At 52.0% G+C, this 70,917-nt stretch overlaps 1 protein-coding gene across 2 annotated transcripts; it reads right to left on the reverse strand.

Annotated features, from left to right (window-relative positions):
• Nucleotides 1-18,941: 18,941 nt before the first annotated feature.
• On the reverse strand, nt 18,942-37,341 carry CBX7 (chromobox 7). Of its 2 annotated transcripts, none has more exons than XM_069489354.1 (6): nt 37,146-37,341; nt 34,934-34,977; nt 28,124-28,189; nt 25,613-25,679; nt 22,521-22,593; nt 18,942-22,197 (listed from the first exon to the last, which is right to left on the reverse strand). In XM_069489354.1, exons 1-6 carry the CDS (start codon nt 37,212-37,214, stop codon nt 22,040-22,042), a joined length of 477 nt encoding a protein of 158 aa, XP_069345455.1. In that variant the 5' UTR covers nt 37,215-37,341; the 3' UTR covers nt 18,942-22,039. The 2 variants fall into 2 exon arrangements, with proteins under 2 accessions (XP_069345455.1, XP_069345454.1); XM_069489353.1 differs by having other exon boundaries at nt 22,521-22,872.
• Nucleotides 37,342-70,917: the final 33,576 nt, after the last annotated feature.

Below are 70,917 nucleotides of genomic sequence, written 5' to 3' on the forward strand. Positions count from 1 at the left end.
CACCTACCTCTGTGTTTCGGCCAGACAAAATCTTTGTGCACACAGCTAAGCAAAGAACACAGAGTCAGAGGAAACACCATTTCCACCTCCTCACTCCCCAAACACAAGGGCTCTGGCATGGGATGTGTCGGGGTTGCGAGGCCTGTGGGCTCCCAGGAGGAGGTGTCCAGCTGGCAGCTGGGTAGAGGGGCCTGGGGCTCAGGACAAAGGTGCACGAGCAGCAGAGCAGAGGGTCTGAGCCCAGGACGGACAGGCAGCTGCCCAGGGAAGGGTGCACCCACAGTTCTTAGGGAGGCTCCCCACCCGACCCTGGCAGAACAGTGACGAAGGCAGGGTGTCCCCAATGCAAACAGCCTCAAGTGTGGGCAGGAGTCAGCATTCTCCCAGGTGGGAGGGTGGGAGGCAGGGGACAAGGCGGGACAGAGATCTCCCCGTCTTCCTGCCGATCCTGCCAGCCCCTCCTCCCCCTCCATCCCCAGTCCTCCTGGCCCACAAGGAAAGGGGAGACCCAGACCCCCCATGGGCCAAGGGACCCGGAGGAGCTGGGTTCAGAAGGTAACGGGAGGGGGTGACTCTGCAGGAAGCTCTCTGCATCTCCAGTTTTCTCCTTCCTGTCGCACAGAAACACGATGACTCTGCTAACAGGAAAAATATTCAGCTGCTGGTTTAACAGCCAGCATCAGGTCAAAAAGCCCTGCAGGGGGAAGACCCACTGGGCTGCCAGCCGGGCCCTCACTGGCTCCACACGTACCAAAGGCTACATTCAAAACAAGGTGCCAGACAGCTCTCTGGGCACAGGGACAGCAGGGACTTACCCCGCCTGATGTGTGGGGAAATCACATGAAATACGTGTCTAGAAGTTCCTCAACTGCCCATTTGACTCCCCTGTGTTTTGCCAACACACGGTCCCTGCCTCGGCCCCCCTAGGACTCTCCTCGATCCTCCCCATCCCAGAAGCCACTCCTGCTGCAGAACGTGCTGCGGCTCTGTGAGAGGTGGGTGCTACTCACCCTCCTGACGTCAGCTCAGTCACTGCTTCGGGGAAGCCAAGGCACAGTGCCGAGGTCTGAGCACTGCACCCACCTAGGAAAACCCCATCCGCACTGCCTTTGGCTCTGCCGCCTGCCACCCCGCCACCCTTCCCTCCCCTCCCACTCTGACCTGCTCTTTATGAACCCCGGGTTGAAACAGCTGCAGACAACCCCTTGGGCAAGGGTCCAAAGGCAGGTCCACGGAGCATTAGGGACCGGGGTGTGGACATGCATCTCTGCCAACCCATCTCCTCCGGGCACTGGGATCCTTGTCCCATGTAGAGAAAGCTGTGGGAGCTTGGGGACTGTTGAGTTAATGGATGAGTGAGCGAGGGAAGGAACACATCAACCAAGGAAGGCAGCAGGGGTTCTTTCCCTGCGCTAGGCCAGACTCACACTCTAGAATGCTCACGGGACAGAGTCCCCCATCCCCAACCTGCCCTCAGTCATCTGACCTCTGGCCTCTGCCTTCTAGCCCTTCTTTCTGTCTGGAATCCTCTCTAGAAAGATTGCCATGCAGAAATTGGCTTTATTCACGAGAATCGTTCGATGAAACTGGGCCAAGCCCCGGGCTACCAAGTCACCTGTTACCTCCTGAGGAGCCACTGTCCCTCCTGTGCCCAGGAGCTGGTTGCGATCATCAAAAGTCACCCCAACTGAGCCTGCCGGCCTTCCCTGCGCCTGCACTTCCACTAGCGCAGCTTCTGTGGCCCTGCCTGTGCCAGCTCTTTTCTCTTCCCAGCAGTCTCACCTTCACCTCTCCTTCCTTCCTCCCCACGGTTTCTCACCAGCTGGCTCTCCTAACTTCTCCCTCTCTCCACAGTCCTGGTGTGTGGCTGTTCTAAATGATGACTTCAGAAATTTGCGAATTGGATCCCCAACACCCTCATCCTGGAGAGGTGACTCCCGATGGCTGTTCCCGGAGCATCTCATTGCTTCATAAACTGCTGGCCCTTCGGAGCAAGTCACGAGCATCACATGCCTGTCTCTCACCTAACCTGGCCCTCACCCAAGTTCAGAAGACCTTTCTTTCCTCTTTCATGCAGTTCTGTTTTCTTTTATAAGTGAGTGAATAATTTTATAATGGAGGCTGGGCGCGGTGGCTCACGCCTGTAATCCTAGCACTCTGGGAGGCCGAGGCGGGAGGATTGCTTGAGCTCAGGAGTTTGAGACCAGCACGTACCTGTAGTCCCAGCTACTTGGGAGGCTGAGGCAGGAGGATGGCTTGAGCCCAGGAGTTTGAGGTTGCTGTGAGCTAGGCTGATGCCACGGCCCTCTAGCCCCGGCAACAGAGCAAGACTCTGTCTCAAAAAAAACAAAAAAAAAATTATAATTGTAAAACTAAAGATAATTTTAAAGTGTGCAAAACCTGGCTGCTATGGTCTGAAGGTGTCCCCTCCAAAATTCTGGTGTTGCCAAAGTGACAGTATTGAGGTGGGCCCCTTAAGAGGTGATTAGAACAAGAGGGCTCCTCCCTCTTGAATGGGATTAAGGCCCTTACAAAGGAGGCTTCCTGCAGCGTTGGGCTAACTTGCCCTCCACCTCCCACCCTGTGAGGACACAGCATGGCTCCCCTTGGAGGATGCTGCAGCCAGGTGACAGCGTAGAAGCAGAGCGCAGCCCTCACCAGACAACCAAAACTGCTAGTGTCTTGACCTTGGACTTCCTAGCCTCCAGTACTGCGAAAAATACATTTCTATGGTTTATAAATGACCCAGTCTGTGGCATTTTGTTATAGCAGCACAAACAGACTAAGACGCTGGGTTACTTTCTAAGGGAGGGATCAGGTCTTTCCCCCATAAAAATGAGTCTAAAGGATTTTATTCGACAGCACCAAAAAAATTTTATTGGAGAATTCCCTGCAGAGTCTAGAATCATTGGATTAGTTTATGGTCCAAGTATCCTTTGTCCCTTCTCAGTAGCTGTATCTAAGTATATAAAATAAAATTCTACTGAGCAGAAGTGCCCATAAAATTGATTGAAGAAAACAAAAAACTTAGAACTATATTAACAGGGTTTTTAATTGAAGCAACAAACATCACCTCTGACTAAGTAAAACAGACAAAAAGATTTATTAAAAAGACGTTGAGTGGCTCGCAGGAAGCTGAGCTGGGGAGTCTGAGTTATGATGAGTGACTGAGTGAGTTATGATGACGCCACTGCACTCTGGCTCGGGCCACAGAGCAAGACCCTGTCTCAAAAAAACAAAAACAAAACAAAAGAAAAACTGTCAGGAAAAGGAAAAATCAAAAGAAAATTTTAACAGTGGCCCAGGATGGCTGCAGTCAGGCACATAGGTGTTAAAACCTAGGCCTCTAGGCCGGGCACGGTGGCTCACGCCTGTAATCCTAGCACTCTGGGAGGCCGAGGCGGGCGGATCACTCGAGGTCAGGAGTTCAAGACCAGCCTGAGCAAGAGCGAGACCCCGTCTCTACTAAAAATAGAAAGAAATTACCTGGCCAACTAAAAATATATATAGAAAAAATTAGCCGGGCATGGTGGCGCATGCCTGTAGTCCCAGCTACCCCGGGAGGCTGAGGCAGGAGGATCGCTTAAGCCCAGGAGTCTGAGGTTGCCGTGAGCTAGGCTGACGCCACGGCACTCACTCTAGCCCGGGCAACAGAGCAAGACTCTGTCTCAAAAAATAAATAAATAAATAAAAAATAAAATAAAATAAAAGATAAAACCTAGGCCTCTAAATTAAAATTGACCTCCTGTCTGCGTACCTGGAGTTTGTTAAACACTTCACTGACAGGTGCTGGTTGTAATCTGTTTTTCAGATGTAGAACAAAGACAGGATGGAATCAGTCACCCTCCATGGGGCCCTAAGACACCCGCACGATCAATAACCTTTCTCCTTACTCCCTCGGCGGCATATTTACCTTACCTTAGTACGGCATCACCAAGCACCAAGCAGAATCACAAGAATGTAACTGTTGCTTTGCTACCCACTTCTCCCACCTTCTCTGCTACCAGTGTCCCCCTGTTAGGAAATGTGTATATACTGTGCCTCATGTAACCCCCTCTGGGACACACTCTCAGTCTGTGCTTGAAACCACCCTTTATAAAATTTATAAAGGGCCACAAGGGGGGAACTGTGGTCTCTGCAATGGTAAAGGCATAGTCTATATACACACACATATAACCAGCCATTGTCCCCTAGCTTGCTGTCCTATAATTGCTCCCTACGCAGGAGTCACATAGGTGATGGTCAGAAAGTTGCTTAGCTTTCTTCATTGCTCCCACCAATAACGTCACCCTTGTGAAACCTAAGGTTAGTTTCTGAGATGTCTTCCGGGCCCTGCATTCCAGGGGAAGGGCTGACCCACTCGGATCAGAGGCCCATACCGAGGAACTGACTCAACTGGCCTTGTGACCCCCAACCCAGGAACTGACTCAGTGCAAGAAGATAGTTTCTACACCCCTGGATTCTACCCCGAACCCAGCCAATCAGCAGACCCAATTGCCTGGCCCTTTGCCCGCCAAACTATCTTTAAAAACCCTTTCACTCAAATTCTGAGAGAGATGGATTTGAGAACTTTCTCCTCTCTCCTTGCATGGCACCTGTAATATTAAACTCTTTCTCTGCTGTGACCCCTGCAGTCTCAGTGTATGGCCTTCCTCTCGAGCAGTGGGCAAGGAACCTGGTAAGGCTGTAGCATTATTGAGTTATCTTTCAGGGAAACTTCCAGGGGTGAAGGGGAAGTTTTCTCTGTATCTCACAGTATCAAACTTAAAAATTTCTATGCAGCAAAGAAAACAACAGAATGAAGAATGGGAGAGAATAATTGCAAATCATGTATTTGATCAGGGTTAATATCCAGAATATGTAAAGACCTCCTACAACTTAACAACAAAAACATAGCCCAATTAAAAAATGAGCAAATGACCTTTATAGACATTTCTCCAAAGAAGATACACAAATTGCCAACAAGCATATGAAAAAGATGCTCAAATGCAAATCAAAACCACAATGTTTTGCAAATTAAAACCTTACATCCATAGGATGGCCACTGTTAAATAAACAAAGAAAACAGAAAATAACAAGTGTTGGAGACGGTTTGGAGGAACAGAAACTCTTGTGCACTACTGGTGCAGCCACTTTGGAAAACAGTATGGAGTTTCCTCAAAAAACCGAAAGTAGGATTACCACATGATCCAGCAATACCATTTCTGTATATAAATCCAAAAGAATTAAAAACAGAATTGTGAAGAGATATTTGTATACCCATGTTCACTGCAGCATTACTCACATTATCCAAGAGGTAGAAGCAACCTAAAAATCTATCAATAGATGAATGAATAAAGAAAATATGGTACAGGCTGGGCGCAGTGGCTCCCACCTGTAATCCTGACACTCTGGGAGGCTGAAGCAGGAGGATCACTTGAGCTCAGGAGTTTGAGGCGAGCTTGAGCAAGAGTGAGACCCCGTCTCTACTAAAAACAGAAAAAACTAGCCGAGCATGGTGGCGCATGCCTGTAGTCCCAGCTACTCGGGAGGCTGAGGCAGAAGGATTGCTTCAGCCCAGGAGTTTGAGGAGGTTGCTGTGAGCTAGGCTGACGCCACGGCACTCTAGCCTGGACAACAGAGTGAGCCTCTGTCTCAAAAAAAAAAAAAAAAAAACCAACACACAATATTGAACCATACACTTAAAAGTATAGTTAACAGATAAATCTTCTATTATGTGGGTGTTTTCTTTTTAACCACAATTAAAAATATAAAAAGAAGAGGTGAAAGCAAAACAAAGAGCAAACTTTACATTTTAGCAAAGAAAAGCTGCCCAGAGCAGTCCTAGCTAGTGAGGTATGTGAGAGTGACCAGGCCCAGACAGCCATGGTATCGGACTTCAGTCACACCCCTCACCCCTGCCCCTCACCCTGATTCTTTAAAGGCATTTTGTTCCTGGTCAGTCTCTCCACCCATTATCTTCTTGTTCCTGGAATCTGTTTTTGTTTGTTTGTTTTTGAGACAGAGTCTCACTCTGTTGCCCAGGCTAGAGTGGCCTCAGCCTAGCTCACAGCAACCTCAAACTCCTGGGCTCAAGCGATCCTTCTGCCTCAGCCTTCCGAGTAGCTGGGACTACAGGCATGTGCCACCATGCTCGGCTAATTTTTTTCCATATATAGTTTTAGCTGTCCAGATCATTTCTTTCTATTTTTAGTAGAGATGGAGTCTCGCTCTTGCTCAGGCTGGTCTCGAACTCCTGACCTCGAGCGATCCTCCCGCCTCAGCCTCCCAGAGTGCTAGGATTACAGGCATGAGCCACCGTGCCCGGCCCTGAAATCTGTGATACAAAGAACAATATATAGCCAACCAATAGCTCATGTTATTTTAATGTACATTCTCAGCAAACAGCTTAGAACTGCCTCTTTTCCTTGTAACTGCTGCTAGTCGGTGCTCATATTCAGGGCAACTTGAATCTACGCTCCCTTCCTGGTTGCAGTCCTCAAACTTGGTCCAAATAAATCCTCTACTTTAATTATTAATTTTGCCTCAGTTATTTTTCCTTTAGGTCAACACATTAATATATGCAGGAATTAATAACAGAAAATAACCAGGAAAAAAAGTATGAGAACACAAGAAGGATCTAGTGTAGGGGCCGAGGGAAAACTCTCCCTTCACCTTCTAAGGTTTCACTGAAGAATCAACTCACAAAAGGCAGACTAACAAGAGGAAAGGCATACAAATTTGTTAACGTGTACACAGGGAAGAACCGTAGAGTTTGCCCCAACGATCACCACGGAGATTACCCAATGGGGTTGAGAGGTTTATATACCATCTGGAGGTTCCAGACGCAATGGGGGCTGGGTCACTGCAGACCACATTACAGGAGGACAAGAAGAGGAGACCTGGCTGCAAAGGTGGTCTTGCTACGGAGATGAAAGGTAGCAGCCCTCGGAGAGAAGAGGTGGCAAGTGTCTTTTTCAGAACTTTCTAGATCTGGACAAGAGAGAGCCACAGAGGAAGCCTGGCTGTATCGACGTAGACTTTCTCCAAAGATGCGAATCTCCCCACAAAAGACAGCTTTGTGGGGCTACTTCCCCCGGGCAGGTCCTCTGAACTGCCATCACAAAATATATCACAGAAGTGTATTTTGGAGTAAAATATTTTGATTTCCTTCACTAGTCTTTCAGATCGCAGGAACAGGTAGATAGATAGATGTTTGGCACAGGAGTCAACAATCAAATCCAAGGTACTGGGACTTTGTTAATACAAGTGATCTAAGACTCACGATCTCTTTATTTAAAAAAGAAGTTTGCTGGAGTAACAGGCTTTTATTTTCCTTTTATCTTGCAGGAAGGAGGATCCTCTTCTGGGTTAACACAGCTCTTAAGGAATATGGAAAGATGCTGATCACAACATTTTTATCAGGAAATAAATTACCAAATATGACTGTGAACTAAAATAAAATCTTAAGGCTCCCCCCTACCAGCTGACTGAATGGACCCCCTCCTGGCCAAGGGGATCTCCTAAAACTAAATTGCCTGCCAGGAGGAGGGAGGTTAGACATGTCTCATCATGCCCCCTTCCTTCTTGCAGATACCCTTTGTAACCCACTAACAGGCCTAAGGGGATGCAAGACAAACCTGCAGGTCTCAATTTTACAGAACAAGTGTAAGTCCAGTGCTGATTAACAGAGCTCCTTATCTTAAAACAGTCCAAGCCTTTAGACAAAGCTTCATATGTTTAACCAACTACAAGTCAAAGAATATTTAAACACACCTATAACCTGTAAGCCCCCACTTTGAGATGACCCACCTTTTTGGGCCAAACCAATGTATGCCTTCCATGTATTGATTCTTGACTTTACCTGTAACCCTGTCGCCCTGAATTGTATAAAACCAAACTGTAACCCAACCACAGTGAGTCCACTTGCTCAAGGATTCCTGGGCATGGCTCCAGGTCATGGTCCTCAAATTTGGCTCAGAATAAACCTCTTTAAATTATTTTACAGAGTTTGGCTTTGTTAGGCTTGTTCCAAGTGGGAACTCGAAAAGTATATATGCCACAGAATGCAGTTAATGGAAAACCGAGGTTTGTGGATCCATAGCCGCAGGGGTCTGGAGAGTCCCTCGAGGCTGTGAACCCGACAGCCAGCTGCAGCCGGCACTCCTAGCCCCCCTGATAAGGACGACTACCCTCCTCCCTTATCTCTACAGGATGAGACTGACCCAGGGGTCCCAGAAACTGGTTGTTTAAAAAAAAGTTTGTTATTACAGTGGCTGTTCTGGACCAGGTACTCACTCCCCCCAAAAGACCCTCTATAAAACCCAAGGCTCTCCCCTCCCTCAGTGTGGATGCTCTTTGGCCTCCACCCATCTGCACCCAGACGCCCCAAATAAACAGCACTTTGCTACACATGAGGCTTCCTCTGTGTGTGTGTGTGTGTGTGTCTCTCTCTCTCTCTCTCTCTCTCTCTCTCCCCTCCAGACCTCACGGGCTTCTTTTCTGCCAACCTGACTAGCGATCAGAATTATAGGCTTCTCCTTGAAAATTAAGACTATTTTCACATGATTTGACCAAAAATCTAAAGTCTCTGTAAAGGACTCTCAGAGAAAATTTAACAGTCAGCCTGCCTTTCAGCTGTGAGAGCAGAATTGTTCCTTGAGGCAATGGAAAAACCCTTGGGTAACTTATAACTGATTGTTTTACTTCGTTCTATGTAACCACATTGTGTAGATGTAGTTAAATTTTACTGTGACCATTTAGGTTGCACAATCTGTAAAAGAATGTACTTTGGCTAGGACTAATGCTTTCTGCTTCTGTAAACTCGCTTGCTTAAAGATTGTTATCAGAACAGGTGGTCCAAGGCTGGTCCCAGGCCCCACAATGATGGAAAAACATGATGTAATGCTTTGCGCCAAAAGTCACGTAGTCCCCTCTCAAACTGGTATAAAACCTCCGCGCTCTTCTGGTTCGGGGCTGCCCTCTGTGCTGCCGCCCTTGGCGCTGTAGAGGGTAGTCGCTGGCCAGCTAATAAGGACTCCCAATTTTGGCTCAATTCGGCTTTCAAGTGGTCATTTCTCACGTCTCAGACCATAACGGTCTCAAGAATTTTACAAGATCCGTTTGTTCAATTAATACTTGTAAGTTAATGAGTTATGAATATTTATATTACTATTTATACTAGAAAACTATCTTTAGTTTTATCTTAAATTCTTATAAATTTCCTTCATCTTAACATTTATTAAATAAGATTCTTTGAACTCGTTTTGCTGCTGCCCAACCAGGTTCATTTGCCCAGTGCCCAAGAGGAAGCCACCGTGCCGAGATAGCAGGGTTTACAAGGCAGAGAAAGCATTTTATTCCGCATGGCGCTCCCTGAGGGAGACAGGAGAAATTTCTCAAATCTGCTTCCCCAAGAATTTGGGAGACAGGGTTTTTAAGGGTAGTTTGGCAGGCAAGGGATGAGGCAATTAGGTTTGTTAATTGGGGCAAAATTATAGGGGTGCAGAAATCATCCTCTTGTGTTGTTTCGGTCCCTGGGGTCACAATTCCAGTTGTCAGTTTCTTGGTTTCTTGGTATGGGCTGCTGGTCCATTGGATGGGTCAGTCAATCCACTGGAATTTGGGGCCTGGAAGATATCTTAAAAACTACCTTTAGGTTTCAAAAAGGTGATGTTATCTATGGAGAAAGTTAAGAATCTTTATGGACACAGCTATGGGGAGAAGTAAAGAATCTTTATGACCACCAGCTGTGTGGCTCAGGAGTGGGGATTACAGAGAAGCAAACAGGGGACAGTGACTAACTACTGTCATTATTTTTAGCCAGGCCCTTACCGCAGTCCTCGCCTCGCACCCTGTTATTGACTTGTGAAAAAGGCAGTTTCAGTTTTATGATGAAAACTGCAGCTGGAGGAAGAAGATACCTTTCTACTTTTTTTCTGAGAGTCCTTTTGTAATTGCAAAGACTTGTGTTTTTAAGGCCAGGTTCTGGCATTTCATTAGTTAAAAGTACACGCAAAACCAAACCAAACCAAACAACGACAACAAAAACAGGCCCGTGGAGCTCAATTTTCCTGGAATTCATGCAATAAGGAAAGAATGGTGAGGCCTGAACGCTGATCTGTTTTTCTCTTGCCCAAATTCCTAAAAGGCATCATGTGTAACACCTACAAAAGATAAAAATCTCAGTAAATGTGTTTTTCTTAACCTGGTGATGTGGCTTACTTTCCAACCTGATTCCAGCGTCGCCGTGGTCCCCGGCCTTGGCGGAGCTCAGGCGGTGAGACAGGGGGTGGGGAGCGGCCGTAAATACAGATGAAGCACGAAGCTTCCCTTGCTCCCTGGCGCTGCCCCCAACCCCGTCACCGCTCCTAAGTTTCCTAAGTTTCATGGAAGACAATTTTTCCAAAGAGTGGGGAAGGGAGGAGGAGAGAAGAAGGGGAGGGAGGGGGCAGCAGAGCTCTGCCGCCCGGTCCCTAACAGGCCATGAACCAGGGGTTGAGGACTGCAGCAATATAGCATGACATGACAGACAGAAGACCCCCTCATGGTACTGAAGCATCTTAGCAGATTCCTATCTAAAGTCAAGCTTTCCTTGCTGCTGACTCCAGATCTTTAGACAAAGCTTGACTCTTTCAACTAACTGTCAACTAAAGAATCCCTAAAACCCACTAGGACCTGTAAGCCCCACTTTGAGATATCCAGCCTTTTTAGGCTGAAGCAATAAATCAATTCCATTTACTGATTTATGGTTTTACCTGCAATTCACGTCTCTGTGTAACTGTAACCAAGCTGCCTTGGACACATTTTCTTAAGACCTCTTGAGACCGTGTTCTCCCCCACTGGGGTCACACATATTCAGCTCAGAATAAACCTCCTTAAATTATTTTACAGAGTTTAAACCTGAGCAAGAGTGAGACCCCGTCTCTACAAAAAAAATAGAAAAATTAGCTGGGTATTGTGACACATGCCTATAGTCCCAGCTACTTGGGAGGCTGAGGCAGGAGGATCTCTCGAGCCCAGGAGTGTGAGGCTGCTATGAAGCTATGTGAGTGATGAAGCTGTAAGCTATGAAGACACCACTGCACTCTAGCCAAGGTGACAGAGCGAGACCCTATCTTCAAAAAATAAAAAATAAAAATTATTTTTTAGAATTTGGGTTTTTTACATAAACAGTAGGATCGTACTTCTTAACAGTGATACAGGGAGCATATAGCATTAATGTTTCACAGTCACTGTAGTAAAAATAATCTGATAACAGCATTGGAGCGTGTGTGTAATACAGAGAAATTCTTACTGCTCAGTGAAACAACAACATAAGATTATTTAGGCAAGACAATGTACAAAGTCAAGTGGGAGGTTACACTCAGAAATGCTTTTCTGCTCTGCCACCAAAAATAAGAATGAGAGGAAGGATATATTTTAGGGGCCCTCTAGTGGCTGCACGGCTTCTTGGTCCACCCCCAACTCTCATTGGCATTCCAGCAGCACCTCTATGACAAAGAGACACTTGGTCCCTGATGCCACAAATAAACACTATTATTGATATAAAGAGAGACTCAGCCTAATCATGAAAGGTCTCAGTTTAAATCTCCTTAGTTTGTGCATCTCTGTAAAGAACAAATCATTAGATTACTCAGATCCTGCCATCTCAGTTTGAACTATTGTATTTGTATATGTTTAGACTGTTATTTAAGATGTCTGGAGTGTTCAGAAGAATCCATCAGACTTGATTTATAATTAATCAAACTAATAATAATAATGTTTAAATGCTCAAGGAAATTGAGTCATATTACTTTATAAATTGAGCAATAAACAAAGTACCAATACTAATGAGTATTCTTTTCCATGCACAAAAATCTCTTGGATATTAAAGATGCTATAGACAAATCTGTTTTTTAGTTAAAATTTAGATTGCCTACAAGTAACTCAAACTCCAAAACCAGAGGCTGAAACTAGACAGAAGCCGCAGCGCTAGGACGAGGACTCCAGGGTTGCCCGGGACCTAGGCTGTTCCCAGCTTTCTGCTATGACGTCCCTAGCGTGGGGCCTTTGTCCGCGTGGCCCGAGCTGTAGCACAGTTAGGACATCTGTGTTCCAACCAGCTAGATGAGGGAAGACAACAACGGAGCAAAGGACCGAGTGAGCTGTGGAGTCCCGGAAGCTGCCATATGACGTTTTCTTTGACATCCATTTACCAGCCCTTAGTCCCTGGCCACACCCAGCAGCAAAGGAGTCAGGAATATAGCCTGTGTTTGGGATGGCCAGATATCAGGCATTATAACACTCTGGCCAAAAAAGGAGAATAAATAGAGTGGGACAATTAGTAGTCTCTGCCATAGATGCAAGAAGTTTTTTTCTTTTAAATATAAAGTAGGGTAGTGTGGAGACGGGTTCAGTTTCCTTTTTTTTTTTTTTGAGACAGAGTCTCACTCTGTCACCCTGGGTAGAGTGCCGTGGCATCAGCCTAGCTCACAGCAACCCCCAGCTCCTGGGCTCAAGTGATCCTTCTGCTTCAGCCTCCCGAGTAGCTGGGACTACAGGCATGTGCCACCATGCCCGGCTAATTTTTTCTACATATATTTTTAGCTGTCCATATAATTTCTTTCTATTTTTAGTAGAGATGGGGTCTCACTCTTGCTCAGGCTGGTCGCGAACTCCTGAGCTCAAACGATCCGCCCACCTCGGCCCCCCCTAGTGCTAGGATTACAGGCGTGAGCCACCGCGCCCGGCCCCAATTTTCTAAAGGAGTTGCCAGCAATCAGTTAGGGCCAGACTCTACCTCTAGTGCAGGGAACTATGAGGCAGCAGAATCGGCCCTACTGTTAGCAACTGTGCACACGTGTGGGTGCACGCGCGCGCGCACACACACACACACACACACACAAGCACTCTGTAGGAAAAGAGCCTGTTGCGTGGCAACAGTGATGCTATCTTGATCCAGGATGGCCAGTGTTTGACCTCCACGTACCAAGGTCTTAAAACAATGTCCATAGCATAGGCCACTCCTCCTAAAGATGCTCATCCAACCCTCCCAGTGGTCACAAATCTTGGCAACAAAGTCTAAACACACGACTGGCTGCACAGTTTACCCTAAAGGCTTGCTGTATGAAGACTACTTTCTGGAGGGCAGTTGCGGGGATCCGCCATCTCTCAGCTGCGAGAGACAACTTCAGCTCGTACATAAGTCCCTGTGACAAGTTTCTCCCTGAGAAACTGCATTTGTCAGCCTCTTCTTTGGTCTCAGCTCCCTCGGCCTCTGGGGGTAGGTGTGCACAGACCCACTCACCGAGGAGCACACACCCTCCCTCGCCCCTGCCACCACCCCTGTGGCTGTACGCCCCACCCCATCCTGGGCACCCATGTCTGCACCGCAGCGAGTGCGGAGTGGCACTGAGGATGGTCAGGGCCGGTGGCGGTGTCTGGGGTTTTTTCTGTTGAGGCCTCTACTTTTGCATGTGTTTGAATCTCTTCATACTAGAAAGTTTAAAAAATAAGAAACTATATCAAATGCGTTTTTCTCCCCTAAGATTCAAACTGTTTCGGGGCTGCTGTGGGGCTGCTCTACCTGAATACCCGCGTGTGACCGAACATTTACGTCCCCCCAGATTCGTACGTGGAAGCCTTAGGCCCCAGTGTGATGGTGTTTGGAGGTGGGGCCTTTGAGAGGGGACTGGGTTTAGATGAGGTCATGAGGGTGGCGCGCCCACGATGGGGTCAGCGTCCTAATCGCAGAGGAAGAGACAGCAAAGCGTCCTCTCTCTGCCAGGTTAAAGACTCGGCGCGAAGACACAGTGGTACCTGCCTCGATCTCAGGGCTCCTGGCCTCCAGAATGGTGAGAAACCACCGTCTGTGTTCAAGCCACCCGGTCTATGGTATTTTGTCAGAGTAGCCTGAATGGTGGCAACCCACGAACACCTTAAACTCCAGGCAACATCCCGGCCGCTCACCGTCCCTCCTCTACCGGACACTCTCGGCCGCTCCCCTCTGGCCTCTCAGCCTCCTCTCCGACTTCAGCCGCGGCTCGGTCCACTCCCCCTGCCCGGTGGGCTCTTCTCTTGCCAGGGGCGGGCTCCTCAGCAGTGCAGGAAGTCAGCGCCAGGCAGGGAGGGACGGGATGGTAACGCGTCTCCAGGACTCCGGGCCTCCAGACCGAGCCCTGAAGGGGACATTGTGAACGCTCCTCAGAAAGCCAGGTGCAGACAAGCCCGTTCCCACAGCAGCAACCTCCACACCGCGTCCCCATCTCCGCTCTTCCTCCTTCCCTGCCCCCTCTCTGTCCTCACTCCCGCGTCCCTGGGCCACCTCCCAGATACAGTACCTGCACCGAGTCCCGGCCTCCTCTTGGGACACCGTCCGTGTCCTCGTTGTAACCCACCAGGGCTGCCGTAACAAAGGACCGCACTCCGGGGCTTAGACACAAGTCGTTCTCTCGCGGCTGTTGAGGCTGGCAGTCGGGATGAGGGTGTCGCAGGCTGGGTCCTCGCCACAGCGTGAGGGAAGGCTCTGTTCCGGGCCTCTGTCTTCGGTCTGTGAATGGCCACCTCCTCCCCGTGTCTTCACATGGTTGTCCTGCAGCGTGCGCCTGTGCCCACATTGCCCCTTTTTATAGGGACACCAGTCACACTGGATTAGGGCTCGCCCTATGACCTCACTTTAACTTGATCACCCCTATAAAGTCCCATCTCCAAGTAAGGTCACACCTGAGGTGCTGGGGGTGAGGACTCCAACACGTGAGTTTAGGGGGACACAATTCAGCCCCTCACAGATACCTAAGCCAGGACAGAGGTGCCGGACGTGGGCCTTGAATCAAATCTTCAGGATGTGATCCAGAACTGGATCCCCACCAGTGGGACAGCTACAAGGACCCCCACGCTGGGGAAGGTGGGGTGGGGACAATCCCTGCTGTGCTGCAGCCTCAGTAGCCCTGTGGCAAACTGGACAGGAACATACAAAGACGAAGCTCTGGGATGTGCCACAGCGCCAGCCCTTGAACGGTGACGTTGGCTCAACGCGAAAGCAGGAGGAAGGACAATGGCAAGCTCACATCAGCCGACATCAACTCAGCCCACGCTGTGAGAACCAGAAGGCCTCTTCTCACTAGGTTGTTTTGGAAAATACAGTGATTTTTCATATCTATTTCACGTCTTGAAAATGTTTTTCATAGGGCAGTGTTTAAAGAGCTCCAAATGTCCCCTAGCCACGGGCAGGCTCTGCTGACCATCAGGCCCAACATCTAGTCGTGAGGGTGGCAGGGCTGCAAAGGAGACTGAACGCACAGCCGTGGCAGCGCCCTGTGCTGGAACCGGGGCCCCGACAGGGGTGGTGCAGAACCCCGAGCTCTGGCATGGAAACATTTGGGAAACTGGGCCACCAGAACCCTCCGAAACCGCCCAGCTGGCGTGGGAAGCTGCCTCCTGCCCAAGCAGCCTCCCTTTGCCTAGCGACAAGGCCTCAGCCAAGGCGTAAAAGACGATGCTTTTCCTCCTGAAGAGTCACCTTCACCTCTCCCCGTTATGTCAGCATAGGCCGAGCAAGGAAGTTCACGCTCTCTGTAAGGAAGTAACTTGCTCACAAAAAGAACTGCACGGTCTGGCCGACATATGCAAGGGGCGTCCGGAAAGTACCCGGCCACGTAATATGCTCTTGTTATATGAGCAATGGCTGGATGCTTTCTGGACAGCCCCCATACTGGCAGGAACTTGGGGAGCACAGATGGGAGTGGGTTTTGAGGGTGTGAGACTTTTTTTTTTTTTTTTTGATACAGAGTCTTGTTCTGTCGCCCCGGCTAGAGTGCCGTGGCGTCAGCCTAGCTCACAACAACCTCAAACTCCTAGGGTCAAGTGATCCTCCTAACCCCAGCCTCCCCAGTAGCTGGGATTACAGGCATGCGCCACCATGCCCGGCTAATTTTTTTCTTCCATATATTTTTAGTTGTCCAGCTAATTTTTCTTTTTTTCAGTAGAGATGGGGTCTCACTCTTGCTCAGGCTGGTCTCGAACTCCTGAGCTCAAGCAATCCTCCTGCCTGGGCCTCCCAGAGTGCTAGGATTACAGGCGTGAGCCACCATGCCCAGCCAGAGGGTTTGAGACTTAAAGGGTAAAAATAAAAGGGGGAAGGTGTTGGCATGAGAGCATTCCCCCATGACTCCGGATTGACAAGGACACTTGGTGCCATCCTCATGCACTGCTGAGATGCTTCTGGAAACCTGGGCCTGACAACAGCCCACTGTGGGGTGGAGATGCTGTAAGGAGGAGTCTGGCTCCATTTTCTGATGTTTAACTGCTGACAGTTTTTGGTTTTTTTTTTTTGGAGACAAGGTCTCGCTCTGCTGCCCGGGCTGGAGTGCAGTGGTGTCATCATATTTTACTGTAACCTCCAACTCCTGGGCTCAGTGATCCTACCCCCTCAGCCTCCCAAGTTGCTGAGACTACAGGTGTGAGCCACTGCACCCAGCAGAACACAGCGTTAGATCAAGGGACCCATTTTATAGTGAAGGAAGCACAATATGTGCCTGGCCGTGGGATGCATTGGTCCTGCCACATACTGTGCCACCCAGAAGCTGCCAGCCCAATGGAACAATGGAGCTGCCCACTAAAGCTTATCTAGAGCATCAGCTTGGGACAACACCCGTGGAGTTGGGGCACTGTCCCCCAAGTCATAGTAAATGTGCTGAGCCCGTGGAGCTGTGTCCAGGAAGAACCGAGGGTGGGAGCTGGATCAGCCCTTCTCAGCCACTTGCAGAATCTGTGCTCTGCACCACTGCGAATCAGACCTGGGAGAGGAGAGGTCCTACTCTCCAGGGGAGGGAACACCTCTACCCGGGGATGGTGTCAGAAAGTACTCAGGAACTGAAGCTACAACTACCACCTTGTCACTTTGGGTTCCCAGAGCCAGTAGGAGGTCAGTGAGCAAAAAGAAAAAAGTAGTTACCAAATCGACGTGGTTAGACTGACCTTGTTCACCCTGAGATGTGAGAGTTGCTGCTACACAACGTGGGCAAGGTTGGAACTCGGGGCAGTCGCTGAGTGGTCTCTTGGTGCGTTCAAGCCCAGTGGTGACAGCAAAGGCAACTGCAGCAGCCGCAGCCTGGGCCGACAAGGGCAAGTCCGCAGGCCCAGCCTCTTCCTGGGTGAGTCTGGCCCAGCCAGCAGGCAGGTGGGGAAGGACGGGTGGCAAATGTATCAGTCGCAGCCCGGGGCCAGCTGCCCCACTGAAGACTGAAGTCCACCCCACCAGCCACCAGGTGTTAAGTCTTTCCTAGAGATGGGAACTGGCCACCTTGGGGAAGATTCAGTGAAAGAGTGGGTGGATTATGAAGAATGGCCAAAGCACGACCAGGCACAGCGGCTCACTCCTGTCATCCCCACACTGTGGGAGGCCAAGGCAGGAGGATCACTTGAGGCCAGAAGTGTGAGACCTGCCTCCCTGTCTCCACAGAAAATAAGAAGTTAGCTGGGCATGGTGGCATCCACCTGTAGGCCCAGCTACCAGGGAGGCTGAGGTGGGAGGATGGCTTGAGCCCAGGAGTTGGAGGTTACAGAGAGCTACGATCGTGCCACTGCACTCCAGCCTGGGTGACAGAGTAAGACCCTATCGCTAATGGAAAAAAAAGGGCAAAGCACAGTAGTGCGAGGGGTGGACTATATACCAGACACCTCCAGCGGCCTCCTGGGCACGCATCTCTCGGGCTCACTAATTTCAGCAGTGGATGGGGTGGACAGTTAGTTCCCTGTGTGCTTCCACCGGCAACAGGTCTTCACTTTCTACTCCAGGCTCTTCCAGCACGACAGACAGAGGCGACAGACGGGCGGGGCGGGGGTGAGCACATCCAGAGCAACACTCCACTCAGGAGGGGCAGCACTCCAGGGATAATGCTCCCAGCCCTCATCCTTTGGGAGGGGACAATTCTGGGGGATACTTGTCCACTTCTCAGGTGATCTCAGGCAGAATCACATCCCAATTGCCCATAAAAGAAGCCTCAATAATAAACCCTCATAATGGCTTCTCTTCCTTCCCTGGCCCATTCTCTAACCCCTAACCTTCCCTGGCCCATTCTCTAACCCCTAACCTCCTTGGATCACCTCCCAAATAAACTCCCCTGTGCAGAAAATCCTTGTCTCAGGCTCTGCTTTCCAGGGTGGCCAAGTCAAGACACTTCAGAACCTGCTGCTTCTCCTTTGGCCTCCATCCATGTCTTCATCTCCCAGGTGCCCAAACTGGAAACCCAGGCAGGACCTTGACACCTCCCTGCCCTCTCAGCCCATCGGCCACATCTTGCCGATCCCCCACCAACATATGCCCCCTGGCTCTCCATTTCTCTCCCTCACCAACACTGCCACGGCTGTCGCCACCACCACCTCTGGACGGCTGCAACAGCCTCTTCACTCCTCTCCCACCGCCCGCCAGCCCTGCCTGCTCCCTCCGGCCCCGGGCTCCTGCCGGTGCTACACCGAATGCAGGTGTGCCGCAGGACACCCCCGGCTCTCACGTCTTTGCTCTGACCGCCTGTCTCGGCGTCCAGACAGGTATGCCGGGCTCGGCTGAACAAACAGTGGGTGAGCATTAGCCCGCGATAGCCCTGCAAATGCAGAGACCTGGGATGCTGACTGCCCTGAGGTCCTAGAACAGAATACTGCTGGGGGGACGCGGAGGGGAGGTGAAGAGGTCAGAGCATGTCCAGGCCTCTGAGGGCGCACTGTTCGGGCCAGGCTCGTGGCCCCGCCAGTAACACTCCCGGTTCCCGTCACCTCAGTTAACCTCCACTGTACGTCCATGAGGCTTCGCAAGCAAAATGACTTGTCCAAAATCATGGTCAGTGACTGGCAGATCTGGGACCTAAACCCTAGGCGGCACCAGGGGCTGGCGCTCTTTCCTCGGCACAGCGGGGACGCCATCAGAAGCAATGATCGAATGTCCATGAGTTTTTTTTTTAATCATCTTTAATATATTTTTAATAATTTTTGCCTCATTTACCAGATAAATCATCTAAATAAATAGATGCTGTACATCTCTTACCAATGTCAGTACAAAAATAAAACCGCGCTCTACGTCCGCTGGCTCTCCCCAGCACGCTCGCTCGGGAAAGGCGTGTGCTCGGATCGACTTGGCCCGCCCCTCCCGGGTACATTCATTGAGTCTGAACAAAGCTCAGCGCTCGTCTGTGCAAAGGAAGCGCTCTTGTGCTGAGGCCTGCAGGCCACGGCGGGCCACTTGTAAAGCAAAACCGTACCCACCTCACAGAAGCCTAGCGCCTTCCCGGAGCAAGAGGAGAGGAGGAAATTGGCACTGGGGACTATCCCCCTAAGAGCAGTGACAGTCCTGGAGGCCGGCTGGGCTCGGCCACACAGTGCAAGTGGCCACGCGGGGGCGGAGGAACGTTTTCCCCACCCACCCTACCACAAAAGAAAAGGTACCTACCGGTCTCTACATTCAAAACGGGGCGGGGCTGGGGAAGAAAGGCAGGCGGTCAGATGCTCGCTAACCCTCCCCCGCCCCTGGGAGTACTGGCCTTCTGCGGGGCCGTGGGGTGGGGGTGGGAGGTCACTGTCCCCCTTGCCCCACTGGGACACTCTGGGCAGGGGGGAGGCCTGTGCAGCCACACCCACAGGTGACCTCATAGAAGTCACCTGTCCTGAGGTGGGGCAGGTAGCAGCCCACAGCCTGTTCCTGGCTCACAGCAGCCCATGAGCCACATGCTGCCCTGAGCTGGGCACGTCTGGTCCACCCACTCCAGGTCACCCTGGAGTTCTGCCCTCCCTGGGCCACAGGATTCCCCCAAGGCCATAAAGGGCTGAGCAAGGGGAAAGATGCGTTCTGCTGCTGCAGACAGAAAAACTGCCTCATCCACAAAAAAAGCCCCCCGAAACCACAAACCCACAGATTGCACAAACAGTTCTTTGAAAGTGCCCAGGAAGCACGATGAGGTCCACGTCCCCTGGGAGATGGGGGCTGTGACTTCTACTGGAAGCTGCCAGCCATGTCCAAAGCCATAGGCCAACTCATTCAACTGGAGAGAGACCCCCGAGCTCCACCACCTTCACCTCTGCTGGGGGTCCCTATCCTGGAAGAGTCCCCCCCAACTCCAAGCTTCCCCTTCCCCTCCCCAGGGTCCCACAGCCAGTGGGTGAGATTCCTGCCCCCCCTTCCTTTTCCTGCCCCACCCCCACACGTTCCTCTAGGTTCAATTCCCTGGGCTGGGGGTGAATCAGGTCACCCCAGAGGGGACCATGCCCCAATGGAAGCACTGAATTGACCCTGGACAACTAAGGATTAAGGAGGAAGAGGGGAGCGAGAGAATCAGGGCCTTGGGAGTTTTGCCAACGGAGTACCCCAAACAGAAAGGGGGCTCAGGCTGTCTTTGGTTTGGGAACTGGGCAAGAGGTGTGGGTGAACAGTCACCCTCTGTGCCTCAGCAGAGATCCTGCTGACTTCCTGAGGACACAGCACAGGGCTGGGGGACAACGCTGGGGAGGACAGGCAGGTTTCAAAGCCCGGCCACACTCCCAGTTCAGGTTACCCTGACTCTGACAACAGCAGGACAGGGGTGCCGGCCCTTCCATGCTCCCCTGATGCCCCGTCTGACCTTTTCTCCCCTGCAGGACTGGGATGGAGGGAAAAGTCACTCCTCACTGGCAGGGAAGCTGCTGGCCCACAGGGTACCTTGTACAAGCTAGAAAACAAGCGCCCCTCCTCCTGGCAGACACAGCCCCTCGCCAGGGCTTGTGCATAGCCTAACCCACCATATGAGGCAGCCTGACCTCAGGAAGACATGGCGGAGGTCCCCCCACAGGAAAACAAGGTCCGCCCCAGCTGTGGCATTTAGGTTGGATGGGGAAAGGTCACAGAATGGAAGGAGGAATGGTTCAGGAGTTGGGGGCTGCCCTGAGAAGGTGGTGGGCCACTCCCTCCCTCCCTGACTGCCCACACCCACACCACATCTGGGTTGGCTGAGTAGGAGGGGAGGGCAGAAGAAGAGGAGAGTCAGAAGAGCTGAAAAGTCACCTGAGTCAGAAAGAACAAGAACCCCCCTGGGGAGGAAAGACAGGGCCCTAGTGTCTTGGAGCCTGTGCTGACACATCGGCCCAACTTGGCAGAGGCTTGCACACTGCAACCTGGCCAGGTACAACCACAAAACCACATCTGCATCCCTAGAGCAGAGATGCCATCGCGCCCACGGCCAGACCCCTGCCCTCCGCTGACAGCTGCAGGCAAACCAGGTCAGGATAGACCCTATCACGTGACGTGCATGCAAGGTGGGGTGAGTGTGGGGTGTCGTGGCAAGTTCTTCAGTGCTATGAATCACCCCATATTCACCTGGTCAGGTTCTAAAGCATGTTTGCAAGGCCCATGTGGACATGTCTGTAGACACACACATTCATGAGGCATGTGGGACACACACGCGGTACACCTGTGGGGCTGGGCGTCACGTGTTCTGCACAGGCCAGGTGATGGGGGAGGGTGGAGCTCTCAGCAGAAGGGTCTCAGCTGGCAGCCTCCTCCCTGGGAAGGGCAGACACCTCTCTGAAGGGGAGGGGACATGCCCCAGCAGTCTCAAACCCTTCCTCCTGCCCCTGCTTGCTGACCCAGTCACGCTGGTCACAGACAGCCTCCACGGCCCACCACAAAGCTGGAGTGGAAAGTTCCAAACAAAGACCCGATCAAAAAAACGGGAAGGGGAAACCAGCCAGGTGGCTGAAGCGGGCTGCTCAGGGGAGCAGGCCTGGGCCTCCCGACGCTCCTGTCACTCTCAGAGCCAGCTGCTGCATCGCTAGAGAATGAGGACAGAGATGTCCCAGGCAGGCGGCCTTGCCCCTGTCCTGCCCTGGGGAGATGCCCCAACTCCCAGAGCAATGCCCGGCCTGCCAGCCCCTGCCCGAGGCCTCTCTGTAAAAGTCCCTTGCAGAGGAAGGGGCAGGGTGGGAGGGTCTTCCCCCCTTCTTCTGCTCAGGTTTTTTTTTTAAATAAAATAATTACCCCTCCCCCAACCCCTCCCCATCTCTGGAAGTCCCCACCCCAAGCCCAAAAGAAAGCAGTTTAAGAAGAGTAAAAAACGGTGATTCAGAACTTCCCGCTGCGGTCTCGGAAGAAGCCCTCGGCCGCCTGGGCCTCTCGGAAGGTGACGGTGACAGAGTTGGCGGTGATGTCGGTCACGGTCACCTCACTTGGGGGGAGCGCAGGTGTCCAGGGAGGGGGCCCTTCGGCCAGGTCTGTCTCCGCTGCAGCCGTGAGACACAGACAGACAGACGGGGCAGCGCTGACAAGGTGGGCAGGTGGGAGTGGGTGGCGGCATGCAGACCCCCCAGCCACCCCCACACAAGGCCCTCCCCTCTGCGTCTCCAGCCAGCTCGGGGCCTAGCTCAAGGCTGGACACAGCTCATCGAGAGCAGGAGGAAAGAGCGAGCTCTGGGCTAGGCGTCAGGCCTGTGTCCAGGCCTGTTGTCCCCCCTGTGGCCTCACTAGCACTCAGGGCACTCTCTGGACCTGATGACCCACAGGGACCTTTCCAGCTTTGAGGGTCTCTGGGCCTGGGCTGCCTTACCCTCCTCTTCGGGGGGCTGCTCAGTGGGCTCCCACTCGCTGGCCGCCTGCAAGACGTCTGGGGCCGGTGACTCCTGCAGGAAGAGCTCCCGTCGATGGCTGAGACTCTCCAGGTTGGGCCCGCGGGGCGGGAACTTCTTGCGTGAGAGCCGCAGATACTTGTGGGCCTTGCGCGGCTTGCGGAGCGGGAAGGGCAGGGTGGACACCAAGGGGCCCTTGTCCACCAGCTCAGGTGTCCCCGCCTTGACCACCCCCTCGGGGCTCCCGCTGCCGAGTGGGCGCGTCAGGGAGAAGCAGAGCTTCTCCTTGCCCTTGGCCTTGTGGGAGCTCCGCAGGTCCATGCTGTACAGCCGCTGCGGGGGCAAGCCAGGGCAGCTCGGGTCAGCCCCGCCTCCCACCCGCGGCCACACCTCTGCTCATGCTGCTCCTCCCACCGGAGCCCCACATCCGCCCACGCGACTCCTCCCAGCTCCCACGCAGCGCCAGCCATCACCACACCCCACCCGGCCCAGAGTGGCCCCTGACCGGCCCCGGGGCCCTCTGATGAGCCTCGCCCTCCTGGGGCTGGGGCCACAGGGCTTATCCTGTGATGTGCAGCAGAGGGCCACACAAAGGTGCAAACTGAAGACTGACCAATGGGAAACAAATCAGGACTTATGAAGGCGTTGTTCTTCATTTTAGGAAAGGCATCATTGCTCATTAAAGGACCTCCAAAGCTAAAAGCGCCAGCTTGCCGGGGAGATGTGGGGCAGGGCAGAGAGCAGAGGGGCACAGGGTGTGCTCTGGAGCACCCTGGGGCAAGCAACCAAGGCACACACAGCCCTGGGGCACCCCATGTCACCCAGCCAGAGGGATAGCACTCCACAGGCACACCCCTCGATCCCTCCAGGCCACCCCCTCCCTGGGGTCCAGGCCTCAGCTGACGCCCCCCCCCCCCCCCACCTTTGGTGAAACAGAGCTAGAGGGTTCGTTCGTCTCCATTCAAGGGCTGGGGTTTATAGTTTAGGCATTTATCTTACTGATTTTGGGAGAATTTACATGAATCCAAGAAAGCTCTCTGGTGCCAAGATGTTGGGAGATCCTGGATCACTCTGGGACAGTACCTTCTACTGCCACCTGTCACCAGAGGCCAAGAGCTCCACAAAGAGAGCGAGACCACAGATGGGACCTGTGAGGTCGAACGCCTCCAGGCTGGGGACAGAGATGACACGTCTGGCCTGCTCCGGGCATCACAGCTCCCGGGCTGTGTGCTGTGGTGATGCCGGAGGGCTGAACTGGGGGGGCTGGGGAAACTGCAGTGGCTGGGGGTGGGTCCCATAGGCAGCTTATTCAAAACCACTTCTCCCACCCTGCCGGCAGGCCAGCGGGAACCCAGTAAATTCTACCATTCTGCAAGGCACCTTCTTCCTTGTCCTTCACCACCTCATCATGAGACAACTGCAGCTACTGGACGGGACAGCAGGGCCAAGAGTCAGCTTCTGCCGTGTGACCCTGGGGAAACCACTAGCCTCCCTGAGTCTCAGTGTCTTCATCAGCGGAACGGTGAAGGGGCTGTAGTGACCAGCCTCCTGGGTGGTCCCCAGGGATATCCGCCTCCTGGAATTCACACCTGCATGCAGCCGCTTCCCACGAGGAATATCGGAATACCGTGGTGTGTGACTTCCGAGGTTAGGTCATAAAAGGCACTGTGGCTTCTTCCCTGCTCTCTCTCGGATCACCCGCCCAGGGGGAGCCAGTGGCCGTACTGTCAGGACACTCCCGCAGCCCAGTGCAGGGGCCACCTGGGGAGGAGCCAGCCCCACCACATCCAGCACGGCCTCCCGGAGCAGCCGCCCGGGGCAGATCCTGCAGCCCCAGTCATGCCTTCGGCTAACTGCAGCTCAGCTGACATCCTGACTGGAACCCACACTAGAACCACTAAAGAACCAGCTAAACACTCCCGAGTTCCTGACCCACGGAAACCAAGTGAAATGATACATGTTTATTGCTTTAAGTTGCTAAGCTAGAGGGGTAATTTATTACACACAAGAAGTAACTCATAGGTCTGCCCTGTAGGTTTGGCATATGGATGAAATGTGTTCATCTGTGAAACACACCAGACACAGGGCCTAGCGCGCATGTGGCTGGCAGGGATCACTTCCCTTCCTAGACCCGATTCACACCAAAGCCGACAGACACACTCACTGAGAAGGGAGGCCCACCCTGGGGAAAGCCTTGGTGGCCTACAGTAACGAGTGGCCAGGAGGACTGGCGTGGCTCACATGCACAAGGACCAAGAATCCTGATGTTCTGGCTTCAAATACCCTATCTAGTGGGCCTTATTAAGTTAAAGAGAGCAGGTATTGTCATCACCCCCACTTCATAAGTGAAGAGACCTGCCTACGATCACATGAGCATTTCTTTTGAGTGTCATGTTGTCACTCAAGAAGTTTCAGATTCTGAGGCATTTCTGATTTTGGATTAGGGATGCTCAACCTGTAACTACATTGCTTTAGACCCCATTTGCTTTTCACCGCAAACCACCAAAGTCAGCAAAATGCCCCCAAGACCTAAGAGGCAGGTAGCCTGGGAGGTTGCAGAGACTAGACACAGGACTGGAAAAAGAGGCCCCGTAGGTTTCTTCCCATGCAAATATGATAGGTTTCTAAGAGTCTGATATTCCAATGCCATGGTTCTAAAATTCTAAGAGTCTCTGTTTTTGTTTCTAAAATTCTGGGCTCCCATGTTTTCTCAATTCTAAAGTTCATGTTTCTGAGGTTCTCAAGTATTACAATTTTGTGTCTGGGGATTTTGAGCATTAAAAAGCTCAAAGCTTTCAAGCCTTTCTCAAAGCAAGATTCTAAGCTCTCAAAATTCTAGGATTCTATTAGCCACATTCCCTCCCTGCCTCCCCCCACGGCACCGCCCACCCAGGCTGTCATCCCTGGGCACCAGCCCCACGTTCAGGCTTTTCTCAACTCCTTCCCTCACAGCTCACACACTGAGTGCCCAGCCCACGGGCCCGGGGTGGAGCTGGGGAGGGTGGGTGGACCCCAGGGGTGGGGCCCGTGGCTGGTCAGGGAGAGGAAGGAGGCGCAAAGGCAGGCCGGTTACCTGCAGCAGAAGCCGCTTGGGTTTCGGGCCTCTCTTCCTATACCCCGACGCTCGGTCTCTCTCCTCCCTGGGGTGCGAAGCAGGCGGCAGAAGAAAAGGAAACACGGGTGACATCTAAGGGAAAGCAAGGCGTCCGCTTCGCCCGCCCTCTGCTGCCTGTCGGGAAGGGGACACGCCCTCCAGACCATCCACTGATCCTCCCCACTGCTCGGCTGGGACCACAGCAACGGGGTCGCATGCTCGACTCCCAGGGCGCTGGTCTTCCCATCTGACCAACGGGGAGGGCACTGGTCTCAGTCACTGAGGTGGGACTTATGCAGCGTCTCCAAAAACACGTGAGCCATCACTGGGCTCCAGGGCCACATCAGGGCTCTGCTCTGCACACTGCTGGGGACCCCTCCAAATCCGCAGCTCCGGTTTCTACTCTTAGGAAAGTTAGGTAGAAACCTGTCGATGCTATCTGCCTTGACTGTCCCAGGGAAGCTGATGAGAATGGCAAATCCTCTTGCAAGTGCAGCTCGGCCCAGACTGCCCCCTCTGCCCCCTGATCTCTATGGACCTGGGAGAGGACAGACTCCTACCTTGTCTGTACCATCTAGTCGGGGGACGGGAAGAAAATTAGCCTGTACAGTGCCTAGTAGATGCCCGACTCTCTGCTGGGGGCCTTCCCCACAAATCAAAACACACAAACACACGGCACAACTTGAGGATGCTTATAAAGTCACACACGACATACACAATGCAACCAGAGACTCCCAACGACAGTGCCAGAGCGGCGGGGAGATTCAGAGTCATTTCATTTTGCCTCCTGTTTCAGTTCCATCCACACTTTCTGTAGCCCCACTACAGAGGCCACGTGGACAGCAGAAAGAATGCAGAAGTCAGGAGTTCACCCCTCTCCCCTTCCTGGTTGTGCGACCTTGGGCCAGTCTCTCGATCTGCGCTCAGCGCAAAGCAGTGAGCCCCACGGCGTCTATTCCTAATGTCTGGGTGCCCTCTGGGCAGGAACTGCCACACCCTACAGGGCTCCCGTCTCCAGGGAAGAGGGGAAAGAGCACCTGGTGGAGGAGTCTACCCCAAGCCCTGACACCTGCCCCGGCTGTCCTTATCACACTCTGAGACATCCCCAGGATTCTCCCATGTGTAACAGCCTTGTTGGACCAAGGCCCCATCACACACCAGGAGGCAGAAAAAAGCTGTGGGACAGGGACACCCTGATTTTCAAAGGACAGAACGAGGAAAACTTGTCCTGGAATCAGTGGCAGGAAGCCTCCTGGGGGAGAATCAGTGAGAATCCAGCCACGAGAGGCAGCAGAAAAGCACCTGACCCGGAGTCAGGAGCCCTGGCCGAGTTCTGGTCCTGCCAGTTCCCAGCTGCAAGGCTCCTGCGCAGGTCCCCTGACCCGCCAGGGCCTCCGTTTCCTCATCTGCCCAGTGAGACCTGCATCCCTGCCTCAGGAGGCTGCCGTAAGGGGCCAGGTACAAACGATTCTGCAAAACGGTCCCACTCTGTACAGGTCTGGCGGGCCGGGGAGAGGCAGAGGACCTGGGGCTGCTCTCTGGTAGGGGGGCGGAAAGGCTGGTCACACGCAGAGGAAGGCAACGGTCAGATAGTGCTTAGGACCCCTGCAGGGCACTGGCATAGGTGGGACACTGATTTTGCCCAGGGCCACTCGGCTAGGAGGTAGCCAAGGGGGACAGGCCGGAACTCAGAAATCCCAGCTCCAGGCCGGGCGCGGTGGCTCACGACTGTAATCCTAGCACTTTGGGAGGCAGAGGCAGGAGGATTGCTTAAGCTCAGGAATTCGAGACCAGCCTGAGCAAGAGCAAGACCCCATCTCTACAAAAAATAGAAAAATTAGCCAGGCGTGGTGGTGCGCACCTCTAGTCCCAGCTACTTGGGAAGCCGAGGCAGGAGGATCACTTGAGCCCAGGAGTTCAAGCTGCAGTGAGCTACGATGACACCACTGCACTCTAGCCAGGGTGGCAGTGAAACTCTCCAAAAAAAAAATACGAAAAGAAAAGAAAAGAAATCCTGGCTCTAAAGCCCACACTTCTGCCCCAGCCTTTGCTGAACTTCAACAGAGCTTCCCCAATCTCCTGAAGAGACCTCGGACCTGTCGCCACCAGCATTACTGATGTGGCCAACCCCTCAAACATAGGGCACCTTTGTGAAGTTTTTAACATTTTTTAACGAAACTGAAACCTCTTATAGGCTCTGTAGGGTTTCACCGTGGGGAAATTGGGGCGTTATTCAGGGTGGCCCATTTTACGGCAGAGAGACTGAGTCCTGGGTGGATAAAGGAAGTGACCAGCAATAGGAAAAGGACCCAGGGCCCTCGGCTGCCCAGGAACTCTGCCCACCAGCTTCCCCCAGTGCAGGCCAGGCTGGACTGCCCAGTCAGATGCCCCACCCTGCCCCAACAACCAGGCCGAGCCAGCAGCGGGCTCCCCAGGAAGCCTCGCAGTCAGTCCTGAGCCCAGCCCAGCGGCAGGCAGAGGACCCCTTACTTCTCCTCATAGGCCATGACGAGGCGGGGGTCCAGGATGTGCTCTTCCGGCTCCCACGTGCTGTACCTGGGGAGAGGAACGAGAGGTCAGAGCTGCCCTTTTCCACCTGGCTTCACAGAGGCCGCAGCTACGGACCCAGGGCCCACAGCGGGCGGGCCTTTGCCCCATCCTGGTAAGGTGTCACTGTCACCTGTTCCAAGGAGCTGACCTAGCTTGGGCCTCCTGAGGGCTCCAGCAACCCGAGAGCTGCCCTCATTCATACCACACTATTATGTGACTGGGTCCAACGCCCAATCAGACCCCACATCCACCTGAAACCCTTGGGTACCTGAAAAGAGCAAGCGCCTGTAATTCCCAGGGGACCCTTCCTACAGCAGGCGAGAGAAGGTGGTAAGGAGCTGGGGCTCTCAAGACACCATGCCTGGGTTCAAATCCAGCTCTGCCCTTAGCAAGCTGTGTGACTTTCAGCAATTTACTTAACAGCTCTGTGTCTCAATTTCCCCATCTGTAAAGGACGCTTGTGCCGATTAAATTCGTTAATCTAAGTGTTTAGAGCCACGCTTGGTTTAGTGAGCGCACTGTGTCTGCTGCTGTCCTCCCCAGCCTTCATGCCCCAGCCTGGCCCCCTCCACTCTCCCCTCCTCAGTGCACACATCTGTACCCCACCCCATACCATGGCCACCTCTAAAGTTCCCTTGTCTCTGGGCCTGGCACACAGCAGGGGTTTGGTATGTATCCAGTGACCCGGTGGCCCGGCAATCCTACAGCGCGCCCCGTGGTGTTGCTACAGAGGATCTCCACCACCCCATGCCGAGAGCCTCCCCCCCGCTGGGGCGGATCTGGTGGCAACAGTGCAGCAGCCCCAGGGCGCACCCATCTGTGGTACCACTTTGGTGACACCTGTCACATTCTCGTTCCACCTGCACTTTTATTTACTATTTGTTTTTAAAGCAGCTCATTTTTTTTTAATTTAAAAAGTTAACTATGACTTCCATAAATGGAAAACCCACGATCACTCACCACAGCTACAAGTATAAAATTTTTTCAGTTAAAAAAAATATGTACAGTCATGTGCTGCATAACGTTTTGGTCAACGACAGACCACATCAATGACAGTGGTCCTCTAAGATTATAATGCAGCTGAAAAACTGTTATCACCTAGTGATGTTTTGATGATCCCAACCCTGTGGAGGCTACGCTAATGTGTATGTTTCTGTCTTAGCTTTTAACAAAAAAGTTTTAAAAGTAAAAAAGAAAAAAAATTTTTTTAAACAGAAAAAAACTTATAGAATAAGGATATAAAGAAAAAATATTTTTGTACATCTGTACAATCCATTTGTGGTTTCAGCCACGTGTTATTACAAGAGAGTAAAAAAAATTCTTTTTAAATTTAGGCCTTCATATTCACTCACCACTCACTCCCTGACTCACTCAGAGCAACTCCCAGTCCTGCAAGCTCTGTTCGTGGTAAGTGCCCCATACAGGTGTGCCATTTTTTATCTTCTATACTGTGTTTTTATTTTATCTGTTCCATGTTTAGGTATACACAGATACACACTCACCATCGTGTCACGATTCCCTGCAGCATCCAGCACAGCGACATGCTTTGCAAGGCTGCAGCCCCGGAGCAACAGCCTAGTGTGCAGTAGGCTACACCACCTGGGTGTGTGAAGGTACACTCTACGCTGTTCCCACAATGACAGAATTGCCTAAGCATGAATTTCTCGGAACATATCCCTGTCATTAAGTCAAACACGACTGTATATACAAACATAAATAAAGTACACATGTATATAAAATACATATATACACAAAAACGAAGCAATGTTCTCTGATCCTGGCTGGAGGCTCTCTGGGTAAGAAGGAAGGTGAGGGGGTATAGGGAGGGCTTAGGCAGCAGAGGAGCTGGAGCAGAGCCTGCCCCTGCTCCCTCCTAGTCTGCTGAGCTAAAGCCTTTAACTTAAGTACCTGAGACATCTTTTGTGATACTTAACACTAGTCCAATCTGGAGTAACAAGCTGCCCGAGAACAAAATGCTTTCCTCCTCTCTTCTGCTAACACGTGGGCATGGCTCCTTCTTGTTAGGCCTGCGTGGGCTCTGTGGACATGGCAAGGAAGGCCATGCCCTGAGCACTATGGATGGATCCAGTGGCACCCCGGCAGGCAAAACCAACCCCCCCCCAAGTGCCCAGTGCAGGCCAGCGGCTCCCCTCAATGAGAAGGGCTGTGGAAGCCCCTGCAGCCTTCGCTCACCGCTGCAGAAATGCTGAAAGTGAAACTGAAGCCCAACTACAGCATCAGCACCCAGAGGCTGACAGAGACTCTAAAGCTTCCTCCCAGGAACAGCAGTTGCATCTCCTCGCCCCTAACTAGTAAGAAAGGGAATTCTGTGTCCTCCTGCATCATCTGCCTCGCCCTCTGTCTAGCAGCCGAAATATCTCTATGGTGGCTAGTCCTCTCTGCCCTGCTGATTTCCAGGGGATGTAGCTGCTGTGTGATTCCTGGCAAGTCCCTACCCTTCTCTGACCTCAATTTCCTCATCTGAAGTACAAGTGCCACCACGACAGCAGGTGCGCGGACGACTGCCAGGAACTGCTGCCTCCTTCATGGTACTCTGACGAGGTAGGTTCTTAAATTATTACCCCCATTTTACAGATGAAGAAACAGAGGCATAAACAACTTGCCCAAGGTACTGAGCCGGGAAGTGCCCAGTCCGTGGCTGGAACTCAGCTTGGCTCTCATCTACCCTCTACCTGCGGGGGACACCCTGGGAGTGCAGCGTTGCTGGACCGTCCCGGTCCTCGGGGTCTGGCCGGGGCCTGGCACACAGCCGGTGCACAAGGGGTCTGCGGTAACAGGGCCAGACCGGCTCAGATCCGGCAGCCGGAGGCCTGGTCCGGCTCGGCGGTGGGGGCCTTGCACAGGGTCTTAACCTCTCGGACCCCAGCCCCGCAAGGTGGAGGCCGGCCGAGGGGAAGCAGCTTCGTGAGCAGCCGGCGCAGGCAGGCCGGGAGCGCGCCGCTCGCAGCCGCGAGACACCAGGGACCGCACGGGATACTGCCGAGCGCCCGTGGGAGGAGACCGAGGGCCCCGCCCCGGCCCCGGCCCCGCCCCGGCAGCCAGGCGGCGGCGCGCGCGCACTCACGCACGGGCAGAGGCGCGCGCCGGGATTACCCGACCAACCAAGGGGCCGGGGCGGGGACAGCGCGCGCCGGCTCCGAGATAAACACGGCCACGTGACCGCCCGCCCCGCCCCCGGCCCGGTAAACAAGCTCGGGCCGTCGGGCCTGAGCCCGGGGCTGCGCAGGTCCCGCCCCATCGGGACCGGGCACGGAGCCGGAGGGGCGCCAGCGGGCGGAGGACCCCCACCCCCAGCCGGCCTGGCGGGGCGCGGCGCGGCGCGGAGCTGGGGCGCTGGGGCCGGTGGAACCGCCCACGGACCCGCAGGGCCTCTCTCTCACTCCGTAATTTAAAGTTCTCCAACGAGAAGCACCGCGTCGGGCTCAGGTCCAGACGGTGGGGTGCGGCCTTGCTCAAGTGACTCACCGTTCTGTGGCCTCATCCCAAAGCGGGGCTACCAACCATCCCTGTTGCTCAGGGTTGTTGCGAGGAGGAGATACGTTAAGTAAAGCACTTCCGTCAATGTGGTACATAATAAAAGCAAATAAGCGTGAATTAAATCAATTTCAAAAGCCTGGCGTGTGCAAAAGTCTGCCACTCCCAACCCCAGCCTCAGACGAGGAATGAGCTCCTTCTCTGCCCTGGCAGGGTGTTAACGAATCTTACCCTGTCTCAGGTGGTCTTCAGCAGGGCCCTGTGGGGCCAGGGCCTCATTTTACAGATGGGGAAATGGAGGCACAGAGAGGTTGAAGGCTTTGCCCTGGGTCACACAGCTGAAAAATCCACACAACCAGAATTCAAAGGCAGAATGGTCTGGCTCCAAAGCTTGAGCACTTCCCGTTGAACTGGCCAAAGGCCAACAAACAAGAGACGCTGGTCACCTTTGGTGGAGCTGGCTGTGTATCACAGGGGTAGGTCACAAGCCTGGGCTCAGGTAGTTCAGATCTTCCCAGCTGTCTGACCCTAGGCAAGGACTCCTCTCTGCTGTGGGCTTCAGTGTCTCCATCTGTAAAATGGTCGCTAAGGGGCAATTAAATGGGCCAGTGGCTGGCTCATAGTGGAGGCTTATTGATTGGCAGCCTGGTTGTTGCTGTGCCTCTCATATCGTTACTAAAGACCCGTGGAGCCAGTCCTTCCTAGAACATGGGGTCGCATTCATTAGTGGGGAAGAAAGGAAGGTATTCCCAAAGGGGGAATAGCAGGTCCTGGGCAAGCTGAAATGAGAGTAGGGTATCTGGGGGGTCTCTGAGGTCCAGGGAGCACCTGTAGCTGACAATCTAACATCCCCTACCCTGTGCCCCTGGCCCTGTGCCATTTGCTGTGCCTTCCAGAAGATGCTACATCTGCTGGGGAGGAAGGGCAGTCATTTGCCTGTTGGGGAGAGAAAACAGGCAAGGCATATAATGGCTTAACAGGGGCCCGGCACAGGTGAGTGTTCATTTAAATCATGGTTGCTGTTATTGTTACTAAGTCCCCCTGCCCAGAGGTGAGGAGGGTGGCTGCTGAGCAGGAGAACGACTCCCCCAGCCAAGGCTGGCACTGCCCAGTCAAGGCTCCTAGGCCTGGAGGATGCAGCCAGTCCAACTGCCTACTCCTGCCCTTCGTCTCAGCCTCTTCTCCAAGCAAGACCCCCTGACGAAGGGGACTAAAGATAGCTGGCTCCCCTGCTTCTCCTGGGACTGAACCTCTGTTTTCCCCCAAGTGAGGAGGGGATGGCTGGCAGCCATACCTGCTTCATGCCCATACCATGGTGGCATCCTGGATGGCATGAAGTGGGCACCACACTGCATGGGGTTGGCAGTTATATTCTTACAATGACCACCCCTCTCTGGGCCTCAGTTTCCCCATCTGAAAAATGAAAGGAATAATGTAAATAATTTCTAAGGATACTCTGAACTCCTGTGATGAATGGAACACGCTAGGTCCCTTTCCTGGCTGGGGAAAACCCAAGGGCTCACAGCTGTTGGGTGGGCTGCCAGGCCTGGAACCCAGGACCAAAGTGAGGTGGGACAGAAGCTGTTCCCAGGTCATCTGGTCAAACAGGGTTTCCAGAACCCTTAGGGGTCATAAAAGGCAGTCCTGAGGGCCCATCTGGTGGTCTCAACATGTTAAGAAACCAATGGGCCCCTGGGCCAGGGGCACAGGCCACCAGAAACATCAAGGGACTCTGCTCTTGGAGCCCTGGTTCCTTCCCTCCTGACTGAAGCTCTGATAGGCAGCCGTATTTGTGCCTAGGAACTCTTCATTAATAAGGGGCTCTGATTAGAGAAAAGAATCCCTCAAAGGATGGAGTCTCCAGAGGAGGAAAAATAGCCAACAGTGCCTTGAAGGCCAACAAGCTGCTGACCACAGCTCGGAAGTGATGCTTTCCCAGCAGAGAAGCTAAGAGGACGTGCCCAGGGCCTTGGTGCTCCTGCCGCCACTCTGGGCGGCTCCCTTTACTGCCCACTTCACCCGAGCCAGAATTCCACCTCTGATCAGCCCAGTGGAGGAAGGGATCCTCCTTCAGTCCCCAAGGGTATTTGGGGAGGGAGAACAGGGGTGGCAGTGGGAGTGAGGGTGGAGGACTGTATTATCTACATGCCAGCCACTGACCCCAGTCATCAGGATGCCTGTGGGTCACCCTGAACATGTGCCAGGCCTTTTACCCCACAAAGCCAAGTGGCCTGTGAGAGGAGAGCAGAGCCTGAACCCATTTTGCATAGAGGAAAGCTGAGGCACCATGGGCTGTCTCTCCTACCATCCCCCCAGAATGCCCCCAGGACTCAGTACCAGGTCAGCCCCCAATACCAACACAGCAAAAAGCCCCTGCCCCTCACAGCAGAGGCTCTGGGCAGAGGGGGTTTCCAGGAATCAATCTCCAGGAGGCAGGGCAGGGGTTGGGACACCCACAGACCAATGAGGAGGCCCCAAGACTAGCTCATTCCCTCCCCTCCCAACAACTCCCTGCTGGGAAGTGATGACCAGTTGGTGACCAGTTCCAGACTGAGCCTCAGCAGGAGAGATCTGACCTCCCTGCCCCCAGCTCTGAGATGGGAGGTCGGGGAGGCACAGAGGAGGTACCCGAAGACAGAAAGGCCTAGTTCAATTCCCAGCTCTGCCTCCACTTGCTGTGTGACCTAAGGTAAGCTGCTTACCCTCTCAGAGCCTATTTCCTCATCATCTTGAGCAAGCATGATCACACCTCCCTCACAAGGCTGTAAGAGAACCTGCTCTGTAGACTGGAAAGTGATGTCCACAGGCAAGATGGACTCAGGCTCTGCTCCTAACTACCTGCTCCCCTGCCGGACTCCCCCTGCACACCCAGCTGTACTTGCTGCGGTCAGCCTCCTCCTTCTGGCAGCAGCCAACTCTGGTGCCGAAATGCTGGGCCTTCATCTCCCAGTTGCGGAGAAAAGTAGAGGGAGGAAGAGAAGAAAGGAGAGGGCAGGCGGCAACCAGAAGATGGGTCCCAACACTGAGGGGCAGAGTGAGAAGGGAAACTGAAGACCCACCTTGACCCACCTGTGCTCCAAGCCCCTCAGCTAACAGAGGAGAAACTGAGGCCCAGAGATGAGGATGATCTAATCAAGGTCACCTGCCCAGTTACAAGAGCAGCTGGAGCTAAAAGGTAGCCAGGGGAGGGGGCAAAAGGCAGGTGGAGGGATGTACGGGTAGACAGACAGACAGACAGACACAAAGGAGCCTTACTTTGGGGGCCATCCTTTCCACTTCACCAGATATTCGACTTTACCCTGCGAAGAGAGAGAAGCAGACACGGTGAGACCCACAGTTGTCCCTATAACCACTCGCAGGACAGTATGCCCAAAGGACCTCAGCCCCAAATCCCCTCTGCAGACAGGTGTTCCCCAACACACAAACACAACCCAGGGACCCCCCCCCCACCAGATCCTCACAAACCCAGAGAACCCAAGCTTTGGCTGCTGCACGACCATCCCAGTCTGCCCTCCCTACTAGCACACAGGAGAGCACCTGGCACCAAACACCCCTGAGGCTCCTGTGGCCCAAGCTGGGAGCTTCTGTCACACCTGGGGACACTGAGACCACATGGGGGCATGCATGTGTGGCCAAAGATCTGTAGAGTCCCAGTGTCAAGATCATAACTTCCTTTTTAGATTGGAAGACTCTCCAAATCCTAGAAAATTCCTCCCTGGGGTGTTCCTGGATTCTCCTCCCTGTGAGCTGGGTCTCTGGAGAGGCTGCCCCTGGCCCAGAGGCAACGGGCCAGTGACTTTAGAACTCTCAACTCAAAAGACCCTGGCAGGACCCCACGGAAGACTGACAAAGTCTCCACCTCCAGAAAGGGTGCTCAGCCCTCTAGTTGTTAGAAAACAGAGCTAGGCTCCTCCCTTGATCATAGCCAGCAGGGGGCCTTTAAAAGTTTAAAGTCCACCTCCATTCAGTGCGTGAAGACCCTCCACACCAGAACCCTAAGGCAAAGATATGGCACCTCTCCGGAGGCCTTCTCTGGCTACTTTTTCCAATGCTGTCCCTCTCTGGCACCTTGCAGTTCTATTTCTGCAGAGCACACAGGCATCTGTCTGTATTTCCCCATTCACTGTGCGTCTCCTCTGCAGAATGCCCGCCCTCTGAGGGATATATCCGTGGGGCTTAGAGTGGTGCCTAGTACATGACAGGTCCCCAATAAATGTCTTGTGTGAGTGGCTGAAGGAATGATGATCCTCGATCTCACATCTCCTCATCGCTGTGCCTGCTTCAGGCTACGCTACTTGGAAAGCACTGAGCTTCGTGGCATACATTTGTCCTCTTCTAAGATGAGGAAACCCTGGGGAAGGGAGGGGGAGGAGGGCAGCCCCACCCCTAAGACAGAGCTAAACCCCAAGTCGAGTTGGGGGAAGAACAGATGCTCAGGACCCACCTTGCCCTTCACCCCTGGCACAAGACTCGAGGACTGAGTCTTCTCTGTGCAAGAAGATGGGCTGGCAACCAGCCCACGTGTACTCCTGCTCCACCTCTACCTCTAACTTGCTGCATGACCTTGAGCAGGCCACTTCCCCTGCCTGGACCTCAGTTTCTGCCTCTGTCAAATGGGAGGAGGTGACACTCAGGCCCCACCCATCATGCCCCCTGGAGCCTCCCAAGGAGCTGTGGAAAGAAGACAAGGGAAAAGGACAGTGATGTGTGCCAGGAGAGGAACTTTTCCTCCAAGACTTCCCCAAGCCCAACCTCCAGTCTTGGGTGAGCCCACTCGGCAAACTTGTGCACAGGAAGTGTAGATGCCAGGCCCAGACAACCAAAGTCCAGCTCTGAGGCGCTGGGTCCTGAACCCAGCAGAACAAATGTCTCCTTAAATTGCAGGCTGTAAGTGAAGGCAAAGGCAGAGGGGGAGGAGCTTCGAGGATGCTCCACAGAGGGGAGGGGAGCGGGGAAGAGAGCTGTGGAGGGGGGGTTGTGTGTAAGGGGTAGGGATCACAAAAGGTCAAAGTCCAGCAGGAAAACTTCAGAGGCAAGAGGAGACTTTTCCAAAGCTCTCCTTCCAACTTCAAAGGACTTGGTGCCAAGAGTCCAGGGTCCCGAGTTCAAGACCCAGCTCTGACACTAAACACACTAGGCAAGTCGCTTCAACTTGGGCCTCAGTCTCCCCATATTTAGAATGAAAGGAGGACCAGGGATGATGGCGCTCAGGGTCCCTACATTCCTCTCCTAATTTCAAGCTCAAGCGGGCTCAGCTGTCCCCAACATCCCAGGGCGACAACTTTTATTCTACTTGCCCCACAGTAGCAGGGAAACTGAGGCACGAGCTGGCAGACCGGCCCAGCAGCGCAGGGCTGCCTGGGTCCCTCGCCCCACTTTCCGCCTCGCCCCCAGGGCGGAGGGGGCTGTGCTGGGGACGAGAGGGGACCTCGCTGGGGTCCCGGGAGCCGCCCCCGGGCAGCCTCACCTTCCGCACGCGCTTCTTCCGGATGCTCTCCACAGCGAACACCTGCTCGCCGATGGCTGACAGCTCCATGCGGGGCAGCGGGCGAGCGGGCCCGGGGCCGGGCCTGGCCGGGCCGGGGGCGGAGCTGCGGGGCCGCGGCTGCGGCGCGCGATGCTTGGGCCGGCGGGGTCCCAGTCACCCTCGGCCCGGCGCGCACGCGCACGCGCACGCGCGCACACCCCCTCGCGCTGCCTCACGCCGCCGACGTCCCATTTTTGAACCTGCGCAACGTTTTCCTCCTCGCCAGCGAGCGCGCGCGCGCGCGGGGAGGGAGGGAGCGGGGCGGGAGCGCGCGGGCCGGCCCGGCTGCCAGGCTGGGCTCGCGCCCTGCGGTCAGCCCCGCCCCCTCGCCAGGGCCCCGCCCCTCGGGGCTCCGCCCCCGGGCTCCCCCCCGCCCCGCCCGCCGGGGAGCGAGCGGGCAGCGCGCCGGGTCCTGCCGCTTGCTGCGGGTTGCGCTGCTGCGGCGCTCGTTCGGCGGTGCGGGTCTGCACCTGCAGAAACCCGCGCGCCCCCTCGAAGCCCGAGCGCCCCCTCTCGCCGCTCGGCGCCGGGGCCGGACGTGATCTGCGATACCGAGACGCGATTCCTAAAATCTTTCCGGTGGCTTTGAGGGGCCGCTACGGCATGACCAGAGAAGGGCAGATGAGGAAGCGCAGGTCATTTGTCGCGCCTCCCACCACGCGGGCCGGGCCGCGGACCCTCGGACCGTTGGGGATCGGGACCGAAAAGGTTTCCCACCCTGCCCTCCGGAGCAGCGTGGTTTCGTGTGTGCCGAGCAGGCGCCTCTGCGTCCCTCCGTCGCAGCTCGACGGCCGGGAGACGCTCGGGCCAGGCGCGGGCGCCGCCGCTGCGGGATAAGGTGCCCTCGGGGGCGGGTTCTGCTGCTCCTCTGCCCCGCCCTCCCCGTCCCCCGCACGCGCCTGGCACTCGGGACAGAGTAGGTGCTCACCATTTGTGGAATGAATGGATCTTGAGGTCCCAGACAAGTCATTAGCTCCCACCGCGCCCAGACCCCTCTTCACCCTCACGGGGGACCGAGCTGTCTTTCCCCTTCCGGCTCCTTCCCGCTGACTGCGGCCATCCGAGTCCTGGCTCCCTGACTTCACAGTGACCCAGGCTGCCGTTCCCTAACTTCCACTCCCCCTGCCCGGGCTCATCCCTCGTCTTTTCTCTGGACGACAGCAACAACCTGCTCTCGAAGCTGCCATCCCGTCCGATCTTTGCCCACCCTGCGCTTAAAAACTTTCCGAAGCTCCCTGTTCCCCTCAGAATAAAATCCAAACGCTTTTGTCTGGCACACAGAAAAATAATAGATTCACACCTTTTTATCAAAAGCAACAGAAACCAGAGAGAAAGCCATCATCCTAGAATTACATAATCCAGTCAAAATATCTTTCAAGAAGTATGTACCTAGTAGGAGGTACATATTATGTATCCAGAGTGAGCGTGAAATAATGGCATTTACAAATACAAAAACTAAGAGTTTGCCGCTAGCAGACACTGCATAAGGGAAATTCCAAAGGAGGAACTTCAGGCAAGATGAAGCTAATCCCAGAGGTCTCATGTAATAGGGAATAAATAACAATGAATGAAAAACATTGATAATGTAAAACAACAATGTCTTCTGGATAAAAATAGAACTAAAATGCACAAGAACAATGGCATGTCATTTGGGTGATGGAGTTAAGTGTTTAAGATCCTTGTATTCATCAAGAGGAAGGTGGAGATAGATATCAAATACACTTAGACTTTGATGAGGTAAGAATCCAAGTTGTTGGCCAGGTGTGGTGGCTCATGCAGGTATTAATAATTCCAGCACTTTGGGAGGCTGAGGCAGGAGGATCGCTTGAGGCCAGGAGTTCAAGACAAGCCTGGGCAACATAGCCAGTCCCCATCTCTACGAAGAAATTTAAAAATTAGCTAGGCATGGTACACATGCCTGTTGTCCTAGCTACTTGGGAGGCTGAGGCAGGAGGATCACTGGAATTTGAGGTTACAGCGAGGTATGATCGTGCCAGTGCACTCCAGCCTGGGCAGCAGAGTGAGAACGAGACCTTGTCTCTAAAAAAAAAAAGAATCCCAAGTTGCTATTACTGGGATAAACACTGTAAGAAGGGAAATGCAGTGTATATTTATCCAAATTGTTAGAGGGCAACTAGACGATAGATATAAATTCAAATGTTCTATAATTCAATAAATGCAAGTGGACTAAATGTTGTAATTAAAATAACAAAGATTATCAGACTGCAAAAATTGCTAGATGCAGTTTACATGAGATAGCCAGAAAAGACAGGTCCAACACATAAGGATAATGAAAAGTCAAAAGTAAACAAGTGGCGTGAGCCTGGACATTCAACTCTGTGCCGCTTACCAGGCACTCCCTGTTAGTATCCACACTTCTGTTCTTCACCTGAGAATACAGAATATTCTGGGCTTGGGGAGAAGAGCAAATTAAAGAATGTTTGATTAAAACAATTTTTTCCCCACTCTCATTCTTATCCTGATTTTTCTCAACAATTATACAGATTCAGATTACCTTGGGCCTTTGATTTTCAAAATTATTGCAATCAGCCCCTAATGAAATTTGGATCATTAATGTTGCTTTGCTCAGAAAACAAAGACAACCAGACATTAACTGCTTTCCAATAAAAAGACAAAACTTTTAAAGCACTCTTGCCAAAAATTGAATCTGATTGTGATCAAATCTTTGAAAATACCTGCCAATATTAATAAAGGTAAGAAATTAGAGGTATATGTTAAATAATAAGTAGGATGGAATCAGCAAAATGCAGGATGTGAGATGCTCTACAGAACAAAAACCCAGTTTCTTTAACAAATATGTTACAAGAAAAAAAAAGAGATGAAAAAGAAATTTTTATATTAAAAGAGACTAATCAGCCAGTTGCAATACATGGACCTCATTTAGATACTAACTGAAACTTTAGAAAGATATTATGAGAATATTGACAGAACATTTGATGACATTAGGGGACTGGCATTAATTCTCTTAGACATGATCATGGAATGCTGGGTACGTTTTTATAAGAGTCCTTAATTTTTAGAGACACATACTGCAAAATTTTTGGTGAAGTAATTATGATTTCTGATACTTTCTTTTTAAAAGTCCAGTGAATTGAGGAGGAAACAGTGGAAGCATAAATGAAATATTATTGGCTCTGTGGTAACGATTATTGGAGCTGGGTCATGGTTGTATAGGAGAGATTCATTACTACTCATTATTCTCTTCTTTTGTATAATAAAATTTTCCATAATAAAGTTTTTTTAAACATTGTTTAATATAAAAAAAGTAAACAAGTGGGAGGAAATAGCATGTAAATACTAGCAAAAAAAAAAAGACTGGTGGAGTTATTTTAATATTGGGGGAAATCACTAGAGATAAATAAGGTCAATTCATAATGAAAAGGCTCCAATTTTTCAGAAAAATAGAACAATTTCAAATTTGCATGAAAATATCATAGCCTTAAAATGTAAGAATTACACTGAAAAATAGACAAATCAACAATTACAGTGGGAGATTTTAACACACATCCCTCTGTAATTGGTAGGACAAGCAGAAAAATATTCAGCAAGGATATAGGAGATTTGAACATGTTTAATAAACTTGTTGGATTTTGTAGAACACTGTGTCTTCAATGGTAGAATAATTTCCTTTTCAAGACATATGGAACACTTACAAAAAGTTAATCTCAAGAATTTTCTAAAGCCTGAAATAATGATATTATGAATACCTATTACAATAGCTTGAAGATTTTAATGAAATGGGCAAATTTGTAGAAAACTATAACTTACCAAAATGGACTCAAGATAAAGAGAAAACTTGCATGAGCACCATCCTGCTCATAGTACCAAGAGTGTTTCATAACTGGTCACTGACCATTCAAAACACTTTCTGGCCTTAGCACTGAGCAGGGTCCAGGAGACACTGGCTGTCCAGGCACTAATTCTGTGATTTATGTGTCATGAGAAGGTCCGGGGGAACTGGGGCAGCCCTGGAGGAGTCATTACACCTAGGGGTTGGCAGTAGTGGCCATGTACCAACTGGTATGAAACTATTTTGGTATTTTAGCGACCTGAAGTCCTTTGGCACCAGCTGAACATCTGACCTCCCCATCACTAAAGGGACTGAATGGGTCATCAGTAATGTTCCCACAAAGAAAACACAGACCCAGAAGTCTTCGCCTATAAGTCATTCAAACAGGAAGTAATTCCAGTCCTACACCAACTTTTCCACATAATAGAAAAAGAGACAATACTTCTCAATTCTTTTTATGACAAGTACAGTGCAAGACAAGGAAATTACAGGCCAATGTCACTTACGAATATAGATACCAAAATCCTAAACAAAACATTAGCAAACTAAATTGAGCAGTATGTAAAAATGATAATACATTGTGATAAAATAGCATCTAGTCTAGAAATGCAAGGTTGGTTTAACATTTGAAAATCAGTCACTGTAATTCACCACATTAAAAATGAAAGGAAAAAGACATATGATCATCTCAATAGATGCAAGAACATCTGTTTATGTTCAACGGAACATAAATCATATAGGAAACATTTGATAACTTCAACTACATTTAAACTATGAGCTTTCTTTATCAAAAGATTATATAGAGAGTGAACAGAAAAGGAAAATAAATATTTAAAACACTCATAATTTGACAAAGGAGAGGATGGAAAGAGTCCTGTGAATTAATTAGGAAGATGGACGATCAGTTGTGACAAAATGCAGGGGCACAGAAGGGTGGCAAAGCCTTGGACAGGCCCTGCAGAGAGAGGAACCACATGTCACAAAAAAAAAAAAAAAACCCCACATAGATCAGTTGCTCAACCTCATAAATAATGCAAATGAAAACCCACAACAAGATACAACTTCACCCACACCTGATTGGTAAGAATTTAAAAGTCTGATAAAGGAAATTCTGCAAGCGCTGGCAGGAATATGGGACAATATGAACTCTCATATGCTGCTGGTGACAATAAGAATGGATTCAACTGCTTTGGGAATCCGTTTGGCACTACTGAGTAAATTTAAACCTGCATAATCTGTGACCCAGCAATGTGTCTCCTTGGGACAGAGCTTAGGACAAGTCTTGCAAATGTACAATAAAATGTATGTTTTTAAATGTGCAGAGCAACAATATTTGTAAAAACCTGAAACTGGAAATAGCCCCAAAACCCAGTAGGCTGGGCAAGTAAAGCCTGGAATATTCACACACTGGATTCTTATCCAGAATTGAAATTGAATGAACTACAGTGATAGCACATCTACTTGAAACAATCTCTCAAAATACCATTGAACAAAGGAAATAAGAATACAAACCATTTGGTGCCACTTACGTACAGTTCACAGGCAAAGCTGAACACTATGTTGTACAGGGATGCATGTGTAGGTGGTGAAACTAAAGAGAAAACAAGGAAATGATTGTAGCAGAGACCCGAACAGTGATTTCTTCTTGGGAAGAGAGGTATGAATACAGAGGAACATGCAGTTCTGGCAATGCACTCTTTCTTAACTTGGAGGTTGATTATGTGGGCATTCGAATTTTTTTTTTTTTTTGAGAGGGTGTTGGTCTGTTGCCCAGGCTAGAGTACAATGGCATCATTAAGCTCACTATAGCCTAAAACTCTTGGACTCAAGCCATCCTCCTGCCTCAGCCTCCTGAGTAGCTGGGACTACAGGTGCACACCACCACACCTGGCTAATTTTTCTATTTTTTGTGGAGACAAGGTCTTGCTATGTCACCCAGGCTGGTCTTGAACTCCTGGCCTCAAGCGACCCTCCAGCCTCAGCCACCCAGAGTGCTAGGATGACAGATGTAAGCCACCTCACCCAGCCTAGAATTATTATTATTCTTTAAATGTTTGTATGTTTTATACACTCTTATGTATGTAGTATGTATCGTAACCCAAAAATTAAATTAAATTTAGAAGAAATGTTTCTGAAACTGTAGTTGGGGACCAGACACTACAGGGCATTTTAGGCAATGTTAAAGATTTTTGTATTTATTCTAAAAATACCAGATAGTTTCGGGAAAACTGCAGCTACAAGAGAAATATTAAGATTACTAGGAAAAAAAGTGACTCAAAAGAAAATAAAGATAATGCAGGACATAGAAGATAACTCTGGGGTGAAAGCTCCTCAGGGTATTTTAGGAGATGCCACATCCACAAAACAACAAGATGCTCTGAGAAAACAAGAAAGAATTTTTGGACATTAAAAATATTGCTGAAATTTAAAAAATTAACAGAAGCATTAATGGATCCTAGAATATAGAACAAAAAGAAGGATAAAATGGAAGAAAAGACAAGCGATATAAAGGATCTATCCAGAAGGTCCCAGCATCTTCCGTCATGAGTTCTGGAAAGAGAACATACAGAGAGGAAAGGGGAGCAAATGACCAAACAGAAAAGAATTTTCCAGAACGAAGGTGACACAAGCCATCATATTGAAAGGGCTCATCAAATGATAAGCAGGATGGATTTTTAAAAGACTAACACCTACACACACTAAGAAACATCTGAACCTCAAGGATAAAAAGAACATTAAAAACTTTCTGCTTTAAAAAAAAAAAAAACACAAAAAACAAGCATGAGTCAGCCAGGCAATAATAGAGGCCAGTAGACAGCAGAGAAAATTCTTCAAATTCTGAGGGAAAATTACTTTGAATATAAAATTCTATACCTTCCGGACCAGTTGAAAATGCTATCTGTAACAGAAAGTGTGACTTACAGTGCGTTCAGCAAACAAGAGGCTATTTTTCCTCACCTAATATGACATCTGTCGTCTCAGCAAAGGAAGCATCGCTTGTTTGTCCAGTGGGATCAGAGGCAATATTAGCACTAGCTTCTCTGTGATTCCACCTTGTGTTTGTTGTCACATGGTCACAAGGTGACTGCTACAGCTCCAGACATCACACCCATGTTCACGGCAGACAGGAAGAAGGTGGTGTCATGTGCACAAGTTCCCTTTTATTCTGATTCTATTAGGAAAGCAAAGCTTATCCAGGAAACCCAAGCAAGCTGTTGCTGAGGTTCAATGGCCAGAAACATGTCACGTAGCTCCTCCTGGCTGCCCAAGAGTCTCAGAAAGCAAGTATTTAGCCCAATTATATTGCTGCCTCATACACAGAAAAGAGGTTCTGTTAGCAAGAAAGAAGTGGGGAAATGGGTATTGGTAGGCAACTGAGGGGTTAGCCTTACTAGCTAAAATCAAATGTGAGAGGTAAACAAAATCATTTTTCAGACAGGCCAGAGCTCTGAAAATTTACCTCCTGAACATCCTCTGTTAGGAAGTTATTTGAGAATCTACTTCAGCAAGAACAGCAATGTGATTAGGGTAAGTAATGCTAGCTATGAGGCCAAACACACACACACACACACACACACACACACACACACACGGTCTCAGTGGTTAAATACGTGAGGACCGCCCAGTGCAGGTTATGGGTGCTCCACACAGTCATTCAGGACCTCAGGAACTTGTGGCTGGCAGGCAAAGGTGAAAAAAGAATGAAGAAGGTATAACACTTCCATGTAGGTCACACACATGCTGACAAGGACACAAAGGAGCTCATGGACTCTGGAGAGCACCAGCCCGCTCCATAAGGGGCAGCAACCAACTACGAGGAAGATGTAGCAAATAAGAAACAAAGAGACTTATTCAGGAGTACAATGGAGAGAAATCTCAGGAACATCCCTGCAGCGACAAGCCTAGAAAGCAGTTTTCGTGCTTCATGGGTAGAAATCTAGGTGTGGAATCATTGGGTTATGCATGGCAACTTTTTGAGATAATGCCAAACTGTTTTCTAAGGTAGCTCTTCTATTTTTCATTCCCACCAAGACTGTTTGAGAGTTCCAGTTGCTCCACATCCTTGTCATCACTTGACATTGTCAGTCTCTAGTTTTAGCTATTTATTGTGCACATACAGACAGAATGTAGAAAATTTGCATTTCTCTAACGACTAGTGATGTTGAGTGTCTTTTCAAGTACTTATTTGCTATTCATATATCCTCTTTGGTGAAATATGTTTTCAAATCTTTTGCCTGTTTTTTAAATCAGATTGTCTTTTTACTCTTGAGGTAAAAGAACTCTTTATGTATTCTTTGTATATTACAAGTCCTTTATCAGTTACATGTTTTGCAAATATTTCCTTCAAGACTTTGGCTTGCCTTTTAATTTTCTTAATGATGTCTTTCAAAGAACGAAAGCTCTCACATTGAGGAATATGATCCACTTTGAGTTAATTTTATATATGATGTGCGGGGAGGGTCAAGGTTCATTTTCTTCCACATGGTTAACCAATTATTCTAGTACCATTTGTTGAAGAGACTATCCTTTTCCTCACTGAATTGCCTTGGCACGTTTACCAAAAGTCAATTGTCCTTAAATGTACGGATCCATTTCTGAACTCCCGATTCTGTTCCATTAATCTAAATGTCTATTCTCATGTTGGTACTAGACATTCTTCATTATTGTAGTATAGTACTGTACAGTACAGTTTTTTTATTTATTTATTTTTGAGATGAGCTCTTGCTCTGTTGCCCTGGCTAGTACAGTGGTGTCATCATAGCTCACTGCAACCTCAAACTCCTGGGCTCAAGCAATTCTCTTGCCTGAGCCTCCTGAGTAGCTGGGACTACAGGCATGCGCCACCACGCCCAGCTAATTTTTTAATTTTTTGTAGAGACAGGGTCTCACTCTTGTTGAGGCTGGTCTCAAACTCCTGACCTCAAGGGACCCTCCTGCCTCAGCCTCCCAGAGTGCTAGGAGCTACAGATATTTTTTATACACTATTTATTAGATTGAGAAATTTTCCTTCCTAGTTTGATGAGTTTTATGATAGAGTGTTGAATTTTTTCAAGTGCTTTTTCTGCATCTATTGGGATGACCGTATGGTTTTTCTTGTTTAGTTACTATGGTAAATGAACATTTGATTTTTTAATCAATAATAAAGTTAAATCTATAAAGCTTGATTTTTAATTATTTTAAAAATGTAATGAATATTCAGATTGAAAGGGCCCAGCACAACGGATGAAAATAGCCCCACACTGAGACACGTGTTATGGAAATTTCAGAATGCTGGGAACAAAGAGAAAATCCTACAAACTTCCAAAAAGAAAACAATGGCTCATAGACAAAAACGGTACACCAGAATGGTTTCAGACGTCTCAACTGCAAGTTGGAACAGGAAGACAACAGAGGAATGCCTTCAAATTCCTGCAAGAAAATCATTTTCAACCTAGAATTCTGTACCTAACCAGCCTACCAATGAAGTATGAGTGGGGAAACAAAAACATTTCAGATATACAAGGTCTTCAAAATTTTATTTCTCACGCACCATTTCTTTCTTTCTTTTTCTTTTTTTTTTTCTTTTTTGAGACAGTGTCTCACTCTGTTGCCCAGGCTGGAGTGTAGGGGCTTGGTCACAGCTCACTGCAGCCTTGAACTTCTGGGCTCAAGCCATCCTCCTGCCTTAGCCTCTGGAGTAGCTGGGATTACAGGCGTGTCATGCACCCTTTCTCAGGAAGCTACTGAAGGATTTTTGCCACCAAAAAGAGGGAGTAGAACAAATAAGAAGCAGCCAGGAGACCAGGGGAAAATAGGAGAGAAGCGAAGGGGATTTCCAGAACAACAGGTGTACTACCCCAGGCACGGAGAGCGGTCGGTTCAGACTAGAGCAGGTTGGAAGGCACCAGGAGAGTTGTCTTCACGACGGTGAAATCGACAGACTAGTTGATGTGCTGGAAGTGTCGAGATGGTTTAGACAATTGGCAGGGTGCCTGGGGTTGAACTGGTGATCAGTACATTTTTGTAAATGAAGCAAAATAAAACACAAGTAGAAAGTTCCGAAAAACAAAAAAGATAATTTTGAGAAAGTGAAAATAGTCACAGTACACCAACAGCATAGCATATGGCTCAGCTGTGAAGAGCAATTATTAATACATTCTCTTTATATATAATGTACACACATTACATATAACATAATAATAGAATACATGTATATATAGATTAAACATGTATAATTGTGATAAAAAGTAGACCAAAAAAAGATGCTGTCCACGTGACGCAGGCAGTGTGGTGGGGCGGGCCTGCTCCGCAGCTGCCCGTGGCCATGGCTGGGGGGAAGCAGGACTTGGGGGTGGGGGGCTCATCAGGAGGCCCCGACAATGGCCCAGTGAAGACACGAGCGAGGCCTGGGCTAGGCCCTGCAGCAGAATGGAGAGAGGTGATCAGATTAGAGAGAGAGAGAGAGGGGAGGTGGGATGGATTAACTGGGGGGAGATGGGGGGATATGGTCAGTTGGGCCGGGTGTGGGAGAGGGTGGTGCCCTTCACTGAGCTGGGCCTTCTCCTTCAAAGCGGGAACAGGAGTCCTCAGAGGAGGCCACCTCCCCTTCCTGCCTCGACCCACAGCCCCAGGCCGGCTTGGCGGCTGGGTGGCGTGAGCGTTCACAAAGGGCTCTGCTCCTGGAAAGGCCTTGCATGTGGCTCAATGCTCTGCTGTCTTGGAATCTGTCACAATTGTTGAACAAGGTCCTGCAGTTTCATTTTGCACTGAACCCCACAAATTATGCAGCCAGTCCCAGCACCCCCAGTGTCTCGCCGCGTGCAGCCCGACCATCGGGGTCATCTGTGCAGCTCTGGAAACTCAGGGGCTTGGACCTCCCAGCGCCACCCCTTTCTGGGTTCCAGATCTCAAGGACTGTCACCACTATCCTCCGAGAGTCTTGGGCCTTCTGTCCTCAAAGTGTGGTCCACGACCGGCATCCCCTTCACCTGGGAGCTCTCCAGAAATGCAGGTCCCCGGGCTCCGCCCCACACCCACTGAGTCGGACCTTTGACAAGATCCCCAGCTGATTCGGGCATGTTAGTTTGTGAGAAGCAGTCTTAGGCTATACCAAGGGAACATTCTAGACTCTTTTCTTTTTCCTAACTCAACGGGTTACCAGGTAGCATGAATTCTACCCTAGAAACACCTCACATCCCCCTGCAGCTGCTCCCTGGGTGGCTTCGCCCGGAAGTCCCACAACCTTTTCGGACGGAACATGTCCAACCCTGAGCGCCCTGCCCTCCGCTTCTCCCAGGCCACCACCTCTCAATCACCTTTGTCTTCCTGCTTCTCCCACCCCTTCCTCCTCCTCCCCTTCCTTCCCCCTTCCTCCCACGTCCCTTCTCAAGGACCTGGCCAGGTGAACTGAACCAGCCAAGCCACGTACCCAAGGAGTGTTCCAGGTCCTCCTTCTGGCTCACCTGCTGTCCACTCTCAATTCCATCCCCCTCTTCCACCCCCATGGCCACCACCACCATGACCACCCTCCCTCCAAGATGCAGCCACCAGCACCTCTCACTTTAGCCACCTCCCCCATCTGGCTCTTGCAGCCAAATGGCCACATCACTCCCCACTAACAACCTTTCAGTGGCTCTCAGCTCAGGGCCTCTGTACCTTTGCACATGCTGTTCCCCTCATTGCACACCTCCCCACCCCCTTGTCTGCTTACTAAACGCCTCCACCAATTGCTAGTGATTCCATCTTTCAAAATGAGACTCAAACATCTTCTCCACAGCCTCCCTGGCTAATCCTCTGCCTGCCCCCAGCAAACCTCTGGGCTTTCCCCCAGCCACAGCCATGATCCTGCATCGGTCTGCGTGTGTCTCCCCCGTCAGACTGGGCACATGCCTGATTCATCCCTCTGTCCTGGTGCTCTCCCTGGGGCCAGGCACGCAATAGGGGTTCTGTGTTTGTAGAATGAATAAATAAAGGCCCAGTGAGAGGCTGATTGATCTTCAGCAAAGCACGGAAGAGGGCAAAAGACAGGGCTACACGGCAGGAGGTGGGAAGGGTATTGAAAGGCCAGCCCTAGTTTAAAAAAATTGGAGACAGACAGGGCTACGGGACACCTGGTACCCAGAGTTCCGGTTTTACGCCCTGGAGGACCGCAGGACTCACTGTGACCACCAGGTGGCGCCAGGCCCCCAGGTGTGTGGCTGCCCAGCGCACACTCCCCGACTTCCGACTTCCGTGATGGATGGATGGATGGAGCCCGAGGAAGCCAGAGCCCGACCTGCAGGACCCACGGCAGCAATGCAAGAGGGTCCCTCTAGGTGGCCCTTGGTGTCTGTCACCTCAGGTCCTCAAGGGATCTTGTGCCAGCAATGGTGCCCGAGAGTCCATCGGCGCCTGCTGTGCAGAACAAGGAGGAGCCCTTTGGATGAAGGGGCATGTCACAAGGAAAATGAAAGAGGACGTTGAGCATCTTGCCCAAGGTCACACAGCTGGCGAGGGAGAGCCAGGCGTTTCCACACCTGCATCCTGTGTTGTGAAGACACCTCGCCCTGGGGTCTGTCTGTGCCGCTGCCCAAGCCAGGGTCGAGCCACACAGTCCAGCCCCAAGCGCCCCACACCTCATGGCCTCTCCCTAGAGTCTGAGCCCCTCATTTTACAGAGGAGGAAACTGAGGCCAGGGATCCCCGGACCAGAGCTCCGGCCTGGTGGCTCCAAGGCCAGTGCCCCTTCCTCCACCATTTGTGATGACCTTTGTCCCTTCCTGTCCAAGGAGCCCCAGCCTGGCTGCCGGGGGCTTTTCCCAGGAGTCTCCCCGCACTGCCCGGCTCCCTCCTGCCCCCTGCCGCAGACCCCAGCCCTGCCCTACAGACTGTTCCACCACCCCCAGCGGATTCCCACCAGGGACTGGAGGGGATCTTCGCCCGGGGCCGGGTGGGGGCTGGAGGCAGGTGCGTGAGGGCGCGGGTGGAGAGCAGCAGGACGGGTGTGGACAGGCGTGTCCTTGCCAGGTCCCACCTGGAGCCCTCACGTGCAGCCCTGTCCCAGTCTGCTGTGTTTGGGACCCAAGGGCCAGTGGCTGGGCTGACATACATTTCCTCCCGGCCACTCACACCTGCTCCTGCCCCTCGGCCCCTCTGCTTCTCCTCCCCCTCACCAAGCCCTGGCCTCTGTGCCTTTTCTGAGGGACACCCCACGGTTGTCCTGTCTCTGCTCAGGGCACCCCTCCTTTCCTCTGCAGTCTCAGCCTTCCCCCAGCTGGGCCGGGGCAGCCCGGCCTTCCCCACGGCCACCGCCTCCTCACTGAGGGCTGCCTGCGCCACCCACAGTCCATGGCTGGGGAAACTGAGGCCTCTCATGTCTCACCTCAGAGACACGGTTGGGACTTGGTCACCTGTGTGTCACAGAGCCAGCCCCGCTAAATGTTGCAGGGTGAGTTGGCAGGTGGGATCCGCGGGGCTGGACTCCACCACGACATGCTGTACAGCCTGGGTGTGTCCCGCCACCTCCCTGCGCCTCCACTTTCTCACTTGTCAGACGGGCAAGAGTGAGTCCTGCTTCACAGGGTTGTGGTGAAAACTGACAAGACGATGTGTGCAAAATAAATATGGAAGTATAAGGTGCTTGTCATTCGTTCATTCAATATTGACTGAGCACCTGTCGTGTGTCATTACTGAGTTCCAAAGAAACCGAGTCAGAGGGCCCCAGATCCCCTACCTCCCACCCAGCGCTCTTTCCTGTGTGTCCCTCCGAATCGGTGCCCTGCTCAGAAGCCACCAGCAGCTCCTGGTGCCTGCAGTGTCAGGAGGTCCTGACTCCTGGCTGTGGCACTCATGGCCCTCCGTCATCTGGCTCCAACTTCTTTCCCCTGTGGTCATCCCATAGTTGGTGGCACCAAATTCCACTGCGGCTGTGTGTGGCCAGGTCCCACACCCTGAGCATTTTAGGGCTTCCTCACCACCACACCTGTGTTCACGTGGCCCCGATGGAACAGCTACCACTCTGTCCCTGCCAAGCAAACTCCTATCGGTTTTTTCTGACCTGCTTCCCAGTGTGGCCGCTCTGACTGCCTGGAGCCAGGCTCTGAGCGTCGTCAGCCCCTCGCCTAAGCATCCTGTCCCATCCCCGCTCCTCATCCGGGCCCCACACAGCCATGCTCTACCTCTAACGGCTGGCAGGAGCTGCTGGGCCAAAGGGCAGGTGCCGGATGGGTGCAGAGGATGGCCTGGCACCACATGGCCAGAGCCCAGCTCTGCCAGCGTCCCACTGGGGGCCATTCCTATGTATCACACTCCTAGGGAGGGGACTAAATGGACAAGAGTGGTGGCCTCCTCTGCCCCAGGACCTGCCCCCCTCTGGAACTGCAGGCTGTCCTTCCCCAGACACCAGGGGAGACGGGGTTACTCAGGCGGAATCCCTGGGCCAGAGCCTTCAGCTGGAGGGAGGGAGGAAGGCTTCTGTTCTGCTGCACCCCTCAACACCCCGGGGCTCAGGCCCTTCTGCGGGGCCCCATGGCCTCGACTTGCTCCCCTCCTGCCCGAAGGCTCCACCCCGCCTGGGGCATCTTGTGCATCTCTGTCCTCAGTCAGAGCTGAACTACTGCCTCCGTGGGATTTCTGCCCAGTTCATTCATTCTCCACTAGCTCATTCCCCACGCAGCGAGCGCCTACTGGATGCTAGCTGATGTGCCAACTCATGTAAGCGTCACGACACCTCTCTGAGGTCAGGGGAGGAGCTGATGATGCCGAAGGGGGTGGGGGAGCCAGTGAGGAAACTGAGGCTCCAAAGAGATAGCTCCTTGCACAGAACCTCACAAGCAGGCGGCAGGTGGGCTCTTTCTTCCACGGAGCTGGAAGTGGAGGTGACAACACTCGCTGGAGGCTGGGCTGGCCCATCGGGGTCCCCAGATCTGGGCCCAGGTCAGGGTTCCAGGGGTAGCTAGGGTAGCTTTGGAGGCCCCAGAAGTTGGGAGGCTCGACGGGAAAAGCCACTGGAGCCCCTGGCTCACCCCCCAGGAGCCTCCTTCTGAGAAGGAAGTGTTACTTAACCCACATTGTGTCGGGAGGGAAAACACGGGGTCCTTGGACCTCAGCCAGCCTCCTGCCTTCAGGCTGTTTGGCTTTGTTTGTTTTCTCGGCCTTTTTTTTTTTTCCTTTTTCTTTGGGCTAATTGTTCTCATTAAATCTTTTTGTCCTGTTTTGTTTTTTACGAGGCTGACAATGCTACCCAGTGCTCAGCGCTGCTTCCTGTGTTTCTGCCCCAGCGCAGCCTCCCTCGATGGGCCTTGCTTCCTGTTGTGAGCTGGTCGCCATGGCAACGGGAGGCCTGGTGGGCTCCACGGGGGGCAGGGAGGAATGACATCAGTGACATCACCGGGTGAGAAGGCGAGGGGCCAGGGTCGGAGGGGGTTGCACGGGGGACAGGCAGCCCAGTTGCAGTGGAGCCAGGCACATTGCTGAGGGGTGACTCACAGCCCAGGAAGGGGAAGAATGCCCTCACATTCTTTGGGGAGGTAAACAAGGTCAGGGAGTGCGGCTGGGATCCTGTTTACCTGGCCCTGGCCCCCCAGGGGACCCGAGGCCTGTGCAGGACAGCACACTGGAACAGAACCAGCCAGACTTCAGGGCTAGGGAGCTGGGAGGAGGCAGGGGGAGGGGACAACAAGGGGCCTGAGGGTGGGTGCCAGAGACAGAGAGACCCGGATTCAAATCACTGCTCTGCTAGGTGACAGCTCTGTCACCTGGCCTTCCTCAGCCTCAGTTTCCCTATTTCTAAATGGGGGTAATCGTCCATGTAGGTGGCCCCTTGGTCTCCCATCACTTCAGGCTGTTTTCAGGGGGTCCCTGCATTTCTCTCTGTTCCCCACCTGCCAGGGGCCTGGTCCAAGGCTGGGCCTCCACATCTCTGGTTGGGAGAGGGTGGGGGGCTGCACCTGAACCAGCCCGTGATGTCCCAGACCGTAGCCCAGCCATAGGGCCAGGGGAGCCGGCCTCAGAAGGAGGGGTCGGTGGGTGTGCAGCCTGGTGGGGGCCTTCCCAGAGCCCCGTCTCCCATCCCGGGATCCCCTGCCCATCAGGGAGGGTCACCGGAGCCCCTCCTGCCTACACTGTCATCAGACTCTGGCGGTCCGTGGTGCTGGGGCCCTGAAAGAGCAGCCTCAGGGAAGGGGCTGGAGCTGAGGGGCAGCCCCGTGGGTGTCTCAGAGGCAAAGCTTTGCCAACTGCAGCACCGACCGGCTGCCAACAGGGTGGAGCTGCTTCTCTCCAGCATGCCCCCTCTGCAGGTGCCATGCGGGGGCACCAGGACAGGCCCCCAGCAGCCACAGTTGACTGGAAGCCGCCCGGCCTGGTGGCTGGGAGCGTGGGCGTCAGTCACACTAGCCTCTTTGCCACTTGCTCGATGGCGCCTGCAGACGTCCCTTAGCCCCTCTGAGCCTTTTCCCGGTCAGTAAAGCAGACTCTCCCTGGTTGAAGTGAGACGATGTGAGTTAATACATATGACGCATGTAGCACATAGTAGGCCCTAACGTGTGTTGAACCCACACAGGCCCTGCAGCCCCTGTACCCCCGCCCCAAGCAGTGCCCAAGCCCCCCCACTCTCCCATACTGAGCGCCCAGCCCAGGGCAGGAACAGTGCCGACCAGATGCCCCGTGGTTTTCCCATAAAGGGACCGGACTTGGGTTTCCCTGGACAGGGAATATCCTGTTCTCCAGGAGGAGGGGGAGGAAGAGGAGCGGGAAGGACACAGCCGCTCTGCATTCCTGGCATTCTTGGCGGCAGCCCTGTCCAGCTGCCTCGGAGGCGCGCTGCTGGGGGCACTGGCCTGGTGCCACGCCGGCCCGACATGGCACAGCGGCATCCTGCTTGGGGTGCTCCTTGGACTTGGGGTGACAGGGATCCCTCTTGTGCCTGTCCCACTCATCCCAGACTATCGCAGAAGCAACTGAACCCCAACCCTGCAAGCAGAGATTTGGGGGTTCTAGGGAGAGTCCATCATTGGGAGGGGTGTCTGCTTTCAGTTCTACCTTGTGGCGGTCCCCAGCCCCTCTACCATCCCCAGGGAAGCTCTGGAGAGTGGGGGCAGCAGGGCTGGAAGGAGAGGGAGGGAAGGAGTGGAAGGCCCTCTGGTCTTTAGTGCCTGGAACAGTCACTTTCCTTCTCTGGGACCTCCATTCTTTGGGCAATCCCAGCTTTGCTACACTGCGGTGTCACGGTCTTTGGTATCATCACTGCCTCTTTGCAGAGCCTTTTCCCCTGACCAAGGGCAGGAACCCAGCCCTTCTCCGCACTGGGCCTGGCCCGGCAGGTTCCAGTGGTTTCCACTGTCTGTTGAGGGCCAGCTCTGTCCACAGCAACCGTCTGCAGGATTCCACCTCGAAGGAGGGGCTGGAAACAACACAGCCCTGGGGTGGTCGGGCTCCAGAGCCCCCTTCCCAGGAGGGAGTGCCTTGGGGGTCTCAGGAGGGAAATGGCTGTCCATGATCCCATAGTCAGCCAGGGCGAGCTGCCTCAGGAACCTCTCCTGTTGGCTCAAGAACCACCCCAAGCCACCCTGCCCTGTCCTAGAGTTCCTCCTGAAAAGTCCCCATTTCCCACTCTAACAGCCACGGTGGCTCTGGGGACAGACACCAGAGCAGCCTGGTTCAGGCCACATGGAGAGGCAGCAAAGGCTCTTTGGTGGAGTCAGGAGCCCAAGAGGTACCAACCCCTGGACCTCGGCACCTCCACTTGACCTTCAGAGGGTTGGCTGACAAGGTCCCTTGGGGCTAGTCTCAGCCCTCTGTGGTCTCAGGATTCTGAAACTCAAGTTTCAGTTCTGTGACATTCCACCTCCCTCTGCATGCCCTTGAGGGCACTTAGCAGAGGACCCTGTCACCGGCCCATGTCTGGGGCTCGCCAGCCAGGGTTGGGGCTCTGCTCCCAACAACCCCACCTTCCCGACCACCTGATCCCTCCAAAGCCATGGCCTCCACCTTCCCCTGGCGCCTCCCACCCGCCTGTCCTGCCTGTCTGTCTGGCCATCTGTCTGTCTCTCTGTCTGTCTGGGGACAGTAGGAGGAAAAGGCTGGGATCCCACCCTGCTGGTGCACGTGTCCAGTGCATTGTTCAGCCTCCCCTGGGAAATCACCTCAATTGTGCAGCTTGGGAGCCGCTGTGCGTGTGCAGCATGTTTGCAGGGGTGTGTGGGGGGGTATGTTCGGGGAGAATGTGGAGGCAGGGGTGTCACGATCATTTGTGTGTGGAATGCTTGGCTAAATTAGTTATGATAAAATGATGCACTGGAATATTGGGTAGCCATCCCATGCTGTCTCTGAAGAATAGTGATGGCGTAAGAAGTGGGCACAATGAAGATTTAATGAAAGGAACTACACATGCTTAGAAAGGAAGTTGAAGTGACCCACGAAATGCTAATAACAATTATTTCTGGGTTGCTAAATAGTGAGTAATCTTGTCTTTCCTTTATACTCTTGAGTATTTTCAACATTTTTGGTAATAAGCTCGTTATTGTATAATCAGTAAAAGGAAAATACGCGTAATAAAAACCAGTAGGACAATCATGAGTCACAAAGAGTGCAGACGCAGGTGGGATGTGGTCCCCCTCAGGAGGGCACCCAAGAACAAGAGAGATGAATAAATCAGGAGGGCTTCCAGGAGGAGGTGACTGCTCACACGGAGGCTGGTGGGAGGGGATGTGGTCCTGCTGGGAAAGGCAGCAGGTGGTCAGGGGGTCCTCTGTTTGGCTGGAGCACAGTTTAACTGTAGAGACAGGATGACAAATTTCAACTCGCTAGAAGTCTGGAATGCGGGTGGAGAGAGATTTGGAAGCCAAGTGGGCACTCTGTGGGAAAGAATACAGGGATTGCTTAGCCATTCATTCATATAGAATTATTGTTGTCAAGCCTTTAAGTCATTAATTTATTGTGCAGAAACAGGTAATTGGAACAAACAGCCAGGGCTAAATTGAGATTTGTGGCTGTGAATTTAAAATGACACTCCCTTTTGGCCAAGCAATATCCAACACATTTCTACAGGGACAAGAGGCTACGCAGTCACTGCAGCTTTCTCCTCCTTGCTGTAAGGAAGGACAGAATGAGGGTGAAACGGTAGAGGGGACTGGGCCTAACGTGTCAGGCTAAGTTGTTTGGACTTGACCCTGTAGGCAACCAGGCGCTACTGAAGGTCCCTCAGTAGGAGCTATTACATCCCGTGCACATGCTGGGCTCATTCTGGGTTTAGCAATACAGCATACAGCCTCCATTTTCAGATGAACCAGGGTGTGGCGAGGACAGGGGTCTCCCCAGAAAGCCTGGCCGCAATTCTGAGGCATGGCTGGATCCTCAGCCCCTCCCCCGTCTGCCTGAGTCCCTGGGCACACAGCCAATGTACTAGGAGTGGGTAGAAAGTGGTGAATCCCAGTGTTCCCATCTGAGAAATGGGGGCACTGGACTTAAGGTGGTCTTCTGGCTCTGAGACTAAAAACAGGAAATAGGACCATATTTTGTGTGGTCGTGTTTCCACACAAGCATGGCCTGTGGCCAGGACAGATGCTGGGACCTGCGCTCCAACCTGCCGGCTGGAGAAACAGGAAGAGGCCTGGAGGCCTGGCCTTCACTAAGCAATAAACCCTGCTCAGGATTCTTAGGTTCCAAGGGACAGAAAACCCAATTCATGGTGGCTTCAAAATTGGAATGTATGAGCTGGGTTGCAACCAAAAAGCACAGGGGTATTAGAGGTTTCATGGAAGCTTGATCCAGCCAGGCAAACAGGGTGACGGGACCTGGTTTCTCTGCCTGCATCCCTAGCTCCTTTCCAGGGCTGGCTCTCCCCTGTGGGGCTCAGGACGGCTCCCAGTTGGGTCTGGGCCCACGTGCTGCTCTTCACATCCCGTGGGGAGAGAGTCTACCTCCCAGAGAGCTCAAACTGAGATCTTTGCTCTGATTGGCCTGGCTTCAGTCACGTGTCCATCCCTGAACCAATCACAGTGGCCACAGGATGGGCGGTGCTGGGGTGGTGTCCTCCCCGCCCAGCCAAGGGCTGGGAGACATGGGGTCCTGTTAGGAGAGAGGAAGAGGACGGACCAGGCCTGTCCCTGGCTCCACCCAGGAGAACCTTCTGGAGACTGCTCTGTCAGAGAGGAAGTGGCCGAGCGGGGGACTCTCCCATCAGGGCGATTTCCGGCCGCCAGCACCAGCTGCCCATCTGGCCAGGCCTGGAGCCCCAGGACGGGGGCAGCCATCGCTGGCCGGAACCCAGGGCCTGCCCGGGACATCGGGGCAGCGGAGACTGATTCAGCTGGGAAGAGTGCAGGCGGGAGAGGACTGGGGCGGGGAAGTGACCGGACTCTTCCTTAACACCAAAAAAGGGAACAGAAAAGGTCACCAGGAGGGGTCCGAACACTAGCACGTGACAAAAGCAAATAACCCCTTCCCTCGAGCTCAGCTGCGCCGACTTCCACACGCCTCCTCCCCCGAGACCCCACTGCTCAGATGGGGAGCCGGAGGCCCTGAGAAAAGTGACTCAGCCAGGGTCACCCGTGAGGTGGGACAAAGCCGGGGTGGGGGGCACGGACTGAGCTCCCTCGGGACTCCCCCTCTTTGTTGCAGCTCGACCCAGAGCTGGGTCCACTCCCATGCTCAGAGCACGTGATGATGAGGCTGCAGCTGCCTCCTTCAAATTCCCCCACGGCCTGCACGCCTGAGAGGCAGGGGAGCAAGAGAGGAAGGGGCTGTTGGATCCAAGTGGCCCGAGTTCAAATCCTGTCTTTGCTACTCTGGCTGTGTGAACGTGGGCCACTCGGCATCCTCATTGGCAAAATGAAGAAACTGGCACTTCCATCAGAGGTCACCGGGAGGGGCAACTGACATCACAGGTGTGAAGCAACCTGCACACTGGCACGTGGTAAGTGCTGCATCTGTCATACAACGGAAGGAAAGTGTTTTGAAGGCTTAATGACCATACCAGCGGCAGAAGTGCTGCGATACACATCCGAACCGGTGCTGTGAGAAGCAGAGGTTCAGGGGAACCTTCCAAGTCGGCACTGAAAGTGTAGGGGCAGGGAGGGAGGTTGTCAAGAGATTAACCAGGGGTGCAGATATTGGGGACCTTACTTTCTGGGAGGAACTCAGGTCCAACTCCAGTGCTGTCCCTGCTGCTCGGCAGAGGCCAGGACACTCTAGGATCTATTTCCTCACGTCCCCAGGGCCTGTAGAGGACTCCCATGGCCCAGCCTGGACTCAGCAGGGGCGAGAAGGCTGCAGACAGGGGGTCATTGTCCAGCCTGGCTGGACCCAGATCCTGCAGCTGCCAACCCTTCTGGGGGACAGGACTTGGGACCAGCCTGCTGGGGGGAGGGGGTATTTGTCCCCCAGTTGCCCCGGGAGACTCAGATTCTACACTGGGCACTCTCTCCAGTGTCCTGACGGTGACCCCAGAGCATCTCCGACCAGCAGGGCTGGGTGGGGCCTGGAAGGACAAAGCAGCCTTTGGCTGCCGCCGCGGGGTGTGCGTCAGCTCATGGGCCAGCCAGGGAGACCTGGAAGTCAGCCTTGTTGCCCCCTCCCTGTGTCACCATATACATCTTGTTTGTTGTCATGACATGGCAGATGTTTCTTGTCAATTCTGCTGCTGAAGTGTCTCTAGACCCTAGTCCCTTCTATCCACCCCCACAGTGACTGCTCTTGTCCCTCCACCACTGCACCGTCCTCCCTGGTCTCACGGTCAGCCTGTCCTGCACTCCGCAGCCAGAGGGAGCTTTCAGAAATGCAGTTCGACCGCATGGGTCCCTGGTTTAGGATCCTTCCATGAATATTTGCAGAAACATATACCTGGCAAAGGACTTACATCCAGAATATGTAAAGAACGTCTACAAATCAATGAGAAAAAGAGAAGCAATCAATAGAAAAGAGGCAAGAGACTCTGAGCAGCCCCTTCACAAGAGAGTTCTCCAAATGGCTTATTAGTAAATAAAAACATCGTTATTCATCAGGGAAAGCAGAGACCATTGCACACCCACCAACATTGCTACAATGCAAAATCATAGAAATGTCAAGTGATGGTGAAGGTACGGAGCAACCAGAACTCTCAGGACACTGCTGCTGGAGGGAATGTACATTTGTGCAACCACTTCGGAAAACTGTTTGACATCATCTACTAAACCTGACCATATGCTCAGACTAGATGCACAGATCCCACTCCTGGGTTTATGTCCAGAAATGCATGCACTTGTCCACCAAAAGACACGTGCAAGAACATTCGTGGCAGTTTTATTTATACCAGCTGAAAACTAGGAACGACCCCGATGTCCATCAACGGTAGAACAGAGTGGGAATGAGTGAGAGGAGTGAGGTGCAAGTGCCACAGCCAGATGCAAGCGTACCCACTGTGTGACTCCACGTACATGAACTTCAAGAACAGATGAAACTACTCTAAAGTCAGCAAAGCGATTATTTTTGGCGGGGAAGGACGAATGTTGCTGGGGAGGTGTGAGAGATTTCTTGTGGACTGGGACCATCCTGCCTCTTGACCTGGGCGCTGGTTACACAACTGTGATTCATATGTGGAAATTCATCTTACAATATGAGCACCTTTCTTTACACATATTACTCTGCAATAAAAAGTTTTTAGCCAGGCATGGTGGCTCAAGCCTGCAATCTCAGCACTTCGGGAGGCTGAGGTGGAAAGACTGCTTGAGGCCAAGAGTTTGAGACCAGCCTGGACAACATAGTGAGACCCTCCTTGTCTCTGAGGAAAAAAAAGGTTTTAAAAAATAAACCCACCTACGTGGTCCAGTGTAGAGTCCTCCATGGTAGTAGTTCCCGCCAGCTTGTCTTCGACTCTATCTTCTCCACAGCACCTTCCAGAATCACCGCCAGTTCCCTGGACATGCCACATAGGTCTTTCTGCCTGGACCTCCCTTTCCAGTTGGCAAACACTCTGCTCTGGGGGCACAGCCACCAGGAAGCCCTCCCTCCTGGCCCCAGACAGAGGTGGTCACTCTCTCCTCAGGTAGCCATATGTACCTTCGTTTCAGCCCTTATTCACTGACGGTCACTCGTCACTCCCCAAGTATTTATTGAGCACCTGCTATGTGCCAGGCACATGCAGTTGTGAATAGACATTCGTAAGTTATCAGGTTAGATTAAAAAAAATTTTAGGCCCGGCACAGTGGCTCACACCTGTAATCCTAGCACTCTGGGAGGCCAAGGCGGGATGATTGCTGGAGCCCAGGAGTTTGAGGTTGCTGTGAGGTGTGGTGATGCCACTGCACTCTAGCCTGGGTGATAGAGCGAGACTCCGTCTCAAAAAAATTTTTTTTAAATAATCATAGAAATAGATACGGACAAGTTGCAATAAATGCCCCCAAAGGGAAGTCTAGACAATCAGTCGGAGAACATTGCGGGGGTGGCAGGGGGATGGAGGGGCTGGTTTTCCTTGGATGATCAGGGAAGGGTCTCCAGCGCAGAGACCCAGCGAACAAGAAGGAGCCAGGCCCAGAGCACTGGGGGGAGCTCTCCAGGCCGAGGGGCCCACACTGAACTGAGAACACTAAACTGTGAATTTCCTGGGGTCACAGACGATGTCGTTCCTTTCTCAATCCTGGGCAGCTTAGTGCAGGGCCTGCCCCAGTTAGGTGTCTGGCAGCATTTGATGAGCGAATGAATGATGGGAGGTTGGAAGAGAAGGGCAGGGCAACCACATACAGGGGCTTGGGGACCTCCAGGACACAGGGTGCCATCAGAGGTGTGCATCTCCAACTGGCCGAGCCATTGTGGGAGATAGAGTTTGGGTTCCCAGCAGCACTGTTCCCTGGCAGGTGTTCAGAGTCCCAGGCCAATCATTCCCTCCTTCACTCAGTTGACAAATGTTAATTGAGCACCTACTATGTGCCCGGCCTGTACTAGAAGCCGTCTCCTTGGCCTCTCATTCATGCCAAATCCCCAGCAGGTTATTTCTCTCCTGAGATCTCTGAGGATCGAGTCTCTCTCTGCTCCTGGACGTTTCCCCACCCCATACCTCAGTCCCCCTCCATGGGACAAGGCAGGACGCTCTCCTATCACCAGGGGAAATCCAGGGGAATCTTGGGTTATACCACCTAGTTATTCACAAGCCCAAACATGATTTAGAGGGCAGTGGTTGGCTCTGCCAAGATAATCTCTGCTTTTCCAAAGGATTCCCAAAGTTATTTTCATTAGCCTTTCCAACGGGATTTCCCAGACGCTGCTGGCAGGAGTGCAAGCTGGGACTGCCCTCTCAGAGAGCGAGATGTCAGAGTGTGGAGCAATTACGAAGGCAAGTGCCCATGACCCAGCAGCCCCCGCTCAGTGTAAACCCAGAGTGTGCTGCACCCAGGTCTATGCGGGCGGGCGGCGGGTAGGGGAGGCCCAGGATGTCCCTGCAGCAGCTGGGAGCTGGAGGCACCCCAGGCGGCCGCCACCAGGGAAATGGATGAGGAAAAAGCGGTGGCTGCAGATGCAGGCAGTGGTGAGAGGAGGCCCAGATATCGGCGGGGCAGCATGGGCCAAACCAAAAGGACCAATTTTGCATAAAAAGGGAAAGACAGAAAAATGGTCTGACATAATACCATTTGTGTACATTTAAATGCATACATGTACCAAAAAACAGCTACATACTTGTTGACAATACTTACATATTTAAGGGCATATATTGAGTCCCTTAGAGTGGACGGCTTTGGCAGGAGGGAGGTGGGAGTTGGTTCAGGGGTGAGGGGGAGATTTTTTGTCCACACACACACACACACACACACACACAGAAGGGAGGGCCTTGCATGAACAGTGAAAGTGTACTAAGAAGCAGGGAATAAAAGTATCTCAACAATCTCCACTAGAGGTAAAAAATAAAATAAAATTTAAATTTCAAAAGTTTACTGCTTCTGGGAAGATGTAATAGATATATTGTTTCTCCTATTCCTCCCGCTAAGTACAATTAAAAGCTCTAAAGGTAACACATAAAGCAAGCACGGGGAGACTCAGAGGGGAGAAGGAGGCAGGTGGGCGAGGGATCTCAGGACCCCAGGAACAACACAGTGGTAAGTTCCCTGGGACGGTTTGTTTGTTTGTTAGTTTTCATTTGCCTCCTACAGCCCAGACTTGGAGCTGAAGAAGCCAGCAACCAGAAATGCCAAGGGGCCTAGACATTTTTTTAAAAAGCCCACAAAGGCTACTTTCTCTAGCCAAAGAACGAGAAAAGAGGCAGCCTAGGAAGACAGAAAAAAATTGGAAAATAATTGCTCTACTCCAGCAATTATTAGAAAAATCTGTGGCCCCATCCATGCCAGCAAAGGCCTAGTGGAGAGCCTAGACTTCCCCCTTCAACAGGTTCTAACAAGCTCTCCAATCTCCCTGCCGGGATGCCGTCAGAGAAGGCCAAGTAGGAAGCTGAGACTTTGATCCCCACCTAAACAGCAGCAAAGGGCCCCCCACCTCATGTGCCAACAGAGTCCAGGTGGAGAACTTGGGTTTCTAACCCCGCCTGGCAGTAAGGGGCAGCATCCTCACTGTCCCTGCTGCTGCAGTATCGGGGGGACTAGCCAAAGCAGAAGGTTTAGTAAGATACAGCGTCTATATCATAATACCCAAAATGTCCAGGTTTCAGTAGAAAATCACTCATCAAGCCAACAATGAGGAAGACCTCAAACTAAATGAATAAAGACGGTCAATAGATGCCAACACTGAAATAATAGAAATGTCACAAACATGCTTTAAACAAATGAAGCAATTGACAGCCTCAGCAAAGAAATGGGAAATAAATAGAAGAGCCTCAACCACAGAACAAAGGGACAGAGGAAAACATCAGTGAGAACAATAGAAATTACCTAACCCAGGCAACAGAGAGAAAGTAGAAAAAAGTGAATAGAGCCTCAGGGAGCTGTGAGACTATAACAAAAGATCTAACTTTCACGTCACTGGAGTCACGGAAGGAGAAAAGAAAGACAGCAGGGCTGAAAAAAATACTCAAAGAAATAAGGGCTGAAAATCTGTTTCAAATTTGGCAAAAGACGTCAGCCTGCTGAATCAAGAGGCTAAGCAAATCGCAAACAGGATAAACCCGAGTAATCCACACCAAGACACATCAGCCTAACTTTCTCTGAAAACTAAAAACAAAGAAAAAATCTTGAAATTACCAATAGGTGGAATGAAAGATGGGCTATCACTACAGACCCTATAGACAGCCAGTGGATAATAGGAGAATACTATGAACAGCTCTACATACATAAATCTCACAACCTAGATGAAATGTACCAATTTCTAGGAAAATACAAGTATCACAGCTCACCCAGTGCAAAGCAGATAATTTGAATAGCCCTATACTATTAAGGAAATTGACTTTGTAATTTTAAAGCTCCCCCCAAAAAAGTCTCCAGGCCCAGATGGTTTCATAAGAGAATTCTACCAAATATTTAATGAAGGATGAATACCAACTCTATCGAAAATCCAATATTCATTCTTGATTTAAAAAAAAAAGCTCTGAAAAAAATAGGAATAGAGAGGGAACTTCTTCAACGTGATAAAGAATATCTGCAAAAACCTACAGCTAACATCATATGTGATGAAGAAAGACTGAATGCTTCCCCCCAAGATCAGGGACAAGGTAAGTATATCCACTCTCACATTCTTACTCAACATAGTGCTGGAAGTTATAGCCAGCGTGATACCACAAGAAAAAGAAATAAAAGACATACAGACCAAAAAGGAAGAAATAAAACTGTTTCTATTTACAGATGACATGATTTTCTACATAGAAAATGACAAAGAATCTACCAAAAACCTACTTGAACTACTAAGTGAGCTCAGTAAGGTGGCAGAATACAAGATAAATATGCAAACATCAACTGTGTTTCTACTTACTACTAATACTAGCAACAAACAAATGGTCACCAACATTAAAAATACATTTACAATAGTTAAAAAAAATGAAATGCTTAGGTGTAAATCTAAGAAAAACCCCACATATACAGGATTTTCCTGCTGAAAACTACAAAACAAGAATGAAAGAAATCAAAGTAGATAAATAGAGAGACATACCAGATTAATGAATTGGAAGACTCAACGTAGTAAAGATGTTAATTTTTCCCAAACTGACATACAGATTTAATGTGATTCCTATAAAAATCCCAGCAAGATTGTTTATAAATATAGACAAGATAGGCCGGGCGCGGTGGCTCACGCCTGTAATCCTAGCACTCTGGGAGGCTGAGGCGGGTGGATCGCTCAAGGTCAGGAGTTCGAGACCAGCCTGAGCAAGACCCCGTCTCTACTAAAAATAGAAAGACATTATATGGACAACTAAAAATCTATATAGAAAAAATTAGCCGGGCATGGTGGCGCATGCCTGTAGTCCCAGCTACTCGGGAGGCTGAGGCAGGAGGATCGCTTAAGCCGAGGAGTCTGAGGTTGCTGTGAGCTAAGCTGACGCCACGGCACTCACTCTAGCCTGGGCAACAAAGTGAGACTCTGTCTCAAAAAAAAAAAAAAAAAAAAAATAGACAAGATGATTCCAACATTTATATGGAAAAACAAAGGAACTAGATTCACTGAAACAAATTTGAAAAGAACAAAAAAGTGGGAGGAGTCAGTCTACCTGATTTAATATTACATGCTATATAAGGTCTATGTAGTAAGTCTAGACTTATATAATAAGTCTATTATATACCTACAATCATTGAGACTGTGCTATGGGCAGGGGGAGAGACACCTGGATCAATGCTACAGGATAGAGAACCCGGAAAAGATGCCACAAAAACATGCCTGGCTAATTTTTTACGAAAGTGCAAAAGCAGTTCAATGGAGGAAAAACAGACTTGTCAACAAATAGTGTTGCGCAATTGGACATCCACAGGCAGAAAGAAAAAAAAAAGACCTTCAAACTAAGCCTCACACCTTATGCAAAAATTAACTCAAAATAGATCATGATCATAAATGTAAAACTATAAAACTTTTAGGAAAAAAGCAGGAGAAAATCTTTGGAACCTAGGGCTAGGTAAACAATTCTCACACTTGGCACCAAAAGTCTGATCCATGAAAGGAAAGATTGATAAAATGAACGTCATCAAATTTTAAAACTTATGCTTTGTGAAAGACCCTGTTAAGAGGATGAAAAGATCAACTACAGACCAGGAGAAAATATTTGCAAACCACTTGTCTGACAAAGGACCAGTACTTAGAACACATAAAGAACTCTCAAAATGCAACAGTTAAAAAAAAAAAAAGAAAGAAAGAAAAATATCCAATTAGAAAATGGGCAAAAGACATGAAGAGACATTTCTTTTTCTTTTCTTTTTTTTTTTTTTTTGAGACAGAGTCTCACTCTGTTGCTCAGGCTAGGGTGCCATGGCATCAGCCTAGCTCACAGCAACCTCAAACTCCTGGGCTCAAGCGATCCTCCTGCCTTGGCCTCCCCAGTAGCTGGGACTACAGGCACACACCACCACACCTGGCTAATTTTTTGTTTCTATTTTTAGTTGCTTAGTTAATTTTTTCTATTTTTAGTAGAGATGGGGGTCTCGCTCTTGCTCAGGCTGGTCTCAAACTCCTGACCTCGAGCGATCTTCCCGCCTTGGCCTCCCAGAGTGCTAGGATTACAGGCGTGAGCCACCGCGCCCAGCCATGAAGAGACATTTCATCAAGGAGGATTTACAGATGGCAGATAAACACACAAAAATATGTTCAACGAGATTAACCATTAGAGAAATGCAAATTAAAACCACAATGAGATATCATTACGCACCTATCAGAATGGCTGAAATAAAGAACAGTGACAACACCAAATGTTGGCAAACTGCATCCCTAACGATTGCTGGTGGGAATGTAAAGTGGTGCAGCCACTCTGGAATACAGTTTGGCAGTGTCTTTAAAAATTAAACATGCAAGAACCATACAACACAGCAATTGCACTCCTGGGCATTTATCCCAGAGAAACGAAAACTTATGTTCACACAAAAACCTGTACAGGAATGTTTATAGCAGCTTTATTCATAATAGCCAGAACTGGAACCAAGCCAGGCGTCCTTCAACGAATGAATAGACTGCGGGACATCACGCTATGGAAAGCTACTCGGCAATAAAAAGGAGGAACTGTTGGTCCTCAGAGCAGCCTGGACGACTCCAGAGAGTTATGCTGAGTGAGAAAAGCCGACCCCGAAAGACGACATACAGTGTGGTTCTGTTGATACCACATTCTTGAAATGGCAACATTTCAGACGTGGAGAACAGGGCGGTGGTCACCGGGGGTTAGGTGAGTGTGGCCCTAAGGGCTGCCCGGGGGTCCCTGTGGTGAGGGAATGTTCAGTATCCTGACTGGGTCAGTGTCAATACCCTGGCTGTGACATCTTACTCTAGTTTTGCAAAATGTTACCGCGGGGGGAGACGGGGACCAGGGAACACGGGACCACTCCGTGTTGTTTCTTAAAACTGCATGTGGATCTGCAAATATTCCGAAAGAAAAAGTTTAATTTAGAACCAGTTTAGCCAGAATCACCTCCCTCTTCCTCTGCCCTCAGCCCCCGCTTTATGAAAGCTGCGTCTGGTGTCCCATGTGGGGACCGAGCTGCCACCGAGACAGTGCCACTGTGGCCAGGGAGCCAGGAAGCAGTGCCATCATCTCTGAGGAAACTCAGAGAATGGGACCGAAGCCAGATGCTAAAGGCAGGAAAATGTTGCTTCACATGTTAAAAAAGGGGGAACTATTGATACCAGAAAATATAAGCTGACATCAAGCCCTGGCCGACTTCTAGGGTAGAAGAGGACACAGATGGTCTGAGAGGACTAGGGGAATACCTACACCCTCAGGAGCCCACGTGGGCTCCCTAAGTAGCAGCCATGGTGGCAGGCCAAACGTTTGGGTTTGTACAGGGCCAGCTGGCCGGGGAATCCGAGGAAAATGAGGGACTCTGTGCATTTGAATGTCATTCTCAGACACCCTGGTGCTCAGGCAAAGAACTGAGGCCGACCAAGCCACCCAGCTTGGGGATGGGGAGCCCTCACTGACTGAGTATCTGAGACCAAATTAGGGGGATGGTTTGAAACACACGATGCGTGTTGACGGATGTGGGACCACACAAAGGCTCTCCATGTGTGCTTCCTGTAAACCCTGCGGTGTGGGATGCTTCCTCTGGGTGGCACAGACTGTCCCCTGTTCCCTCTGTCTCCTGTCCCCTGCTGCTTCCAGGGTTCGCCCCCCCCCTCCCCCCGCAAACCTTTCCTCTGGATCCTGGGGTTAGAAAGGACCTCACAGAAGGGACTGATGCTGCCCTGAGACCCCAAGGGTGGAATGTGATGCCTCCCCCCTTTACAGACTCTTAGGGAAGGAGGTGACCCGCCCTGTGGCACAGCGGGCCAGGATTAGAACCCAGGCATCTGGCTCCGCACCAGCTCCACTTGGTCAGAGCTGGAGGAAAGAGCAGCTTCCTCCAGCACCAGGAGGGGACAGTAACCACAGTCCATCCAGGTCCCCGGCATCTGGGTCATGCAGTCGGTGTCATTCAGCCGGCAGCACACACCGAGAGCCACTGGGCGCCAGGCACTACTCCAGACGCTGAGGGAAGAGAGCGAACACAGCAGACACAGGCAGCCTTGCCCAGCGCTCCCCTTCCCGCCTGCGCATCCTCCATCCTGCCCTCCTGCCTCCATCTGTCACCACAGCCTCCTGGTGGCTTCTGGTCGCATACAGAGGGTCCAGTAATGGGCCAGAGGCCGGGAGGTCATTGGGCCTGGTGTTCAGGGAGGACATTATCTGACTTTCAAAGATATTTCCAAATATGGAGCTATATACAGTCATCGCAGGGTAGCTGTGTCAGAAGTATTAGTTAGATTTTATATTTAAATTTAAAATATATAAAACACAGCATGACTTTGCTAACCCTATTTGCATATTTCTTTGTGTTTTTAATTAACCAAAAGCCTGGAAAAATGGAAGTTTTCAGGCCTGTCTGACCCCAGTGAGGCCCCTCCTAGCCTGGCCCCCACCTCCCTGCCAGACCCCTGTTCCTCCCACGTGCTCTGTGCTGGGCGGAGAGGGACAGAATCCTGTCCCAAAAGCAAGGGGGCTAGGGTTCAAGTCCTGGCCCAGCCAATTACTTATGACACTTTGAGTTAGTCCCCTCCCCTTTGAGGTCTCAGTTTTCCCATCTGTAAAGTGGGAGCAAGGTGGTGGCCTCAGGGCCCCTTCCAACACTACCTCCATGATCCCCCTACAGGACTTCAGCTCCCCAAGGACAAGGTCTGTGACTCCCCCCAACTCAGTAGGAAAGAGGAGAACAGGAAACATGCAGGGGACAGAAGGCTTCCAAGTCACGGACCCTGTTGGCCACAAGGCCCAGCAGTAGAACAAGCTCGTTTTCTCCGGCAACTCCGGCCACCTTCATGGCTCCTGGGCCAGGACCCCTGAACCGCAGGTGTGAGCGGGGCAACTCCATCCTCCAGCTCTGGCCCAGGGGCTGAGCAGACCTAGGGCGTCCCCTCCAAACACGCTTTCACTCTCACCTCTCCAAGTGCTTCTCCAGGTGCCCTTCCTGGGAGCGGGTGAGCATCAGGGCCTGGCCCTAGACCTGTGGAGGCACAATCTGGGCTCTGTTGAGATCCTCAGGTGGTTTGTTTGCATTTGAATGTCTGAGAAGTGCTTGCTGCTTTATAGCATCAAATCCTGGAATCCCCTTACCCAGCCCAGTCATTTTGTTCAATCAACCAATTAATCAATCAGTGAAATGTTTGCTAAGTGAATGCGGCACCTCCACATCCGGGCTGCCCCCTGGGGAGACTCGACCGCTCCGAAGGCAGCCGTCCAAGCAGCCACTGGACTCCCCGGTGCGCAGCCCCCGTCTGGCCAGCCTGGAAGGCTGCTCGACAGACCCAGTACCCAGGCCTAAGGCACCCACTCAAGGCGATCACCCTGTCCCCAGCTGTGACTCAGTAGCCTCCTCAGGGGGATCCCGCTTCAATGAGCACATCCACTCTATGGGTGGGAAAGCAAGGCACGTCCCCCAACCCCGGCTCAGCCGCCTCCCTCTGACATACACAGGTGTGCACACATGCTCAAGCACACACACGCATGCCCGCTGGCACGCTGGCCAAGCACACACCATCACATACCTCCCCGCCGCAGGTCTGGCTATGCCCTTACACAAGTCACAGATGACTCACAGGCACGGCCCTCTTTCCCTGACGTCTGAGCGGAGCTGGAGGAAGGGGAGGGAGAAGAGGTGTCACATGGACAAACCTGAGAGAGTGACCTTGGGCCGAGCTGGGGCTGCAGGACTGCGGGTCGGGTCGGGTCGAGGCTGGGGATGCAGGGTGCCCAGCCCCACCAGCCTGCAAAACAGGAGAGTCAGCACCAAGTGAGCAAGACCGTCCTTCGCTCACGCTCACGCACTCCCTCCTGCCAGGACTGGTGCAGGAAGTCACCAGGGTGCAGCCGGGAAAGGTGACGCCCCGCCCACACAAACACAGCCCCACCACGCCACACCCCTGGGACACCCACCACCCACAGCCTCCCGAGGAATTCTCAGGGTGGGGACCATTCAGACTGCAGTGACCACCACCAGTAGGCACCTGGCCCCTGACGCCCCCTACCTCGGGTACGAAGTCCTCATGCTCCTGGGGCCTTACGTGGTTGACATACAACTGGGATGGCCACACGGACAGGGCGGGAGCCCTGGCTCCGCACACAGGAGCCCAGAAGGGCAGGTCACAACTGCACACCCAGGGAGCGGCTGGGGGGTCGGGAGAGCTGGCTTCCAGAAGGTTCAGGCCGGGCCGCAGCTGGGGGTGACTGTGCTATCTGCACCCATGCTGACCCCACCAGGACCCTAACTCCATGCAGTGACCGGGCAGGCGAGGGTGGCAGGTGGGCTGGGAGGGCTCAGGGCCTGGGTCAGGCCTGCCGGGGGTGGGGTGACTATGCTGTGGCCTTATCTTGAGACCTGGGCAAGGCAGCACCCCACCCCTGCCTCGGTTTCCCCACTGGGGTCATTTTCTGCCATCACTGACTGTTCTGGGGCTCTGTTAAACCAGGACTCAGAGAAGAAAAGGGGGTGCCCGTGACTCCATTCCGGGCTGGCTGATGGGAAGAGACCTTGGAAAGGTGGACCCTTCCCTTCCTGCCCTGCCCCCTGCCAGGGAAAGACACCCAGTGACCCCCTCGCCCTTAGAGCGCCCTCCCCGCGGGCATCGTGGCCGAACCCTGGACCCCACTCTGTCAGCTACCCTGGGGACGGGGGCAGGTGGCTGGGCCTGACCTGAGACTCTTGGGAGGCAGGGGTGGGGAGTGGGGCCAGCCCTGGGTCTGGAAGCTTCTCCCTAGCATTGCCCAGCTGCCTCCCAGGCCGCAGACAGGTGGCCGTGGAGCAGGGCTGGGGGAGGCCTCAAGCCCCCGCTTCCGCCTTGAATAGCAGAAACATTCCTGCATCTGTCACGGAAAGACGGCCCGCTCCCGCCTTCACCCAGGAAACCAAACACATTCCCGCGGCGCCCGGCCAGCTGGGGCGGGTGCTCAGGGCACCCACACCCACCCCTGCGCCGAGGGGCAGGTGTGTGGGAGAAGCCCCCCTAGACCTCAGCTTCTGCTGCAGCAGGGAAGGTCTGAGTCACGGATCTCACTGCCCGTCTTCCTCCTCACACTCACATGCTCGCACGCAGGAACACGCACACACACCGGAGCACACTGCACACGCAGGAACACACGCACACACCAGAGCACACTCCACACACTCACACGCTCACACGCTCACACGCTCACATGCAGGAGCACACACACACACCGGAGCACACAGAGCTGCCAGCGAAGCACAGAGACGCTCACAGGCACAAAGGCGCCCAGCCACACCCCCAGACAGCTGTGCACACAGACACACACACAGACCCGCGGAGAAGGGGTGCAAACGCACACACACAGTGGTCCCCCCAGACCCCGGCTTTC

This window comes from Eulemur rufifrons, chromosome 16, assembly GCF_041146395.1.
Source record: "Eulemur rufifrons isolate Redbay chromosome 16, OSU_ERuf_1, whole genome shotgun sequence".
NCBI classification, from domain to species: domain Eukaryota; kingdom Metazoa; phylum Chordata; class Mammalia; order Primates; family Lemuridae; genus Eulemur; species Eulemur rufifrons.

Excerpts from the sequence above, each read along its gene's own strand:
- CBX7 (XM_069489353.1), bottom strand. The coding sequence starts at position 37,214 with ATGGAGCTGTCAGCCATCGGCGAGCAGGTGTTCGCTGTGGAGAGCATC. Across the intron at positions 25,680-28,123 it reads GTCATGGCCTATGAGGAGAA|GGAGGAGAGAGACCGAGCGT; the intron begins GTAAGGGGTCCT and ends TTCGCACCCCAG. Across the intron at positions 22,873-25,612 it reads CCAAGCGGCTTCTGCTGCAG|CGGCTGTACAGCATGGACCT; the intron begins GTAACCGGCCTG and ends TTGCCCCCGCAG.